The following is a 72,089-nucleotide window of genomic DNA, read 5'->3' as shown; positions in this document are numbered from 1 at the left end:
CCAGTTGGTCTGCTGCTTGTCATGAAAACAAAACCAAGTTAAAACCGAGAAGGCCAAAGAAAGAAAGAAAGAAAGAAAAGGGTGTGCCAAACAATACCCAAGAAACGAGGTCTTAAGGGCCCCGTCCATCTCCTGGACAGACTCCTCACGAGCCCTCCTTGACCCTGACTGGTGAGGAGATGGAAAGGGATCCAGGACCGGCCCCCCTTGGTCCTCGAGCGAAGGGTATAATAACTTCCCAACATCATCCTTTGTGGCGTCCTTAAGCGCCCCAGCGACCTGCCCGTCGCCTTGGTCCCCAACCCCTTAGGCACCGACTCCTTGGGGACTTGCTCTAGCACCTGCCCCAAGTCTCGTCCTACGAGAGACCTGTTCCCGCCTGCACCCAACATCACGACCTTTAGTCTCAAGCGGGGTAAGCTAGACTTTGATAAACCCAACTGGCCCTATCCCTACCTCAAACTCTTGCACAATTGTCGGGTCTTCCTCGGCCTTAACTAATGACTTCTCGAGCGAGGTAGGCAACACTTCATTGGCTCCTACTGAAACCACCCTAACCCCTTGCCTAGGTGAGACAATCAGATCCTCCTGGTCCTTAGCCAGTGCTACCCCATCTTTAATCTCCAGCTCCCACTAATTGTCCCTCTAATTACCGCAGCTCCAGACTCAACCTCTTAGGGGCTTCCACTGAGGCAACTTCATGTTCTAAAGAGTACTCATATGGGGACTCGGGGATATAGACCCTTCCCTCACCAAGGTCAGAGCCTCTCTCTTCTTCGCCTACCCCCTGTTCCCGGACAACTGGGAACTCCCCACCGTCCACCTTGACTTCCTCTGTGGAGGGAATCGTTTCTATATTAACTTCGGGCAGCGTGATGCAGACTGTAGACTCTCTTGGGGCAAGTTTTAAAAGAGCCCCATAGAAACGTAGTGAGAGCCTCTCCTCGGCCAGTGTAAAAGTCTCGACTAAGATGTGACTGAAGAAATCAAAGGGGAGTCACAGCCTAAGGAAATCTTGGGCATATCGTCGGCAACATGAACCCCCTGAGACACATCCTGCCTTGCTTGGTGAAGTAGGGAGCAACACCTTTTTGGGGGGCGGAAGACAACAGAATGGGGGCAGCAGCCTTAGCAACTGGCGCAAAATGCTTAGGATGGCTGACAACGATGGGAACAGAGGGCTGCCTAAGAGAGCGCAACAAGCTGAGTCGGAGATGTTGTCCTCTTGCTCCTCGAAACAGCGCTTCTTCCCTTTCCCTTCTGCCGGTGGGCTAGTGGGACGCTTGCGGTCGTGGCGCACGGTGAATTGCATAGGGATGGTGCGATCATCAAAGAGGGTATGTGTCCGGGGAGGGGGGTAAGTACCTCCTTATGCTAGCTTCATCTAGTAAAGTCTCAGAGAAGACAACATCTGAATGCGCCTTGACCCATGCTCGAATGGTCTCCAACCGGCTCGCCTTCTTTAGGGTGGCCTTTGGCCTGCATCCTTGTCCTCAGGGACAACCCCCCATATGGCCAGCACGGGGTGCTCCTGCCGGACAGTTTGCCCTGCTAGAAATTCCCACCCTTTACCAGATAAGAAAAAGAACCACCAATTCCAGTCGTTGCCCCGGTTGTATCGCTGTTCCAAATGAGTCACCTCCTGCCCTGGATGCGAAGGAAGCTATAAGTGTTCCCTTTGTGCTTCAAGATGTAGTGGGTCAAGAGGAACTCTTGGACGGTGAGATCTAGGTATTCGGGGTCGACCTTCTCCAAAGCTCTATGCCAGTCGATGCAATAGCACTCCAAGATCCTACATGCGTTGGGGTGAAGCTGCGCAATGGCCAGTTGAAGGAAGTCTAGTACCTCAGGAACCAGCCAACAGAAAAGGAGCTGTAACCCGCTGGTGAACAGACCAGGATACAACGCCACTTTCGATGCAAAACCTTCCGAATCTACGGTCCTTCTGGGGCCATAAAGACCTCCAAGATGACTGAATCTAAGAGTCCATAGAAGGCCTTCAGAAATTGCAAGGTAGCAGAGGTGACCTCTAACCTCCAGTTGGAGCCTTTGAAAATTAGGCAGTGGTGCGAGAGGTATTCTTAGCAGCCATTGGAGCAAGAGAACAGGTCTGGTTAGGGTCACAAAAGAAGGAGAGAAGGAAGTGAAGAATGAGGTGAACAAGAGAACAGATTCTAAGGTACCAAAAGAGAGTAGAGGCAAACAAACCAGAAAAGGGAAAGGGAGGGGCTTTAAATAGCCCCTTTGTCAGTTGAACTGGCCCAAGTAATGAGCGAGGCATGTGCTAAAGGGAGGTGGACAGGCGCATACCTCGCTATACACGCTACATGAAGCGACATGGGAGAGGAATCAATAGTCGTTTAGCCCACAAAAGGAAAGCCAGATGGGAACAATCAAGAGCACATCAATCTGCCAGACGTGTGCTGCCAGAACGACCTGAAAAATGAATAAATTCCCACTGAACTTGTTCAATGAGAATTGGTGGGGTAACTGGAAGGGTTGTTTCCCACCCGATTCATGTTGGTTGGGCCTAGGCTAGACCGTGAAGCCCATCTCAATACAGTCCTTACCCTTCAATGGCCTCGGAGTGGCCCAAAGGGCCCAACCCTTTGGTTGTATCAGATAAAGAGAGTGTGCAGCACAAAAATTTGGGCTGAGGGGGACAAATGGGACACGCCAAGTCTGACATCCTTGTGGCATATAGCATTAAAGGACCTGCGCCAGCAAATGAATTGAAGACGCGAGCGGCCCTCCATTCTTTGACAAGGGGGACCAAAAATGACCGCGCTGCTCGCCCACCACCAGGACGCACCCCAGAAGCCACGCCGCATTAAAAGCACCATCTTAGAAGCCACGTCGCATTGAAAGCCTAACTTCAGAATACCACATCGCATTAAATACCCAAGCAAAACTGCTTTGGGTGGGATGACCAAACCCTAACACTAGATACAGAATGTCCCCCCTAGAACTTCATATAAAAGCTACATCTCAGGTACAAATAACTCTCTATGGACTCTATGATTAAAAACCCAAGACTCTAAACACATGAGACTTACTGAGGCATTGAAGGTTTCCCGGACCACCCCGAACCCACCTTCTTCCTTGTGTTTGCAGGTGAAGATCTCGGCCAAATTGCTAGAACTTTGTTTAGGCGTACAAAACACGATATTAACAGTAGTGTATCTTGGACAGATGCTCGATATTGTGCCCCGAGTTATTTGCATGGAGTTAATAGGCTACAGAATGTAATCGAATTTGTATCAGAAAATCTTCCGTTAGTAATACAAATAAAATAATCACTTATTTGCAAGGAGATTTATTATTGTTGGTATTATAATCAGTTTTGCAGAGAAAGTATTGTCGTTGGTAATGCCCACAAATTTGTAACGAAATGAGAGGTTTCGAAGATCTATGTTGTTAATATTATGATAAATTTTGCAAGGAAAGTATTGTTGTTAATTATGTAATAATATTTATATCGAAAACTCTTCTCTTGCAAAAACTAACATTGCAAGGAAAATATTTGTTGGTCAGGGTTAATATTTGCAATGTCATAAGTACCATTGGCCATGGTTGCTGCAATTACTTGTAATGTCATTTGCAAGGAAAAAACATCATGGCAAATATCTCAATTTATTTGCAACGAAGGTAGATGGTTCCAAAGCAAAATCAGGTATTTGTAACAACTATTTTCATTGCAGTTACATGTTTTTATCTCGTTGAAATCAACATCTCATACTGTAGCTTGTACCGTATCTAAATATTGAAAAAAGATAATGTCGTGGCAATAGTCTCTTGTAAGTATAACAAATTCCAACAAAATCTTCAATATCGTCGTAAAAAGTGTAATTTTAACAATGATAATATTATCTTTGCAAAGTTTTTCATCCAAAAAGCCAACATATCACATATGTTGTAGTCGTACAAGTGTCTACAAGAAATAAGGCTTTTTGCGGCGATTTTGTGTCTGTTGGAAATAAAATCGCTACAAAAAGCCTTTAATTGCGACGATTTTATTTTGAAACTGGTCTTTTGCGGTATTTTTTTTACTTTTTGCGATTGACATATTCGCCTCACATATTAAATTAGACTTTCGCAATGATTTTTCACTTTTGCGATGAAAAAATTTGCCAGCATATTAAAAAACTTGTTACGACGGTTTGTTAATCACTGCAATTACGAAAGTCGCCTTTTGCAACGATTTTCTAACTTTAAAAATCACCGCAAATAATAATCAGGTCTTTTCCTGCGATTTTAAAATCATTGGAAAAAAATCAGACCTTATTTCTGGAGAATTCCAAGTCGCCGCTTAATGTCTAGTGCGAAGTGGGAAATCACAAAGTAGATTAATGTACAATTCATTTTTGCGACGACTTTTGTACTTGTTGCAGCGATTTTTGTCATCGCAATAAAGTATTTTTAACTGTAGCGGCATTAAATTTCCGTTGATTAGAAAAATCACCGCAATACATAATATTTATGACGAATATTGTTGCCGTAAGAACATATGCTACCAATTAAAGCTTATAAGTGGCGAATCAAAACAGCCGTAAAAGCTAATAAAATTTAAACCTCGTGCCTAATGTTTTCTCCTCATTTTTTTACCTCCAGCATCTTCTTCCCTCCCCCCAGCCCGGGACTCGCCCCCTCTCTCCCCAATCCCTCTTCTCCCTCCAGCCTCTGTTGCGCACAGCCCGTCGCAAGCGACCCCACCACGCCACCTCACCTCACCACGAGATTCATCTAGGAATTCCTCCAAGACTCCACCAACTCAAGTTCTCTCATTTTCCCTTTCTTGGTTTTGGCTTGGACAGACTATCCTCTAGCCTTGTTGATATGAACCTGCGGGAATGAAATCCCTTGAACCTACAGTCAATTTGAAAATTCACCTAAAAAAGCAAAAATCAAGTCAATGGATGGAGACTCTAAACCCGATGAGAACTCATTTCAAGAACCTAGATTATATTAAAATCTAGACTCATTGAATAACCCATATCAAGAACCCCGATTAGTAGGAGGAACGCCACAAATATTGTGATTTACCTTTGATAAGTTCAAAAATTCAATTAAGAATAAGAGGAGTAAAACTCAACTCACAATGAATAAATTCATCACAAATTTCATAAACTTCTTAAAATGAGGCAACAAAAAGAGTATTTAAATCTAAAATTAATTAAAACCCTAACCAAAATAAAGCCCCAACTTCGAAAAAAAACCTCCAGAGTGAATAGTATTGCGACTATAATATGGCACTACAATAACTCGGCTACAGTACTTTTGAAACCCTAGTTTGCTACAGTACCTCTTAAAACCTTAGTTCAACCAAATAATAAATTTTCCAGCATGCCATTGAATAGACCCCCTTTAAGTCCTCATAATTAAACCCAATAATTCTAAACTAATAAAATAAGTCATTTAAATGAATTAAACAAGTTAAAACCCTTCAAGAGCCCAAAGTCTTTAAGTCTTGTCGTTGCCCTCTTCCATAGCTTATTCAATGAGTCAAAACTGGATCTTCATCATTCAAGTCCATCTTAAGTATTGGAGTCTTGCTAGCTTCATCCCAAGTGGATTGTGCCAATCCTTTGCATTGCCTCATTGATCTTCTTGGCTCTTGACCTTATAATTGACCCACCTGGAACTTACAAAGAATCTTTAAGACTAGGTCCATCTTGGTGCCTATCATTCCCCCTCTCCTCAAAAGGATTCGACCTCGAATCTCCACCTGGATCAAAGGGAAAAAGGTTAGTAACTTTGAAAATAGCATAAACATGATACTTACCTAGAAGATCCACTTTATATGCATTTTCTTTAATTTTCTATAGTATTTGAAAAGGTTCATCTAAGCTATTCCTGTCATCAACAAACAAAAGCTTCAAATCTAAAAGAATAGGTGGATTAAAACCATAAACAATATCAAACAGAGAATAAGAAATGGTAGTATGTAAGGTTTTATTATATACACTCTCTAATAAGGGCAAATGATATTCCCGCAAACATCTATGTAACAGTTCAATGAATGGCAAATGATACTTTCACAAATGTTCGTGAAACACACCTAAAGATTTCGTTAACCCAAAATGACCACTCTAGTTATATGCAAACTCAATGAATGGCTAGCAATACTCCCACAAACGTTCATGCAACACGTTAATTAATGACGAATGATACTTCCACAAACGTTCATGCAACATGTCAATGAATAGCAAATATACTCCCACAAACATTCATGCAACATCTCAATAAAGGACAAAAGATACTTCCACAAATATTCATGCAACACGTCATTGAATGGCAAATGATATTCCCACAAAAGTTCATGCAACACAACAAAAGTCTTCCTTACACCAAGGTTACCCAACAAACCATCATGTCTATCACACACAAGCAACTTACGCATAAAACTAGTAGGCATACAAAATCTATTCTCTCTAAACAAGTACCAATCTAGTTTATAGAACTTACCAAACGATGTTTTCTCACACGTTCCATACACACTAGCAAAGTCATCATCATTAGCATGCAATTCCTTATCATATTCAAGTCTCAACAATTTTACATCTAAAATGAAGACAAGGACATACCTTCTTGCTAAAGCATCAATCACAAAATTTTTCATACATTGTGTGTATTTAAATACAGGAGGAAAGGTATCAATGAATTCCTCCCACTTGGCATGTTTTCTATTCAACTTACCTTGTCCCTTCAAGTATTTCAATGACTCATGTTCGTTAAAAAAAGGTCGAGTAGGAATTGTCGCACCCGGCACAAAATCAATGTAGTGCTCTATCTCCCTAATAGGTGGCAATCCACTAAACACACCTCTAGGAAACACGAACTCATATCCCTGCAACAAAAAGATAATAACACTAAGCAAACATACGTCAAGTTCGTTAGTATTAAGAATTGCCTTAGCATAAAAACTCATTTTTCTCTTTGTTTTTCCCTCATTTTCTTCACTCGCTCCTTTCTTTACACTCTCTTTTTCTTTTTCACTCTCTTTTTTCCTTTCACTCTCTTTTTTCATTTCACCCTCTTTTTTTTTGTCTCTCTTTTTCTTCATCTTTTTTTGAAGTCTCAACCTCAATTATTTTTCAACTCATTCTTTCTTTTCCTTGAGGTCTCAGTCTCATCCTCATCTTTCTTCTCTCTCATTTTTCTCTCTCTCTCTCCTTTTTGACCTCGCTATTTTCTTTTTTCTCAATCTCACCTTCACCCTTGTCTTTTAGTTGAATCTCACTTTCACTCTTACTTTTTAACTCAATCACTTTTTCACTTTTTCTATTTTGATCACTCTCACTTTCACTCTTTTTTTTCTTTTCACTCTTATTTTCACTCTTTCTTTTATGAGCAACCTCACTTTTCAGTTTCAATTGGTCCTCATGGACCTGTGTTGGAGTTAAAGGAGCAAGTTTGATTATTTTTCATCCTTTTCAAAATGGTACATGTTCCGTAACCCATCATGGATCACCTTCTTATCATACTGCCATGGTTTTTCCAACAAAATATGGCCAGCATGTATAGGCACTATATCACAAATGACTATATCCTGGTATTTCCCAATTGAAAAAGAAACTAGCACTTACTTATTTACCCTAACCTCCCCACAATCACTCAACCACTGCAACATGTATAGTCTAGGGTGTTTCAAGGTAGGTAAATTTAATTTCTCAACTAAAGTAGTGTTAGCCAAATTAATATAACTCCTCAAATCGATGATCATACTACATACCTTATTGTTGATGTAGCATCTAGTATGAAAAATGTTCTCGCTCTGCTGCTCTGTATTATCCATCTTAATTTCTTTATTGAGTGCACGCCTAGTAACAAGAGAATCCTCATACTCTTCTTTCTCATACCCATTTTTAATACTAGGCTCACCTCGCTACCTATCCCTACCATCTTGCAGATTTCTAATCACTACTTCTTGATGATCTATACTATCCCTCACTTCACCCAACACCAAGTTCAATTGCTCAAACTATTGTTGCATGGCCTGCAACACAAAGGATGAGTTATCTGCCATCCCCTTTGGTGAAGAGCAATTCCGGTGAGACATTGTAAAGTGCTGCACAAAAGAATATTAGTAGAAAACACCTCACACTCCCTTACGTGTTTACAGTCGAATAATGGCACTCCACTCGTGTTTCACTCTTAATTGATTTTTTTCTCGATAATAGTCTCACACTCTCTTGCCTTTTACCTCAATAGTTTTCCCGCTCGAGTTCTTTAAGAACTAGTTGAACTAAATCAAGACGAACAACATTGTATTATTCCAACCAATATATAGATCCAAGAAACAAGAAACAAGAAATGAAAAAAATGACACGTGAGTCAAGGAATTTATACAAGGGAAAGAGTAATTATAAAACAAGATACCAACTACAAAGATGTATTCAACCCCTTTGATGATAAAACTCAACCAACAAATATTTTTCTTTCTCTTTATCATAACTATGTAGCAACATTTGAATATGCTACCTTTTCTTTTCTTCTTCTTCTTCTTTTTTTTTTTTTTTTTTTTGAAATTTTTTTCTTTTTTTTTTCTTTTCCTTTCTTTTTTTTTTTCTTTTCTTTTCCTTTGCTTTCTTTTCTTTTCTTTTCCTTTTTCTTCTCTAATTCAATCACAAACATCAATACTCAATTGTGAAAATCAAGCAATTGAATTCAAGCACACAAGTATTGACAACAAAATAGAAGAGAATCAATGGAACGGCACTCAAAGCAATTGAAAAACTTAGAGATGCATTAAACCCTGGAATTTTGAAACTCTAGGTGATGCAAATTTCAGCCAAACCCAAAACCCTAAGAATTTCGGCAGCCTACTTTTGTTTCTGTAATTTTTTTTTTTTTTGGCAACCCTAGAACAATGTAGTCCTAGAATTAAATTTAAGGATGCAAGAAAGTAAAAGATAGAATCAGACCTAATTGAAAACCTTGCTCTGAATACCAAATGATATGAACCTACGAGAATAAAATCCCTTGAATCCACAGTCAATTTGAAAACTCACCCAAGAAAGTCAAAATCAAGTCAATGGATGGAGAATCTAGACCCGATGAGAACTCGTTTCAAGAACCTAGATTATATTAAAATCTAGACCCGTTAAAGAACCTGTCTCAAGAACCCAGATTACTAGGAGAAACGCCACAAAGGTTGTGATTTACCTTTGATAAGTTCAAAAGTTCAATCAAGAATAAGAGGAGTAAAACTAAACTCACAATGAAAAAATTCATCACAAATTTCATAAATTTCTTAAAATGAGGCAACAAAAAGTATTTAAACCAAAATTTAATTAAAACCCTAGCCAAAATAAAGCCCTAATTTCCAAAAAATACCCCTAAGTGAATAGAGCAGCGGCTACTGTTCGGCGCTATAGTAACTCGGCTACAGTACTTTTGAAACCCTAGTTTGCTACAGTACTTCTTAAAACCCTAGTTCAACCAAATGATAAATTTTCCAACATGCCTTGAATAGACCTCCCTTAAGTCATTCTCATAATTAAACCCAATAATTTTAAACTAATAAAATAAGTCATTTAAATGAATTAAACAAGTTGAAATCCTTCAAGAGCCCAAAGCCTTTAAGTCTTGTCGTTGCCCTCTTCCATAACTTATCAAATGAGTCAAAACTGGATCTTCATCATTCAAGTCCATCTTGAGTGTTGGACTCTTGGTAGCTTCATCCCAAGTGGATTGTGCCAATCTTTTGCATTGCCTCTTTGATCTTCTTGGCTCTTGACCTTATATTTGACCCACCTGGAACTTGCAAAGAATTTTTAAGACTAGGTTCATCTTGATACCCATCACTTCTCCCTCATGGTACCACTTCCTTCCCTTTTTCTTTATTTTTATTACAAGGAATGGAATCAATTACTTGTTGAATGTGAAGGAGTATTAAAGGAGGTGGTGTAGTAAGTATGTATTGCACGTTGGGGCCAGATTGTGTTTAGTTTTATGGCTTATGGATTGATGTTTTATGAGATAATGAAGCATACTAGTTAGACAAATTATCTCTTATTTGGAACTGTTTCCATGTAATGTATATATGTGATGTTTAGTGATTAAAGTTAGTTTAAAGTTAATAAATTATGTCTCCATTGAAAGTGTTCGTTTTTGTTTCAAATTCTTTAGGCACTCGTCAACCACTGCATGCATATGGTATGGAATCACTTATATTGTTTAAAAAAATTTTATGCACATGTTTCTCTTTATAATATTTGAGTAACAGGTATTAAATTACTTGCACCCTGCAGGTTATATAGCCTACTGATTTGAAAGATAATCTGCTTGAAGGACCATTTCTGAATGGGAATTTGAAATTCAAGAATTTAATCATCTTTCGATGATTCTTTTTTCTTTTTTCCTTTTATTTGGTTGCTTATAAAAAGAGGCAAAGGGATAGACTGTAGAGAATAAAGAGGGAGTGAAAGGAATTAACTTTTAAAGTTTTGAACTTTTTATTGCCTATTCCATTTCCTGGGTTTGATGGTAATGTTGATCTCTTGACCCACTCTGGTTGTGCTAGGTTACTAAGAAATTGAGGAAGACAATAAGAGTCCCCCATGTGGCAAACTGAAAGGGCCATGTCCACAACTAGGTCTTAGTTAATCATTGTGCATAGCTAGAAACATGTATAGAAACAAAAACAAAATTGAAACTTAATCAATGATATGTTGATCATTTATTTGACGAGTTCTTTTTTTTTTTTTTTTTTTTTGGTCCTGAGCCATACACTCCTAACGCTTCTAATTGGCACCTACGTTAATCGTTGCATCCTGCGGCCTCTTTACCTATGTAAAATGCTCCATTCAACTTATTTTTACCTTGGCTCATCATGCATTTTGAATGCTTGCAGGGAGAGCTTTATCAGCCTATAAAGTCTCAAGATTGTTTTTGGAGCATAGGTATGTTATCATTAAATACCTGCACTAGTTGAAGCTTAAAATTTGATTAGTCTACTCAAGACAAATTGCAAGTTGATTAAGTTCGTGAATGGAAGACATTAGTGGGAAGTTCTTACTATTACCACACAAAAATGCCAAATATATGGTTAAATCAATCATATAAATTCTATACATATTTGTGTGTTTGGGCAGAGTTTGGTAGTCCATTGTTTTTGTTGTTGTTTTTATCAACAACCATTAATGAAGTCTCTTAGTTGCTTAATAAATCCCCCGTGTTTCATAGGATTAGAATGTCATATCTATTCTTTTGACCAAGCACAACCATGGTGAGGCTATGGATTAGTTATGTAAGTTAAGTCTCTGGTTCCTTATTGAGAGTGATGTGCTAAAACCTATGATTCACGGTTATGAACCATGGTTTACAAAAGTGTTGTAATGGGGTGTCTAAAATTTGTTGTAACCAGTTGTACGAGAACTTGTCACTTGTAGTGATGATTGTGAGCACCCTTTCACTTCTTATTTTTCCTTTCACTCTCTTTCTTGTTTGCGGGTTTTTTTTATTTAGTAGTTTGCACATGTATTGAATGGAGCTAGGTAACGTGGAAAAAGAAAAAATGTGGGAATCGAATTTAGAGATTCTCTTGGTTATATAAGGTGGTGTGGTTGTATAGTTGATTCATTATTGTTTGATATAAAATTTTCATATAAATGCTAAATTGCAATTTATATAGCTTGAGCTTTGTGTGGCCATCCAAAAATTTTATTGTGAATATAATTTGAATGTGCATTATATTTTTTATTTATTCTGTTTTGTGCATTTTTTTTTTTCTGAAACATCATTTCCGGCAAGTACAGTTCGCCGAAAAATAATTTTTTCCTCATATAAGCTTATTTGCGGCGACTATAACGCTGCAAATACTCTTTTTAGTGAAAATTACTCACTAGAAAAACTTAAATGGGATGATATATCGCCGCAATTAACTTTTCTCAATGATTTAACATTAAACGAGAAGACCGTTTCCAATGATTTTTGAATAATTGGTGCGGAAAAAAAATCACCAAAAAAGTAACTATTTGAGGTGATTTTTACAGTTCGCTGGTTTAACTTGTAACTGAGTAAACAATTGCAATGAATATTCGGTGCAGGAAAAATCGGTGGGAAAAGTTATTTTCAGCAATTTTTGAGATTATTCCCGAGGATTTTTGGCGACGGAAAAGGCAGCATTTCTTGTAGTGAACTTCTCTAATTAAATATGCCAGCAACCTTGACAAGTTAAGTTCCTCCTACTGTAAAAAAGGGAAATAATATAAACACAACTATTTTACTATTTTTCACAACTTTTCATTGAAATATTATTATTTTTAAATTTAAGCCAATCAAAGTCAAAGAAAATTCAAAACACAATATTATTTTATTGAATAGTTGCGTGGAAATTGTGAAATAAGTGTGTGTATATATATATATATATATCCTTCCATCCACGAAAACTTATGATCCATTTGGCAACACAACTATTCTCAAGTATTTTAAGATATTTCCTTCATAAACATCACTCAAACAAAATATATTTTAATTCAAATCTTGAACTTTTTCATCTAATCATTACCTAATCATTATAATTTTTCTAAACTCTTAAACAAAATACAAAAAATAATATTACTTTTTCAAATTTCAAAAAAAAATATAATAATTAAAAAATATAATTTTTTAACTTTATAATATTTTTTTAACTTTTTCTCTCTTTTCTCAAAACACAATAAAATATCTTAACTAAAACTATTTCACTACTATTCACAAATATATTGATATGTTCAAAGTATCCAAATGGCCCTTAGTATTTTTCAATTCATCCTGACAAGATTAAGCCTCGTTTCATTACACAGATGAGATGAAAATTAAAAGTTAAATAAAATATTATTAGAATATAATTTTAATAATTTTTTATTTTGGGATTTAAAAAGTTCAATTAATTTTTTTTTTTGAAAGTTTGAAAAAAGAGTTGTGTTAAGCTATCGCCCAGCTTTGACCGCAGTGCGTGCCGCCTTGCACAAATATGTATTTTTATTTTTTCTCATTTTCTTTTCATATTTTTTTAACATATTTAAATATTTTTAATAAATTAAAAAAAATACATCAATATATTTAAAATTACTTTCTTAATCATTAAGTAAAAAAAAATAAAAAAATAAAAATTAGATACATAAGCGGCCAAAGTGAGGGGACAAAGTGAGAGGATAAACTAATATTTTTCTTAAAAAATTTGTATTAATTAAATAAAATAAAATAAAATAAGATAGTTTGTGAAAATAAATCAGGCTTAATTTACTCCAGGGATCTCTACATATAGCTGCAATCTCAAAATAATCTTTCCCCATCACCACGTCAAACACACTTTTTACTGTCTAAAGGTAGGATACATTTAGTTCCTTCTAGTTTAACGGCATTACCTTGGGTTGTTTTTGTGCAAATCAAGCACCGTTCGGATATAAAAGATAATTTTATCTCATCTTATTTTATCATTATAATTTTTTTAAATTTCTATACAAAATATAATAAACAATTCAATTTTTTTAAATTTTAAAACAATAATAATATTAAAAAATAATATTCTAATAATATTTTATTTAACTTTCAATTTTTATCTAAAATCATCTCATCTCATCTTATCTCATTATCCAAACGATTAGTCTTTTAACCCTCACCACCAAAGTCATAATACTTGGGCCCTTTATGAACAGTTTCAGTTCGATTATACCACATGGCATCCATTATCAAAGCTGCACAGAGAATATTTGTTTCTTTATGATCAATCTGCAACTCGTTTTGAGAGCAGAGTAGCATTTTTATCCAATCAGCAGCATATTTATCAGCAAATTTGATCACATCTATTGGCCATGGAGAATCCCTCCATAGAAACACCAGTACGAATTGGCATCTGATAAAAAGATGCTCCGCTGTTTGTGGTTCCGCACTTCATTGAGGACACAAGGTTGTATTGGGTAGTGAGGTATTTGCAAGTATTCTGTAAATAGTAATAAAAAAGTATTAAAAAAATAATTATAGAATATTGAATATTAGTAAATAATAGTAACAAGTAAGTAAAAAGTAATAATAAAATAATAAATAGTAGTAAGGTATTCTGATATTCTCAATACCCAACCTATGCTCTTTCTGGTAGTGCATCACATGCAACCTGCCATCACAACATTTGCCTAAAAGATCGTCATGACTTTCCTATATCTGAATCATTTCATACGAATCTCTAAGAAGCCTTCTGAACTAATTTCTTAGGTTCAGTTCAGGAATACTCACCAAATAAGTCACAAGATTTCAGTTGATACACCAAATATATACATGCCCTGTGTGCCTTTGGTTAAGCTCTTTCTCAATTCTCATGCCATTCACAAGTTTACAAATATCACATATTTTGAATTTAACATTGTAACAATGTTGAATTTAACTTACAGAGCTGAAATTCACCTTGTACAGATGTTTAATCAGTGTTTTACAGCTTATAATAATTTGTCAAAGATTTGCCATCCAACTCCTTTTTGAAGAACCTCGTCATGAAGTCCGTTAATGTGAATGGCCGGTAAAGAGCTGGTTTCTCTGGTGATATCAACTCCGGCAGGGGTCCATACTGGTCGTCTCTATTGCTTGGGTTGAAGAAAACTGCAATTGAGGCTCGTGCCTCATGGGATGGGTTGGCCAACACTCTATGCTCTGCACTTTTGTATTCTTCATTTGATATAATCTGAAAGAAACGAAATTAGAGTAAAAAAAAAAACAACTCAGCTTCTAACAATATTCAAGTTCTCAACCGTAATATCATTATTTAAAACAAAACAAATAATTAAATCTTGTTATCCTCGATCACATTTGTTGACATGGCACAAAGAATAAAGCCTTTTTCTTTGAATTTACCTGAAGCAAGTCCCCAACGTTAATAACAAGAGCTCCGGGGATAGGCTTAACATCGACCCAAGACCCACCATATTTGACCTGCAATCCACCAACATGGTCCTGCTGCACCACCGTCAAAACCCCAGGATCGGTGTGATAAGCAAGCCCAACCGTCAGATCAGGCTGTGGGCAGTAAGGATAGTAGTGGCCAACCATCACTCTCCCTTCCAAACATGTCATGTCCTTCAACCTCCCGGTGTCCACTCCCAGCCCTTCACACAGCAGACCCATCAGAACCTCTCCAAGCCGTTTGATCTCTCGGTCCCACTCGATCACCTCCTTTCTACATATCTCTGGAATTTCCTCGGGATCCACCATTCTGGGACCTACTCTTATCTGGATAGTGTCCCTGTTGTAAACTATCATGAGTTAATATGGGTTTCTATCAATCAACATTTATTTATATTTTGGGAAGATTACAATTAATCAAACTATCATCTTTTCGATTAGTGTCACTAAATTGTTCAGAAAGCTGTTACTTTTCTTAGAATTCTTACAAGAGATAACCTATGAAAGCTTAATTAAGCTCGATATATACCCTGGAAAATCGAAGGAAAACGAAAAAGACCAAAATACTAGAGTGGAAAATGATATTAAAACCATTTAGAAGATAAAATGTGGAGAATGGAGATATGGGTGGCTAACCTCCAACTGGCGGCTTTGGAATGGTACAAGTCGACGTTGGACATGTAAGATACTCCGGTGCCTATCTCTCTACGGTAGACCCGCGCTTTTATCTCCGTTGGTTGCTCGTAGAACCCCTTGATGGATGCCATCGTACGGTCCAGAACTCCCAACGGGACGCCGTGGTTGATTACCTGGAAGAATCCGAAAGTGGAGGCAGCGCGTCTGATATTTTCAACAACAGTGGATCGTCGATGATCGGAAAGGTCTATGGCGGGGATGTCTTCAGGTCCAGGTTGGGTTCCGGAGCCGGGTTTGAGGTCGGAAAGGATCTCGGATGGGTGAACAAAGAAGCGGGGAATGGTGGTGATGCCGCAGTCGACAAGGCCTTTGACTCCGATCTTGGCATCGTCGAACTTCTTGACCTCCGTTGCTCTGTCGTATTCTGCATCAATGGTCGTCGCCATGGTAGCCGTGGTTGAATTCTCTCTCTCTCTCTCTCTCTCTCTCTCTCTCTGCAGTCAGTCGCGTGTAAGAAAAGAATGCAGCGCAGCAATCCAAAATTTGTAATTAATAAATAGACCGATTTAGTTTTGGGCCAGGGTTAGTGGGCTCAGATCCCTCCACTCAAAGACGAAGCCCTTTGAATGCGGTCCATATCCATAAGTAGTGTATAGTCCTAGGCCTGCTACCCAACCCTAGCGGGCAGGCAGCTGGCCACCCTGGAGGGGCCACATATGGGCCCTGGCACCTGGTCCAGCCTGCATAGGTGGGCGACTCCGTCCAGCTGCCGGACGGATGAATGGTCTTGCAAACCATCTGAAATCTGCCAAACAACTAGGTTTAAAGGATGGGATGAGATACAAAAATTTTCATCTCATCTCGTCTCATCATTATATATAAATCCTTATACAAAATATAATAAATAATTTAACTTTTTTAAATCTCAATTTAACTTTTTCAAATCTCAAAACAACAATAATATTATAACATAATATTTTAAACTTTCAAACAAAATATAAAATTCTTATCTCACTCTCTAAATCTGAACGTAGAATCTATTCCTCATATCTACAAATCAATAATCAAGCCACAAATACACATAAAATAAAAAAATCATCTTTAAAAAAAAAGCATCGCAACCATGCAAGGTCACGACGTGGTTATGGATCTAAGCTAAAAACCACGGCCACAAATAGTCAACTCTCTTCACAAACCTAGGGCCATGTTGTCACCCATGGGTATCTCACTACCTCGAAGAAGAAAATGCGGAGGAGGAGAAGACATGTTGCCTACTGCAGGGTTGGGGAGGCAACGACGGAGGAGATAGAGAAATATTAAGGGTGCATTTGGTTACCAAACTCATCTCAATTCATCTCAACTTATCATTACAATTTTTTCAAATTTCAATATAAAATATAATAAACAATTCAATTTTTTTAAATTTTAAAATAATAATAATATTAAAAAATAATATTCTAACAATATTTTATCATCACAACTCAACTCAATTCAACTCACTTCAACATCCACACACACCCTAAGACATGAGGTCGCAGTCAAATGGAGAGAGTAAAGAAGAGAAAATGAAATTAAAATTTTTGTCTTAAACATTTATGGGGGCGGCTACTATGCCGCCCCATTTTGACCACTGGGCATACCGCCCAGCGTAACTTTTTTTTTCCTTTCTTTTTTTCTTTTCACATTTTTTTAACATATTTAAATATATTTAAAAAATAAAAAAAATACACCAATATACTTAAAATCACTTCCTTAACCACTAAGTAAAAAAAAAATAAAATAAAAAAATAAATTTTGACTAGGAGTCAAATAGAGGTGTCAAATTAAAGAGACAAAGTAGACTTTCTCAACATTTATACTAGGCTATGCGGGCGGGGCTACCCACCTACCCCCGCACCTACATTTTTTTAATGTTAAAATGCCTGCCCACCGGTCCGCTTGGACCGGATGGATTGCCCGTCCAAGCCCATGCGGGGCGGTCCGGGAGCTCACCCAACAGTTCTAGTGTACACTTAATAAATAAATATTTTAGAAAAAATCTACTCTTCATCCGTTTTTTATATCACACGCCACACGAAACTTACGTGGCAAATTAGTTCAATAATAACTCCGGTCCATACGAAACCCACGTCTCCTGAGTCCTGTCTATCTCGTCTCCTGAAGCTCGACTCTCCCTCTCTCGTCTCCTGAATCACGCATTTAAGGAAAACAGAATATTTGTATCTCTCGTTTCCCTCTCTCGACTCTCCCTCTCTCGTCCCAAGTTCCCACTCTTATGCAGCGTACGAAGCCTCCAAGGCAGCTGTAGAGACGATGACGAAGATAGTGGCAAAGGAGGTGAAGGGAACGGGAATAACTGCGAATTTTGTAGCACCAGGGCCTGTAGCAACCGAGTTGTTATTTGCGGGTAAAACCGAGGAAACGATCAAGAGGTTCGTGGATGGCTATCCTCTCGGCTGACTCGAGGAACCCAAGGAAGTGAGTCAGGTTGTGGGATTTTTGGCGAGTGATGCTGGGGAGTGAATTAATGGCCAGATCATTCAGGTGAATGGTGGATTTGTTGTTTAAATTAAAGCGTCTTTTTCTCTCTCAAGTCTTTTAAATTTTATTCACTCTACTTACTCTGTATTAGTGTATATACATCAGCGCATTGTAATGTTGTCGGATGCTTTCAACTATTTTGGTCTGAATGCCCTTTTCAGCAGGAGAGAGAAGACTTCCAAACAATAACTATGGCGTGAAATTGTTTTTGGGCAGGAGAGAGGGAGAGAGAGAAAAGTCAGCTGACTTCGTGTGGTGTACGTGGGGAATTAGGCAGTTGTGTAGAAGGACTCAATATTTTATGATGGCTTTCACCAGATTTGGATGAGGCTTTATTACGATGGCTATGTGACCCAGATTGGTAGGCTGGAATCTTTGTGAAACGGAGGACGAACTTTGCATCTATTGAGGATACCAGGAACACAAATTTCCCTGGGTGGAAGATGCTGTTGAAAGCCTTGTTTCTTATGCCTTGTTAGTAAAGAATGCCAAGGTTTCTGCAATCCTGTTTTTGTAACCTCTGCGAATTGTAGTTGTGCTTGTGTTGGTTTTTCATACGGAGATAACTCTGTTCATCGAAGATGGGAATTGATACAATCTCTCGCAAATTATAATATTGCAGATATCTAATCAATTGGCATGTAAAAGTTCGGATATCTGACGACCAAAAAGCAGAAATTTACTTTATTCAATGACATAAATTAGGATGTTCTTGGCAGTCCATCTTAAAATATTGCCTGTAATTTTGAGCTATTAATTAATACAAGTAGGAGGAACAGAAAATTATTGTCAACCCCTGATATTTGATAAAGCACCCTCCCCTTGTTGATTCCCATATAATCCCTTCTCCAAGACCCAGTCCTCTATCATTGCCTGGGAATTCAATGCCTGATCATTAGGCACAAGATGCCCAGCACCCAACACTACAACATGAGTCAAACTCTTCCATTTTTTCACATACCCAGAAACTACTCCACTCACCTTCCAAACCTTCCTCTCTGTCATAAAAAACTCCTCAATTCCTTCCCATTTCATCGTCTTCATCCAAGCCTCTGTTGAAACTACACCATCCCTCAAATCAAAATGCCCTTGATACAACAAAACCTTGCTCTTCTTCACTAGAAACTCCACCATGTATTTCGTGCTTTTCATTACATCCTCGTACAATGCATCCCCCACAACATCGCTGCATTCTTCGAAAACTACTGCTTTGTTCACTCCCAAGGCTTTCTTTAGCTCCTCATTTTGTAACAACTCCGAGACCAGTTTAGTTTTGTAAGGAACTTTCCTTGTAAAATCGTTTAAAGTGGCCAATCCTGTCATGTCTCCCAACAAACTCAAGACCCTAATCCTGGCATTCGTGGCCTCAGTCCAATTCTTTGATTTTGTCAGCCTGACTGCCTCCCATTGCGCTTTCTCCAACTCTTTCTTCTGCCTCTCATCGATCAAACCGGAAAAGTAAGCATTCACAGCATGAGTAGCCACTTGGGTCAACGGGTCGGTCAACCCATTTCCAATAGCAACACCAGCTAAACTCACCCGCTCAGACTCCGGCAACTGCGCATTCTTCTTGAGAATGTAGTAACCAATTGCTGGAACATACTTTCCTGCATAGCTCTCACCCGTAATATATATCGGACGAGACTTAAACACCGGGTCTAGTCGAATAAACGAAGTGATCGCAGCAAAAAGGTGCTTGGCAACGGAGAATTGATCTCTTGGGATTTCTGCGGGTGTAGAGGCAATACTAAACCCAGTTCCAATGGGATTATCGAGAAAAAGAAGGCCGAAATGACGGTTCCAAGAACCTGAATTCGGTTCGAGAGCAAGGGGATCGTTCTTGGCCTTTTGAAAGTTGACACGCCAGGGGCCGAGCTCAAAGAAGTTTCCGATCATGGAGGAGCAGCCAGGGCCACCCTGGAGCCAAATAAGAAGTGGGGTTTTGGAGGGCGGGGAAATGGGTTTCTGGACCTCATAGAAAGCGTAAAAAATGGCGGAACCGGTGGAGGCATTGACGGGGAGGTAGCCTGATTTGGTGGGGAGGGCTTCGTTGGGAAATGAAGGTACTGAAGTTGGCGATGATGAAGCAGGGATGCAGTGGAAAACAGAGAGCAATATGAGGAGGAGTTGGAGATTTAGGTAGTGACAAGCCGTTGACTCCATTAGGGTCGGGAGATGAGAGGAGAGGAGGAAGAGAGACTTGAGGCTGTGGTTATTTGAGGAGGAAGTTTTGGACTGCGAAAGCCGACAACCAATTAGTGCATGTCGCTTTCCGGCCCCGGTACCTCAGTAAGCGTCCGACTTGTTGGACTGTGGGCTACCTTCGTGGAGAAAAAGTTCAGAGAGAGTTGAATTTATTATTTAAATTTTATTTTTTTTATATGTATTTTATATTTATTTATTTTTAAAAAAAGTGTGTAATATATGATTTTTTTTTTTTTGGTAGCGTGTAATATATGATTTTAAGTATTATTTCTCAATTTTTTATACTTTCAAGAGAAATACTTTAGCTAAAAGTTGATCCTACGAAATTAAATACATAAATTGATATGATTTAATATAATATATTAAATTATAATACTACTTTTATTATAAATTAGATATAAAATATTATATAAAATCATATCATTTTATGAATTTATTTATAATTGTAGCACTTCTCGTATAATAATATTTTTTTATATTTTTTTTTTTCATTTTTCATCATTTGTTATTCATATGAAATGTTAAAAAGTGAAAAAATAAATATTTTGGGACATTTTCGGTCATATTCATTTCTTATTTATTAATCTTTGATAAAATAAGATAACTTGATAGACTGAGAATATATATCATTCAAATTAGGTAATAATTATTCAATAAAACTATATTTGTATTTTTTCTAATAAAAAAACTAGATGTTTGTTATAGATTCTATAGAGATAATAATGGATAAAAATTTTCTTATTCAATTAGTTAAAAACTTAAGACTCCATCACTCCACTATAAGGTCCGTTTGGATTTAGAGATAAGTTGAGATAATTAATAGAATAAAATATTGTTAGAATATTATTTTTTAATATTATTATTATTTAAAAATTTTAAAAAATTAAATTGTTTATTATATTTTGTTTGAAAATTTAAAAAAAAATATATAATGATAAGATGAAATGAATTGAGATGAATTGAAATGATTTTTAAATTCAAATGAATAGTTTAAATTATTCATAACATAATGTTGATATATTTTTTGTAGTACATAAATTATAAAATATTTTTTTATTTTAAAATGTGAATATATGAATTTACTTTTTAATATGTCCATATATCAACCCACCATTTTTCTGAAGGAGAAAGTTCTGATGGCTAAAACTATCAATCATCGTCTCGCTTTTGAAGCACAGCACTTGGTTTTTGAATAGGAAAAAGCTCACAACCGGTCGGGTGAGTTCATTATTTTTACACCAGCCATTAAGGATTTGCCAAGTAAGAGACTTAGCAAACTATATTTTACACTCACGTTCACTATATTACACTTTTGGATCTATTCTCTCTCTCCCTACCCCATTCTCGTTGCTGCAAGCCTCTCTCTATATAAAGTCACTAAAAGCTCAACGTTCGCTTTCTCTTCTAGTTCAAGGCCCCGAATCTACAGTGCCTTTGGAGGTGATTTCTCTTCTTTTGATTACCGTATGTTATTCTTTTGGCTTTTGAAGAAATTTTTGGGATTAAAATTTTCGAATTCATTGGAGTGTGCTGCTCGTCATGCAAAAATGGTTTTGTCGTTTCTCGTACTTTCTTGGCAACTAAAATGTAGTTAATGCTCTTGTAACTTGTAATTCGTAGACCAGATCTTGTACATAGAACTTAATAGGTATTAATTAAAATTGTAATGTCGGGAATTTACTTTAAAAAAAAATAATGTTGGGTTGGCTATGGTTATTCTGAAAAGATTTAAACTTGTGTTTGTAACCGTGAAAGATAAAATGTAAAAGAGAAGAGGGCACTTGAGAGTTGCAGAGAAAAAAAAATAAAGAGAGAGGAGGAGAAAGAAAATGGGAGAGGCAGAGAGAGAATATGTGCTTGAAGAGAGAGAGAGAGCATATTTTAGAGAGAGAAAGCGAGTAGGAAAGATATGAGAAAGTAAATATAAAAGTGTAATCTATTGGGTATAAATTTGTGATTGCTGCAATATTTACGTGACAGATTCTTAGTGGCCGGTGTAAAAAAGGTGAACTCACCCGACCGACTCTTCACTCTTTTGAATATTATCGCAAGGGAAATGTTACTGACATGAATTTACCGGCCCGCCAGCACCGTCGTTTTCGTCGTTTTCGAAGTAGTTGACGTTTGTGTAAGTCCTGCCAATACCACAATTTCAACACATTCATGCACAAAAGAGCTGAATGTCCGAAGTGTTCAGAGTTATCGGTGGAACTTTTGACATCGTGTATAATTTCTACTTTCTATTCTCGAAGTAAGAACTCTTTTTAAAATTGGACGGTGCTAGTGGGCACTATTTTTAAAAAAAATATATATTTTTTAATATTCTTAATTATTAAAAAAATATACACTTTTTTAACTATTAAAATAAATAAATAAAATATTCGAAACACTTTTTAAAATTGAACAGTGCTAGTGGGGACGTTTTTTTTAAAAAAAATTAATATTCTTAATTGTTAAAAAAATATACAATTTTATTAATAATCACTTTTTCAACTATTAAAATAAATAAATAAAATATTCAAACGGTAACTCAGAGTGCAATAAATTTGAGGGGGCCAAATATTTTTTTTTTTTAATTTTCAAAACACAAATTTTAAAAAAAAATACCAAAACCAAAAATGTATATAAGTAGATAAATCTTTGACCACCATCCCAGGGTTGCTTTTAGCTTTTCCGTTTGTTTTTAATTTAAAAAATAAATTTTAAATTATTTATTAAAACTCATTTAAAAAATTCTTACATCCAAAGCTATTCTCAATGTGTTACCCTAATTTACAAAATATTATCGAAACCTCTTCTAAAAATGTTTCCATTACTATTTATGAAGATTTCATCACTAGTTCACGAAAATTCACAGCATACAAACATCTAAGTCCAAGTTGAGCTTAGAAAAAAAAAATAATTAATGTACTAGAAGATGACAATTTTGTACATGACTAGTAAGAACCAAGTTTTGAATACTGTTTCGGTGACCATTTCGGCCGAGACATTTAAACGAGATATTTCAATACCGGTATCGTTTTGGATGCCGTTTCAGAATAGTTTAGTCTGAATTGGAGGGTCCAAAAATAGCCTGCAGTTTGAAGAAATGAAAAAAAAAATTATAGGTTGAAATTTGAAATATCAGCCGGTACCGACCAATATGGCCGAAATTTTAACCGGTACAAAACTATACCCTTCTCTATACCAGTTATACCAGTCAGTATGAAACAAAAATCAAAACCTTGGTGAGAACGGCCAATGCAAGGCACATTTGCGATTCCCCATATCCAAGATGACGAGCACACTAGTTACTCTATGGTGCTCGCAGGAGGGGAATACTTTTGCTCGCTCAGTTTGTGAGAAACATACTCGCCTGGGAGCATTGGGAGCAGCCACTTTTGCTTGTCTATGGTAATCGCTCAGGGCGGGCATATTGGCTCTTCGTGCTGCAGGGCGGGGTGCTAAGTTGTATTGCTCTCTTGGATGGTGAAAGATAGCATATATCTTAAAAGATATACATCTGCTATGTTAATGTCGTGTTTTGCACACCTTTGAGCCAAGCTCCGATAACTCAAGCCTTCTAAAACGAGTCTTGCACATGAATGAAAACACTACGGCTTTGAGGGGGCGGCCTTGGGGGCCGAAGAACCTCCAATGCCAAAGTCAGTAAATATTATTTGACTATAGTAAATAAGTAAGAGAGTTTAAGGATCAAAGAGAGTATCCTTGTACCTAGGATCAGCTATTTATACTACAAGTCTGAAGTGCAGATCATGCTAGCTCTCATGAAGTCTGGGTTCCCTATATTGTTCTTTTTGTCAGAGTCTTTAAATGCCGTGTCGCTCTGTGACAGCATCGTTAGTGTGGCGTGGCTCTGTGAAGGTGTCATTAATGTAGCATGTATGCTGGGGTGGCAGAGCCATTAATGCGGTGTGGTTCTCCAACCTTCTCCTCTTAGTCTGCCTTCCCCCTGGTCTATTCATGCCTTATTTGTCAGAAGATCAATGGTTCTCCGTATATCACACCTGCTGTGTGTTCGAGCACTCGAGAACTGGACGCTTCCCGAGGGGTCCCAGATCGACGAGTCTCATCCCCTACAGCACCATCCCTCCTACAGGTTATGTACAGAGTATTCTCCTGTTGGGCCAAGTGCACGGCCTTCAGCTCCTGGCTGGTCTTGACTGGGCCTCTTGAGCCTTGAGGGGAAATTTTCCTTACAAGTTGTCCCACTAATTCTCACCGGACCAGTACGTTGGAAATTTTATCATGATTCAATCCCCTTTTTTTTACCAAGGCTGGACACTTTTATTTAGATTTTCTGAGGTTCAGGAAGCTTCTGCGAGTTGACATTGGTGACGACATTCCTATCTTTCATGATGGGCTCACATTTTCATTATGTCTTTTCAAACTCATTTATGAAGGGGTGTCAAGCGGCTTTTTGCATTGGCGTCTCTTCGTAAACCACATCCCATGAAGCCGAAACGACGATTATCCTTGTTGCCACAATATATTAGTCTAACCATCACCTTCCTTTTATAAAACGTGATAGTTGGACCTGACTTCTGCCCGCTACGTTCTGATTATCCCACCACTTCATTTTCTTGATATTTCTTCTCTTTGACCCGTTTTCTCTGTTACTTCGAGTTCTGGCAGTGATGGCCTCTGAAAAATCTCTTAAGCTCAATGTTTTCGGCAGGGTTTTGTCGAGACTGGGCCAGTGTTTTTGGTAGCGGATGTCGCTCCACTATTGACAAACCAACGTTGGCCTCTCTAGTCCTCACCTATCAAGTACCAGAGTCCATTTCTTTCGAAGTTCCTGGCCCCGACAAGGGCGTCATTGATGTAGGGGCCATTCGAGTATGGTAGCCCTATATCCCTCCATGATTTCGTGCGGCCTAAGACTGCCGTTTCCTCGTTCTATTCATGATCTTCTAGACCATCTTGGCCTGGCCCCTTCCCAACTGCACACGAGCGCCTATCGATTATTGATTTGTTGCAACATTATCTGGTGGCGGGCCTTGTTGGAATCCTATTCGGACGACGCAGTCCTTACTAGCCTCGAGTTCCTTCTGGACCATAGGGTGTTATGCCTAAAGGGGAATGTGTGCAGTTTCAAGGTATCCTATGCCCTAGTCACCTTGGATTCATGATACCACAAGGTAAAAGACTGGTCCCCCAAGTTCTTCTTTGTATTTGGCCGTAAGTGGGAGTTTTCGGTAGGCTAGGTGAATCGTCGAGAGTTTCCCATATGGACAGACTGGGGACAAATTCTGGAAGATATGGTTACTCCTTATGAAGCAATGCGTCTTGCAATCGTGCGGGAATGGGTGCAAAATCATCCCGACAACGTTCATTCTGAGGTCCTCATTTCTAAGGAGAGTATGAGGAATTCTCTGCCTCCCCGGGGACACCTTCTTTCTGATGATTGGCCAATTGCTACATGGCCCCAAGTCGCTCTACTTCAAAAGCATTTCTCAGACCTTCTTTTGTCGGATAAGGGGAAGAAAGTCCATTGGGAGAGCATTCAGGCCGAGGACAGACTACTTCCCGGGGTTCAGGACCCGTCACCACGAGAACCAGCTACTTTGGAGGCTTGTGATCCGATCATTGTGGCAATCCCAGTGCCGGTTGCGGTGGACATACTGGTGAGTAGCTTTTCTGTGGTGCCTCCTTCTGCGGTGATTGGTGAGGTGCCCGGGGGTGTGGTTTAGATGGGCACCCTCTTCCACAGTATTTTTACGTCTTCCCCTCATGCTGAGAAACAACATTCTTTTTCATAGATCTCTCCTCCTTCTTCATCCCATTCGGCCGACGGGAGTCACTTTCTCTAGGCGGCCAATGAGGAGGTGGAGGCATCTTCTAGCAACCGGGCAGAGGTAGAAGATTATACAGGAGGTAAATCTCCTCCAAACATTCCAATCCTTGGGAGTTCGATGAATCTTGCTACATATTCTCTTGTTCAGGTAGAATCTCTCGAAGGTGGTGGTTCTATAGGTGATACAACTGGGGAGGGTCCACATGATGAACCGCTCACCCAGGCTGAGTATCCACTGGTAGATGACTTTAATCCAGATGCCGCGACCATCCCCCTCCCGAGGGTTTGCATGCGGACCAGCCTGCTCCTCCTGAGGTTTTCAGGGGACTTTCTGAATTTGCGAGTCTTGCGGGAGCCCTTCCTTCTTTGTCCCAGCTGACCATGGAAGGGAGTCAAGAGGAAGCTATTTGCCAGGTTGTTGAATGTTTGTCGAGCTTCTTCCACGAGATTTGAATGTCACTTTCTCATCTTTTTCTTTTCCTTCCTTATCCGTCTTTCTTAGTCTTTCCCTTACATCACCAGGGTACTTCTCAGCTTGCGGCTTTTATCATGGATGATTAGGAGGCAATTGTTCAGGAGAATTTGGACCGTGCCCGTGGCGACAGGGAGGAGAGGGAACAGTTGAAACTCAAGCTCGAGAAGACGAGGCTCGACTTGTCGGATGAGCGCAAGAGATCGAAGAAGTTGGAGCACCGCCAACAGAAGTATAAGCGTAAGTGGGAAGAGGAGAAGACCCAATTGGAGCAGCTCAACCAAAGTCTTCAGGACAACCAATTCCGAGAGTTGGAGGAGAAAAAATGGTTAGAGCTGTTGAACCAGAGTCTTCAAGGTGACTCATCTCGAGTGTGGAAGGAGAAGGGCCAGTTGGAGTAGTTGAACCAAAACCCTTCATGACACCACCCTCTCCCTACAAAGGTAGCTCAAGTGGTTCCTGACACTTCATAACAAGGTGTGGGGACACGGGGTTACTTAAGGCCGCAAATCAATGTGATCATTTCTTCTAAGGAGTCCAGAGCTGCGTTCGAGATCTTTCACCAAGTACATTCAGCGTACTTGGCGATATCCCTACTAGTGAAGCATCCTTTGAAACCAACCGCGACCTGGGAAAGAAAAAGATGCCGAATGCTTTTCCTGATCCAGTTGCACCTGCGCTGGTATTAGTGAAGCCGGCCAACCTTACTCTTGTTGCTGCTAAGGCAACCACCCTTAGTCATGTTTCTGCTCAAATCAATGTTCTTAGAGTTGAGACTTAAAGATTTCATTTGTTTCGTTGCACTCTCTCTCTTTCTCTTTTTTTTTTCTTTTACATATGTATCTGCGTTTTGTTACTCAGTGGCTTGCCACGCACGCACACACACACACACACACACACACACATATACTGATTAATGCATGCACATATCTTTGCTTGCTATGCCTTCGCCTTCACCTTTGTCTCTTTTTCCTTTCCTTTTTTGTTATTGTGTGGCTGACCTGGGAAACTGGGGTAAAGGGGTATGTAGAGCTCCTACCTACCCCACTGGCCAGTCACGTTGCACTTGTTTATCTTCCATAGATAGTTGTTCCCGAAATGCGAATGTCACTTTAATCATTATTTGGGCGGTCGTGTATGGTTGTACTTTTGAAGTTTTTTTGTTTACCCCGCTGGCATCCGATTTCACCCTTTCGACCCCGCTAGTTGTTTAGCCTTTGAAGTTTCTCATCTTATCCCATTGGCTTCCTTCGCTTTTCCCTTTTCTCTTTTCTCTCCGTTTGCTTTTTCCGGCGCATTTAGCATTTGCGACCTATTTTTGCCCGCTGCTGTTTGATTTTTCCCTTCCTTTCTCCTCCTTTTTATGTTTTCTTCCTCTCACCTTTTTATGTTATTTTATTTTTTTGTGTTTTGTGCAAATTTCTGGGTTGCGAAGGTGGCCACGAATTGTTAAGCCGACCTATCTTGTTGACTACTCAGCGCCCTTGGGCCAAGTAATGGTTAGAAAACCCAGCGAGTTCTGAGTAATGGGAATAAATCACTTATAGTTACCCCACTAATTCTTTCTGGACGTGTTCGGAAAGAATTCCTCTTGTCTCATTTCTTTATGCCCCGTCAAGTTCCCAGCTTACTTGGTCACATGCTAAGTGACCGTTCGTATTTTACTTATGTGGCAGTCCAGTGCCAGTTACGTTTCCTCATTAAATGACGTCCTTTTGATTTCTGTGTTATAGCTCCATTTTGTACTGGCATTAATTATGCACGTCATGTCAGTGGATATGCTCTACAGCGGTTGCAATAATCAAGGGATTCTGGTTTTCTAAGGGAGGACACATGGCGACTCACGGTGGTTCGTGGAGTTATGACGCCTTGGCAGGCCAAGCGTCTTCGCTGCCTATATATAACGACCCTCCTCCAAGCTAGAAAACCCATTATACTCATTTTTGCCTTTCTCTTTATTCTGCAACTCTTGCTTTATCACTAGAGTCCCCAGTTCCTTTGTTTTCCTTTGCTTTTCTTCTTTCTTTCATGGTTTTGATGCAACCTTTGCACACTAGCGGGCGACAGGTCCTCTTGTAGCGCTTTGGCCGTTATTGGTTGTGGCAGTCTGAGCATTGGAGGGTGGCGCAACCCATCCTTCATTATTGGGGTCCAGGACCCTTCGTTCTCATTTTTGCCCTTTTATTTATTATGCTTTCTCGTTCTCGCCCTTTTGCTTACGGGGCTAGACTTCAAAACTCTTCTCCAAACTTGCAGCTTGCACCGAACTCATTGCCTGCTTGGTAGCAGTGAAGAAGTGCTTTTGTCCGATAAGCGATTCTCATGTTCTGATTCTTGGTGCTATCTTCATCATTGCTTCAAGAACTTCTTGTCCCGTTTCAGATGGGTCCGAGAACAGTGAGGGCTTTTAGATTATCCTTGGTCGTTTCACGATCTAGGGTCAAGCACTAGAACACTTCTCCTCCTTGTAGTTCGTGTGGTCTTACGGTCTTATGATGTAACTTGTTCCTTGTAGCTTTGTGGCCTCATGTTGTAATTTGCTTCTTGTAGCTTTGTGGCCTTATGTTATAATTTGTTCCATGTAATCTTGCACAATTAATAAGAATGATTTTGTATATCCAATTGTAATTTGTTCCCCCTTTTTATTTTTGCTTAGCATTCGTTCCACTGCGTGCCGTTGTTGTTCTTGCTTATATTTTTTGCCTTGGTATTTGGAGAGTTTACTACCTTACTTTGTTTCTTGTTTGTTGATGCTTGTGTGGCCTTTTTACGGTACTTTACTTTCTTTCTATAGATTTTTCTTACTTCGGTCAATCGTGAGACTAAACCCGCACTCCATTGGGGAGAGGTCAGGCTACCTCAAATTAGTCAGCCCATTTTGGTTCCTCAAAGAGATAACTTCTTTGGGCTGCCATTAGGGCAGTCCGCTCTTTCGCCGTGATAGGAGACGGGGTAAGTTTTTTGGGCCGCGTTGAAGGTGGGACCCGCTCTCCCCTACGGAGGGGATAAGGCTGCCTTTAGACCTACCTTTCCCTGTTGAGTCCTCCAGGGAGTAAATTGTTCAGGTAGTCTGTTACTGGATCCTCTCTCGCTCATTGATATCACAAGGAAAGGTAACATTTAAGTCAGGCTAGTGCTAAACCCACTCTTCACTTGTAGTGGAGGTCGGGTAAGTTTTCCAGTTGCCGCAAGGGCCAAACCTGCTCTCCTCCGCGAGAGGATAAAGCCACCCTTGGGCCCACTTTTTCCTTTGTATTCCACAAGGAGGTAAGTTATTTGGGCAGTTTGTTACTGTACCGCTCCTGCCTGTTGACATTTACGAGGAAGGCACTTTTCTAATGTCGGGTAGTTGAAGACTAACCCTCACTCCGTCGCAGGAGAGACAAGGTAATCTTACGGCCTACATTTTCCTGTGGTATCCCGTGGGGAGGTATGTTAGGACAGTAATTGGCTGATCGCTCTTCACCGTAATGGGAGAATGGGTAAGTTCTTCTGGCCGTGTTGAAGGCAAGACCTGTTCTCATTTGCGGGAGAGATAAGGCCGCCTTTTGGCCAACTTTTACCTGTTGAGTCCTGCATTGAGGTAAGTTGTTCGGGGAGTTTGATACTGGACCCGCTCCCGCTCGTTGATATCACAGGAAAGGTAAGTGTTGGGTCAGGATGGTGCTGATCCCACTCTTCATTGCGATGGAGGTCGGGGTAGTTTATTTGGGGGGCCATGAGGCCGATCCCACTCTCCTCTGTGGGAGGGATAAGGCCACCTTTAGGCCGACCTTTCCCTATGGTATCCCGCGGGAAGGTAATTTGTTAGGGCAGTTTGTGACTAAACCCGCACCTGCCTATTGACGTCCGCAAGAAAGGTAAACTTTCATTTTTCGAGCTACCAAGAGTTGACCCGCATTCCACTGTGGGAGGGATAAGACAACCCTTTGACCTACATTTCCCTATGGTGCCCTACGAGGAGGTAATCTATTGACGATTTTGCTGCCGTAGATTTTGTTAGCCGCTATTTTACTGTTGGCGCCTTATTGATTATATGAGAGTGTGTAGCAAATATTTTCCATTGTCCTAAAAAGTTATGTTGTATTAAATAAAAGGGAATGTACAACCTCTATGAAGAGATGTTACAAAATTTAAAGGATACGGGATCCCAGTCTAGGGAGGTCTTCACCCATCTTGCTCTTCAAAGTCGTGCACCGTCCCTTCCCCCTAGAAGCTGGCAGGGCGAATTGTAGACGGGGGCCTACCACAGTTTCTTCGGTGGTGCCCGGCCTATTCTGTCCTTTTGGTGACGTCTAAGGCGAGCCCTTCATCTTTTTGCTTCAACTCCTGTACGTAGTATTCCGTCGCCAACACCTACTCCCCTCAGACTTCTCCCACTCCCTAGGGAGTTGAAAACTTCATTTTGAAGTGGTAGGTCGACGTGATAGCCCTTAAATTGTTGAGGGTGGGCCTCCCGATGATTGCGTTGGATACCAATGGAGTTTTCACCACTAGGAAGTCAACCATAACAGGGGCCATGCAAGGGCTACTTCCCACCAATAGAGATAGGGTGATGGTTCTCACAGGCCAGACAATGCTTCCGGAGAAACCTTTTAAGGACATGGGGGTGGGCAGTAGCCAAGAGGTCTCAATACTCATCTTGATGAAGGCCTCCCAGAACAGGATATCTGTGGAGTTCCCGTTGTCAATGAGGATTCGGCGGGTGGTGAAGTTGGCGACAAGCATTGTGACCACCAGGGTGTCGTCGTAGGGGTACATAATCCCTTCTACGTCGGCCTCCGTGAAGGAGATAATCTGAGTGGGGTCACCCCTTCGTTATTTTGCAGGATGATACTTAGCCGCGTATACCTGGTGGTATCGGGTCGTCTGGCATGCGCTTTCCTACTTGATGAGGTGATGCCCCCGCCTACGATCCCTCTGGCTATGGTTCGAATTTCCCCCAAGGGCTGCTACCGTGGTGCTGAGTGGTCACCTGGGTCCCGACTCCTTTCCCTTGACCTTCCCCTTCTCTCATGCTCTTATCTTCTAGCCGGGGAGCGGTGGTGCCTCTGTTGTTCCACATATTCTTTCCTTCTTATTGAGGCGAGCTAGACTTCAGTGTTGTATGAGATGGACCGATGGTACGTGCAGTATCGACACATTGTTCCCAGGTCATCTCCTTTTGGATAGTGAACGTGGGTCGGTCATACCGCGGTCTCCCACTATCTTGCTCCCTGTGGGGATTTTTGAGTTCCTCATTCTCTTTGCAGAGTGCCTCCACTTCGCCAATTAGTTTCGTCACCCACTCTTCTAAGGATTTTCGCCTTGTTTCCATGGTGTCTCCCATATTTCTCTTGAGTTGTTTGGAACGGGTTGCCATAGGCACGAGAAGGACACGCTAGATCTATTACGATCCCACAGACGACAACCCTATTAATGTCGTGTTTCTCACAACTTTGGGCCAAGCTCCGACAAATTAGGCCTTCTAAAATGAGCCTTGCACAAGGAAGAAAACATTGCGGCTTTGAGGGGGCAGGCTTGGGGCCGTGGAACCTCCGATGCCAAAGTCAGTAAATATTCTTAGGGTATAGTAAATAAGTAAAAGAGTATAGGGATCAAAGAGAGTATCCTCGTACCTGTGATCAACTATTTATACTACCAGTTTGAAGTGTAGATCATGCTAGCTCTCATGAAGTCCGGGTTCCCTATACTGTTCCTTTTGTCAGAGTTTTTAAATGCGGCGTGACTCTACGACAACATCATTAATGTGGTGTGACTCTATGACGACGTCATTATTGTGGCGTGTTTGCCAGGGTGGTGAAACCATTAATGAGGCGTGGTTCTCCAACCTTCTCCTCTTAGTCTGCCTTCCCCTGATTCGTTCATACCTTCTTTATTAGAAGATCAATGGTTCTCCGTATATCACATATGTTGTGCGTGCGGGCACTCGAGAACTGAACACTACTCGAAGGGTCCCAGATCGACGAGTTTCATCTCCTGCAGCATCATCCCTCCTACAGGTCATGTACAGAGTATTCTTTAGTTGGGCCGAGTGCACGGCCTTCGGCTCCGGGCTGGGCTTGACTAGGCCTGTTGGGCCTTGAGGGGAAAATCCCCTTACACACTGCATAAGAATATTGAACATGGACCTATTCATTTGTAGTATAGGATGTCATGAATAAGGTTTCTTCATTCTCTCTATTTCGCAAAGGACTATGTGCAGAAGATCTCCATAGATTAGAAGTCGGAGTTCTATTTATTGATACTTCTTGTGATTCAAAGATGGCAAACTTGATGCTCCTTGGTGTTGCTTGCTTGCATGGCAAACACTTTTTTCCTTTGTGGCGCTCGTCAAAGTGTGAGCACAACAACTTCTAATAATATTCTTACCAGTTTGTAAGTGATCATGAAGACCATTTAAAGATGGCATTGTTTTTAAAAGATGCACACTCCACTACAACAAATACTGCTTTTTCTCGGGAGTGACAATTGTGGGAAAAAGTATATCCTTAGTGGGAAAAAATTTTTTGCCACCAATTTGTTCCGTGGAAGACTCATGGCATATAATTGGTAAAGAAATAGTATTTTTCTACCAAATCATAAGTTCATGAGAAAAGTCTTCTTTATCCTGCAACATCCGTGGCGGTTAAAGCATTTTTTTTTCGTAACAAATAAGGTTTCATCTAGAATGATTTGGTAGGAAATAACACGATTTTCCATGAAATTAGGTGGTGGCAAAAATTTTTTCCCATGAAACTTCTTCGTGGAAAATGGAAACTGATAATTGTTTTACTCATGAACATTATTAATGGCAATAGACATTTTAGCATGATCAATTTCAACAGCCATAACTATTTCTCACCAACCACCAAGTGATACGAATACAATAAATACTCAAACATCACTGTATTGAAGGTTTTCTACTCAATAGACCATCAAGTGATAAAACCAACACCTGAAATTTTATTCCAACTAAAAATTAAGATAACCAATATATATAACATAAATAATATAGTAATTTACAACTCTGACCATTGGGTTAACAGTCAATTAAGGTCATGAAAATATATTGAGGACATGAAAATACATCAATGTTTGCAAATAGGACTGTACAGGAAAGAATTAGCCAACATGGTCAGTAATGTTCATAACAAGTCCTTGGGCCTAACTACATGTATACATATTTTTGGACATATAGATACATTACTACAACAAACACATGCTGCTCTTGTTTGGTCAAATTCATCTCCATTCATGTCATTCTATAAAGCCTCTTAATCCACAAATACTAATTGCTCATAATTACCTGAATACTGCTTGGTGTGTTCTCTATATGCTATTAGTTTCTTTCTTTTTGAATAACCAGCAAAAGTTTAAAGCAAACCACCCACCAAGGAACTAATTGAGCCATTTTACTAGTCAACTCAATGGCTAGCTTGCTTGGTTTCCCTTCTTGCTCTTGTTAAGTTTCTACATGCTTGGTCCCATTGCAGAAAAGCGTTGAACATGGAGTCATCCGCTCATAGTACAAAATGGCATGCACAAGGTTTGTTCATCATCTCTAACTCCCAAAGGACCCTGTGCACAAGATATCCTCAATAGATCAGATGTTGGAGTTTATTTATTGATTCTTCCTACGGTTTAAAGATATCAAGCTTCATGTTCCTTAACATTACTTGCTTGAGTGGATAGTACTTTTGGCCTCTGCGACATTCGCCTGGGTCGATCACTGTTGCTCTCCGAGGATCTCACCTAGGTGCAAGGACTTTTAGGTTTTAGCGGTGCTTGCAGGTGGTCAAGCAGTTTTGCTTGCCATGGTGCTCGCTTTGTTTGAAAAAGATCTTCTGCACCCCGTGGTGCTAAACTGCGGGCGAGTATGGAGCAAGCACTCTTGCCTGAGGGCGTGAGTGAGCATAGGGGTGTAACCGGTCCAATTCGATCCGATTTTGGACATTTTTAGAACAGAACCGGTATACAACAATTTTAAAAATTTAATAACCGATAATGAACCGATTCACCATCGAAAACAGGAACTTTCAGTTTTGTCGATTTCGGTCCGGTCTAGTTTTTTTCGATTTAACGGATAAATAAAAGCATACTACAACAAACTTTAGCAAGTGATTGACACATATGCCTCATTTTATATTATATTAATTTTACATTATAAAATTAAAATTTATATGTTATATTAAAAATTGTAAGATTAATTTATGTTATATCATTATCAAATGTTATATTAAAATTTATAAGATTAATTTTATGTTATATCAAATGTTATATTAAAATTATCTTAATAGACATGAATAATAAAATTAAAATTCCATATTACATTAATTAGGAATTAGCATATAATATATATAATATAATCTAAAAGATTATATATAACATATAATATATAAAATCATATAAAAAATACTTTATATATAATATAAAATCCATTCCCGACCAGACCCGCTTAATTAAGCCTGAACTTGACACATTTATTTAAACAGGCCAGACTCTAAAATCCGAATCTAACCCATTTAATTAACGGATGATACGACACTATCCGCTAAACCCATTTAGTGATTTACTTTTATTCGATTAACTTGGACACAACCCATTTAACCAATTTCATATAAATGAGTTGAGCTGACTCTTATATCTATATTTTAACCCATTTAATATATTTGTATATATAATACAAGGATAACTATATAAATAATTCATAATTACAAATGGATTCATGATAACAAATTTTATTATCAATATCCAAACCAATAATATATATGAAAACTAATATTTTCATAAAATAAAGTTACATATTAACAAAAAAAGTTCAATAATGTGAGATATAATGTAGTCAAATACTAATATTAATATCACAAATTCCAACATAAAAAAAAGACATATATGACTAAATATTTATAAATTTAAAAATATAATTTATTTGGGTTATACGGATTGACCCGCAATTGACTCGTATATTAATCTTGTCTTATCGAGTCAACTCGTTTTGACCCAAACTCATTTGGAAAATAATAGGGTTACTACCCTCTTACTACTTATTTACTACTCTTTTTGTATTTGATTTTTTTTTTAATTTTTTAATTTTACTTAGTGGTTAAGGAAGTGACTAGTAGTAAGTTTATATATATTTTTTTAATTTTTTCTTAATGATTAAGGATGTTAAAAAAATACTTAAAATAAAATGATAAAAAAATAAAAACAATATAAGTAGTAAATAAGTAGTAGATAGGTAGTAAGCCTATCACTACCCAATTCATTTATATCAAACTCAAACCTGCTTATTTCATGTCATATTCGTAGCAGATTTATGCGTCGTATCATATATTACCACCCCTAATATTATGCATAGTCTAAATCCCACTTTATTTATCCTTTTTTTCTTTGGCATCGTCTTATTTGTCATTGCTCGAGTTAGAACCTCTTTTATGTGCATTTTATAGTTTATTTTTTCTAATAACCTAAACAGAGACATTTATAAACCCTAAAAATAGCCACATCAATATTACTCACTCTCTCTCACTCTCTCTCAAATGTTTGCCACTTGAGTTCATCCTCTTGCTTATATAAACATTAGGGCTGCAAATAAATAGAGCCACTCGTGAACTATTTGAGCTTGGTTGCTTATATAAAGTAAAGTAGGGAACCAGGATGTAGGGAATCACGTGTGGTTCGTGTAACCACACGTCAACCAATAAGGGTGGGGACGAGGTGTTTCGGATAGAAATATAGAGAGGAGAACGACTAGCAAGCACATAGGATGGGAAAGGGCTCGGGAAGCCTAGGTTTAGGAGAGTTATGTGTGAAAGCTTGTGCGGCGCGTGAGGGAGGAGTTCCAGCTCTCAACCTTGATCCTAGAACATTTACTTTTCTTCTATGGTTCTATCTCCTCTAATATGCTCTACTTCTTACCTCTAGGGCTATAATCGAGCCGAGCCGAGTCCGAGCCAGTCTTTGGCTTGCCAAGCTCGGTTTGACTCAAAATACTCGAACTCAAAATTTTTATTTATTCTTTGTTAGAACTTGACTCGATAAGTTAAACTCTTAACTCGAGCTCGAGCTCGTGCTGGAATTTTCTTTTTTAATAAGATTTAATAATTAATAAATTCAATAAATAAAAAAAATAAAAAATCTAGTATTGAATTTGCACAATTAACAAGTAGAACCTCTATTAAATTATAAGATTTTAAAAATTTATAGACAATTAATATCTAACTAGTTGATATTTATCTATAATAGCATACATTATATGCCTACATATATTATTAATGCATACACATAATATGATAGCATATATATCTATTTTATATGTGGTTCTCACATACTAGTATATGAAATTATTAAATCTTATTGACTAATTATTGTACAAATTATAAAATATAGCTATGAAACATATTCAATATATAGACATAAGTAATTAGGTTACATATTATATATTTAATTATAAAAGTGATATACTTATATTATTAGTTAATACATATATATGTATATATATATAGGTGTATGTATATATTTATTAATATATGAATGAGCTTTAATCGAATCGAGCAGGTATCTGTTTTCACGGGCGATCTTTTTTTTCACAAGTCGAGTTTGATTCGAGTTTTACCGGGTGAGTACCGAGCGGGCTATCTAACAGACTGATTTATTTACAGCCCTACTTGCCTCGTTTAAATGTTGAGATAAGATGAGATGAGATAAAAATTTTGTGAACAGTAGTGAAATGATTTGAGTTAAGATATTTTATGAAGTTTTCAAAAAATAGAGAGAAAAAGTTGAATAAAAATATTATAAAGTTAAAATATTGTTAGAATATAACTTTTTAATATATTTTTTTTAGATTTGAAAAAGTTGAATTATTTTTTGTGTTTCGTTTAGAAGTTTGGAAAATTGTAATAATTAGATAATGATTAGATGAAAACGTTAAAATTTTGAAATTGAAAAAAGTTTGTATTTAAATTATGTTTGGACGTTGAGATAAGATAAAAGATTTCTGATGTCATCTCAACATCCAAGCGGGCCTTAATGTTTTTAGCACCGTTCCGTATCAACATGAACGATCAGAGTTGGTATTTTTTTTTTTATAGTAAAACATCTTCATTCAATCGAAACCTTACAAATGTTTATCAATCCCAATTACTTGTGAATTCCCACCATACACAAAAATCATCTACATGCCAATCGTATTTAGCAAACCTATGAGCATGCAGTTTCATTCCCTATACGCCCAATGTGTTGTATTTTGCAGCTTTTGAAAGTCTTCTTCAGCTCCCTTATATCAGTAATGAGGTTCCCTAGTAGGGAAATGGATTCTCCTTCAGCTCTAAGTTCCTCTACCATAAGCAGAAAATCACTTTCCAGAATAAGCTCTTGTATACCTTGGTGGACACAGTTACAAGCCTCTGAACATAGCCAATAATTCAATTTCAGTAGGATCATTAGCTTCATTTTCCTTTTTGCTTGCTTCCATGATAACATCCCTTTTATGGTCTCTTAAAATTACTCTCACCCCTGCTCTATATTGGTCATAAAAAATAGCTCCATCAACATTGAGTTTTAAAATACCCTGCTCTCTACTGCCCTTATCTCTAACTTGCTTTGCCATATAAGCAAAATCATTTTGATTGTTGAAGTGTTTCGGGAAAGGAATATGTTTATCTCATATCGTCTTCAGAGTTGGACAATCAAGAAGTGCATGAACAAGGTCCTCATTTTCCTATCCACAAAAAACAAAGTAGTTCTCACTAAGAATATTCTTTTTTCTTAAGTTATGCTTTGTAGGTAAACCATTTTTGCAAGCTCTCCAGAAAACACTTTAACCTTGTTAGGCATCTATAACTTCCATAACTCTTTCCAGATATATTTCTGTTGTGCTGCATTTGAGCTTTCACCTTTCTTATTGCCTTAACCAATCTCTCAGAATAGTCTATAGGCAGTCTTCACAAAAAACTTTTCATCCTTTTCAGGTTCCCAAATCATTTTATCTTTTCTCTCTCCAGGTACAAGAATGGTTTTTAGGACTTAATAACAACACTTTCTCTTCTCAGTTTAGATGGTATGCCCCTCTCCAAAGATGAATCAGATTCCTATCTCTTGGAATCCAGTAGTCATTCCATATGTTTATTGGTTTGTCAGTCCGAGCCTATGCGGGGGCAGTCCGAGGGCTCACCCAACAGCTCTAGTGTACACTCCATAAATAAATATTTTTGGGTCTACATACTGTATATATCCCCTTTTGAAATAGGAAATAATGAAGATAGAAAGGACAGGAAATAATGGGGAAGAAGTGATAGGAAATTCATCGATGTGGCAGCTTGCTTGGGCTCATTGACATTGTTGTGGGTAGCAGAAATACACAGAGCTTCATTCCACTGCTTTCACCAGATTTGGATGAGGCTTTATTACGATGGCTATGTGACCCAGACTTGTAGGCTGGAATCTTTGTGAAACGGAGGACGAACTTTTGCATCTATTGAGGATACCAGGAACACAAATTTCCCTGGGTGGAAGCTGCTGTTGAAAGCCTTGTTTCTTATGCCTTGTTAGTAAAAGAATGCCAAGGTTTCTGCAATCCTGTTTTTGTAACCTCTGCGAATTGTAGTTGTGCTTGTGTTGGTTTTTCATTCGTAGATAACTCTGTTCATCGAAGAGTTGGGGATTGATACAATCTCTCACCCATTATAATATTGCTGATATCTAATCAATTGGCATGTAAAAGTTCGGATATCTGACGACCAAAAAAGCAGAAAATTTACTTTATTCAATGACATAAATTAGGATGTTCTTGGCAGCCCATCTTCAAATATTGCCTGTAATTTTGAGCTATTAATTAATACAAGTAGGAGGAACAGAAAATTATTGTCAACCCCTGATATTTGATAAAGAACCCTCCCCTTCTTGATTCCCAAATAATCCCTTCTCCAAGACCCAGTCCTCTATCATTGCCTGGGAATTCAATGCCTGATCATTAGGCACAAGATGCCCAGCACCCAACACTACAACATGAGTCAAACTCTTCCATTTTTTCACATACCCAGAAACTACTCCACTCACCTTCCAAACCTTCCTCTCTGTCATCAAAAACTCCTCAATTCCTTCCCATTTCATCGTCTTCATCCAAGCCTCTGTTGAAACTACACCATCCCTCAAATCAAAATGCCCTTGATACAACAAAACCTTGCTCTTCTTCACTAGAAACTCCACCATGTATTTCGTGCTTTTCATTACATCCTCGTACAATGCATCCCCCACAACATCGCTGCATTCCTCAAAAACTACTGCTTTGTTCACTCCCAAGGCTTTCTTTAGCTCCTCATTTTGTAACAACTCCGAGACCAGTTCAGTTTTGTAAGGAACTTTCCTTGTAAAATCGTATAAAGTGGCCAATCCTGTCATGTCACCCAATAAACTCAAGACCCTAATCCTGGCATTCGTGGCCTCAGTCCAATTCTTTGATTTTGTCAGCCTGACTGCCTCCCATTGCGTTTTCTCCAACTCTTTCTTCTGCCTCTCATCGATCAAACCGGAAAAGTAAGCATTCACAGCATGAGTAGCCACTTGGGTCAACGGGTCGGTCAACCCATTTCCAATAGCAACACCAGCTAAACTCACCCGCTCAGACGCCGGCAACTCCGCATTCTTCTTGAGAATGTAGTAACCAATTGCTGGAACATACTTTCCTGCATAGCTCTCACCCGTAATATATATCGGACGAGACTTAAACACCGGGTCTAGTCGAATAAACGAAGTGATCGCAGCAAAAAGATGCTTGGCAACGGAGAATTGATCTCTTGGGATTTCTGCGGGTGTAGAGGCAATACTAAACCCAGTTCCAATTGGATTATCGAGGAAAAGAAGGCCGAAATGACGGTTCCAAGAACCTGAATTCGGTTCGAGAGCAAGGGGGTCGTTGTTGGCCTTTTGAAAGTTTACACGCCAGGGGCCGAGCTCAAAGAAGTTGCCGATCATGGAGGAGCAGCCAGGGCCACCCTGGAGCCAAATAAGAAGTGGTGTTTTGGAGGGCGGGGAAAATGGTTTCTGGACCTCATAGAAAGCATAGAAAATGGCGGATCCAGTGGAGGCATTTACGGGGAGGTAGCCTGATTTGGTGGGGAGGGCTTCGTTGGGAAATGAAGGTACTGAAGTTGGCGATGATGAAGCAGGGATGCAGTGGAAAACAGGGAGCGAGATGAGAAGGAGGAGGAGGAGGAGATTTAGGGAGTGATAAGCCGTTGACTCCATTAGGGTCGGGAGATGAGAGGAGAGGAGGAAGAGACTTGTGGCAGTGGTTATTTGAGGAGGAAGATTTGACTGCGAAAGCCGACAACCAAGTGCATCTCGCTTTCCGGCCCCGGTAACTCAGTAAGCGTCTGAGAGCCGGCCTGACTTGTTTTCACCCAACGAGACGGTCCATCTGCTAACCTAATTTTTTTTAGAATAATGTTCGACTGTGGGCTGCGTTCGGGCAGAAAAAGTTAAAAAGAGTTGAATTTATTATTAATTTTTTAATATGTATTTTATATTTATTTATTTATTAGCTGTGTGATGCTTATTCATTTTATAATTGTGAATATTAGTTTTCAATTTTTTATACTTTCAAGAGAAATACTTTGACTAAAAAGTGATCTTACAAAATTAAATACATAAATTGATGTGATTTGATGTAGTACGTTAAATTACAGTATTACTTTTATTATAAAGTAGATCTAAAATATTATTTGAAGCCATATCAATTTCTGAATTTACTTTTATGGGATCTATTTGTAACTATAACATTTCTCTTATAATAATATATTTTTTTATATTTTTTTTTTCAGCTTTCATCATTTGTTTATTCATATGAAATATTAAAAAGTGAAAAAATAAATATTTTGAGACATTTTCGGTCATATTCATTCGTATATATTAATTTTTGATAAAATAAGATAATTTGATAGACTTGTTAAATTCGTATTTCGCACACTTTTTTGTCAGACTCCGGCAACTCAGGTCTTTAGAAATAGGTTTGCAAAAGATGGAAAGCAGTGCAACTTGGAGAAATCTTCACGCCACATTGGATGAGTGGGGTCCTCTAGCGGTGCTCAGGCCACTGCTGACAGCAATGGTTCCGCCCTAGACGATTTCGTAGGATTTTCATGGCGATCGGTAATGACCTCCACCAAACTAGAGGAGTTGAGGGTGACTTACAGGATCCTTTCAAAGGTGGAGCTCATGGTACCTTCTCCCACTGACGGAGCGGTGGATTCCGAGGGCTATGGCACCATGGTGGCGGTGTACCTCGCCATCTCTTGTGGCCTTAGGTTGCCCTTTTGCTGACCAATGTGAGAAGTTTTGGGCTTCTTTGAGTTGGCATCGACTCAGCTTCCTTCCCTTGTGTGGAGGATTATTGTTTCGTGTTATGTCATTTGGCGCCACGCTTTGGAGGGCCAGGTTAGATTTCCCGGATCTTACGGCCCGTGAGTTCTTCATTACTCACAACGTTTTGAGGAAGGGCCAGCACTTCTATAGTTTCTAGCCGATTCAGGAACTAGTCCGGGTGGAGGCGCGTCATGCTGTTGCGAAGGGATACACTCGGCTGGGAACTGGTTCGCCTGTTTCATGTACAAGCTATATGGGACACCGTAGATAGGGACAAAATTTCCAGTCAATCAAATGGCTCAGAACTCAAGTTCAAGATATTAATGACTCAACGACGGCGATGAGGAAAGCCCTAGAGGAGGAAAGGCAATGAAGGAACGATGCGGAGGCTGCCTTGTAAGTAACCAGGCTGGTTCTTGAAGGCCATGTTACCATCTGAGGTCTGCTGGAGGAGCTGTCTTATGTCCGTGGTGTCCGCGACAATGCGTGGGACTTTGGCTATAAAGAAGGCTTGGAGTGGATGAAGACCCACATTCTTTAGAACCCCAAGTGCGACATCATGGTTATAAATGTCGGGGATTTTTCCTCGCACGAGGAGTCTTTGCGGCAGCAGAACATCCTTGGGAAGAGTTTGATCCCGAGTGGCCTTGGTGATGGCCTTGGGAGAAATGATCTCCTGTTGAGGGTGGATTTTCCAAGCAGATCTTCTTGCCAATCCTCTGTTGTTGGGGTCCTAGAACCCTTGTTCTCGTTCCCGCCCTTTTCCTTATTGTGCCTCACTCGTTCTCGCCCTTTTCCTTACAGGGCTCGACTTCGAAGCCATTCCCACCCAGTGTCTTCACTTTCTCCAACAATTTCTTCTTCCTCTCCATGGTCGACGGGTGGTTTCAGGCGTCTCCTGGGCAATGGTCATCACCGTACGACTTAATTAATTGCCTCATTACATCCATGTTGATGTTTCGACACGTCATAGTAATGAAGATCTCTGCTTGCTGCTCGGACGGAAGTATAATTTGATTGAGCTTGGTTGTAGTGATCACTGGCCTTCGTCCGGTAAGCAATTCTCAACATAGAAATCAACTCCGAGATGTTCCGATTCTTGGCGGTATCTTCGTAGTTGTTGGAGATTCTCAACTCATCCTATTTCGGATGGATCCAAGAACAATGCAGTCTTCTGATCCTCTTCGATTATCCTTGGTTGTTTTATGGTTTAGGTCTACAGTAGGGCACTAGAACTTTTTTTTAAAGATATAGGGTCTCAAGTTGTAACTTGTTCCTTGTAGCTCTATAGCTTTATGATGTAACTTGTTCCTTGTTGCTCTGCGGCTTTATGATATAACTTATTCTATGTAGCTTTGCGACTTTATGATATAACTTGTTCCTTGTAGCTATAAGGTTTTACGATGTAACTTGTTCTTTGTAGTTTTCAATGATCAATAAAATTACCTTTTGTTGATTATATACGGCTATGCATTTTCCGCATTCTTTCTATTTTTCTTCTTGTTTTCTTCTTCTCTTTTTTTTTTGAGGGTCGGCTCGGGTAGAGATCGATCGCAAGGGGTTTGTCGCACAACGCCTCTTGTGATCCACCCCGCTAGTGCTCAATCAACATTCGATGACCCCACCTGCTGGTGGTCTTTTGGTTTATGCTCTTTTTGTTGGCCCTCACTATGTATCCATCTTTCCAAGCCGTCATGACTTTGCTTGAGGTGCGGGAGCCTTCCATATCTCCATTTTCCTAACTTTTCTCTTCAAGTAGCCGTGAGCTAACCCCACTCTCCACTAAGGGGAGTCAAGACAGTCATAAGCCAGACTTGTCTACTCAGCCCACAGGGAGGTAAAATAGTCTGGGTAGTTTGGAACTTTACCTGTCTTCCTCCATTAGTACAAATTTGTCATTCGAGTTGCCGTGAGGCTAATCCAGCTCTCCCTCGCAAGGAGTCAAGACGGCACTGGGCTTGGCTTGCCTCCTTAGTCTGTGGGGAGGTAAACTAGTCCAGGAAGCTTAGAACTTTGCCCGTCTTCCTCCATTAGCATAGTTGCATCCATCCCATTTGGAAAGTGAGAACATTATCGTTACTTTTCTTTTCGTCACTGAAGTTAATATTGCAAACCTAGGTTCTCCGGTCTATGTCGCATGATGCTTGTCTTGATGTTCTGTGTAGCCGTCGTTTGTGTTGATTATGTCCACGTCCTTTGCTTCATTATTCGGACAGTCCGTGGACTTGGCTCCCTCCACTGGGTAGAGGTCGAAATGCCTCACGCCAAACAGCCTCTTTCACCCTCAGGGAGGTAATTCAGATAATGATGTGGCCAGTCCGCTCCTCCACCACCGTGGGGGTGGGATAAGTATTCGAGCAGCCTCAGAGCTGAACCCGCTCCCACTGTGAAATGGATAAGGCAACCTCTAGGCCTACCTTGCCCTATGGTATCTAGCAAAAAGGTAAGCCATTCTGGTAGTTTGTTACTAGATCCACTCCCGCTCGTTGATACCGTAGGAAAGGGTAATTTTTGGTTAGGTTGGCACTGATCCCACACTTCGTCGTAGTGAGGGTTGGGGTAAGTTATTAGGATAGCCGCGAAGTTGATCACGCTCTCCATTGTGGGAGGGATAAGGCAACCTTTACGCCTACTTTTCCCTATAGTATCCCGCATGGAGATAAGTCTTTTGGGCAATCTGTTACTGAACCTGCTCTCGCCCGTTGAAGCTTACGAGGAAGGTAAAAGCTTTTTCCTTCGAGTAACTGAGGACTAACCCGCACTCCACCGCAAGAAGGATAAGGCAACATTTAGGCCTACCTTTCCCTCTGTTACCCCGCAGGGAGGTAATTCGGACAGCGATGTAACTGATTTGCTCTTTCATCATGATGGGGGTCATGGTAAGTTATTCGGACAGCCTCGAGGCCAGTCCCACTCTCACGGATGAGGAGGCTGAGCCACTTGCTTGCCTATCATCCTTCGTGAGAGGTGATTTGTTCGGGCAGTTTGTTTTGGACCTACTCCTGCCTGTTGACATCACAGGAAATGATAAATTTGAGTCAGGCTGGAGCTGACCCACACTTCATCGCAGCGGTGGTCGAGGTAAGTTGTTTGGGTAGCAACGAAATTGATCCTTCTCTCTGTTGTGGGAGGGATAAGATAACCTTTAGCCCTACATTTCCTTATGGTATGCCGTAGGGAGGTAAGTCGTTCGGGCAATTTGTTACTAAACCCACTCTCGCCCATTAACGCTTATGAGGAAGATAAGCCTTTGTCTTCGGGTGGTCAAAGACCGACCTGCACTCCTCCGTGAAAGGGATAGGGCAACCTTTTAGGTCTACCTTTCCCTTTTTATCTCACAAAGAGGTAAATTGTTGGAGTTCCCATTTGACTTTGCTAACGGAGTGTGTCGATTTGTTCGGAGGGGAGTTCGCTTGGTGACTTATGTCATGCTCCTAAAATTAGCCATTGAAATACAAAAACTTCTTTTATTAGAGCTCGCAACGAGTGCATAAGAACATATAACATCAAAATAATAGATGAACTTAGCAATAATATTGCCATAAATGTTCGGCGTTCCATGGGTGCAACAACTTGTTTCCTTGGAAGTCCTTAAGGCGATAAGAGCCCAGAATATTTGTGGTGGTGACCACGTAAGGGCCCTACCATCAGGGGCCTAGTGTTCCTTCATCCCGTGTTGTTGCTTTTATCTCCTTGAGTACGAGATCTCCGACCTTGAATGTTCTCAGTCACACACGCTTGTTGACGCATCTTTCAACTCTTCTTTTGTTGGTTGTGGTCCTTATCTCTGCTTCTAATCAGACTTCTTCTAGTAGTTCTAGTTGTTCTTCTAGCTGCCTATCATTGGACTCTTGTTCAAAATGTTGAACTTTGTATGTGAGGATTCTGATCTCTACTGGTGGCATTGCCTTGTGGCCGTATGTGAGAGTGAAGGGGGTTTCCCCGGTCGGCGCTTTCACCGTGACCCGATAAGCCCACAGAACAGCGAGGAGCTCGTCTGCCCACACCCCATTTTTGTCGTCGAGTCACTTCATAAGCATTCCCATTAGCATTTTGTTGGTAGCTTCGACTTGCCAATTGGACTAAGGATGTCTTGGAGATGAGTATCGAAACTCGACCTCTAATTCCCGACACCAATTACGGTAGTGGTTTGAATCGAACTATCTCCCATTATCTGAGATGATAGTGCATGGGATGCCAAATCTGTAAACTACTGACTTCCATAGAAACTGCATGATATTGCTTGTCATGATAATAGCTGGGGCCTTAGTTTCGGCTCACTTGGTGAATTAGTCCACAACCACCACCACAAATTTGACTCCCCCTTTGCTCGGGGAGAGTGGTTCGACCATGTCGATTCCCCACTGGGCGAAAGTCCAAGGTGACATGATCAACGTCAACTCCTTCGGCGGACAATGGGGCATCCTGGCATACTCTTGGCACTTCTTACACTTCCGCGCATAGTCTTTTGAGTCTCGCAGGGCTTGGGGCAAGTAATAGCCAAATCTCAACACCTTTTCGGCTAACGCTTGTCCTCCTTATTGATTTCCATTACTTCGATTCCCACAGTAGGTACTTCCACCGTTCGGGTCACTGTATTTTTTGGCAAGGGGAGTCCTCCTGTCCGAACACAACACACACCAACTTATCCACCTTATGATTTTCTGTCCTCGGCATTTGCTGAATTTGGAAGTACTTGAAGTGGGGGCATTCATCCTCTATCAATGCCAAATATTTCTTTAATTTCTCGCTCTTTATAGCAAACCCTCCTTGCACTTGATTCACTACTATTTGAGAATCGGCCCATACTTCGATCTCGATGGCGCCTAAAGATCTGGTCACTTGTAATCCTGAAAGCAACACCTCGTACTTTGTCTCATTATTTATTGTTTTGAACACCAATTTAATGGCATAATTGTCTTATTCTCCCTCAGATGTCACGATATGCACCCCCACCTCCTCCAGCCTGGCATGACGAGTTGTCAACGAATACTTGACAGGGCTTTATAGGAGGTGCATCATCGTTCTTTGTCAAGAAGCCGGTGAGTTCAGTGATAAATTCTGCTAATATTTGCCCACTTATGGTATTTTGTGGCGCATAGTCAATGACGAACTCGCTCAGCTCCACTGCCCAATTCATAAGCCAGTCTGAAGCGTCTGGTCCTTGCAACACCTTCTTTAGAGGGGTTTTCATGAGGACCCGTATTGGGTAAGCTTGAAAATATGGACACAGCTTGCACGTAGTTACTACTAGCGCAAAGGCTACCTACTCTATGTGGGGTATCTGGCCTCGGCCCCCTAATACGCCTGGTTGGTGTAGTAAATCGGCTTTTGGACCCCCTCCACTTCTTTTACCAACGCTGGGGAAGTTGCCTGAGGGGAGACCGCTAGGTACAGGGTCAACATTTCTCCACACCGAGGTTGGCTGAGGAGGGGCGAACTCGTGAGGTATTTCTCGAGGGCTTTAAATCCCTGGTCGCTCTCGCCATCCTATGCCTTTGCTTTCTGCAAGACTTTGAAGAAAGGTAGGCATTTGTCAGTTGATCTCGATACGAACCTGTTGATGGCGACTATTCACCCAACTAGCCTTTGACTTCATTTATGCTCCAAGGTGGGGCCATGCTGAGGATGACCTCCACCTTCTCGAGGTTGGCCTCGATACCACACTTGGACACCATGAACCTTAAGAACTTCCTCGACCCGACACCAAAAGTGCATTTTTCCAGATTCAACTTCATTTGATACCGTTGTAGTATCGCAAAAGCCTCCCTTAAGTCGTCCAAGTGCTATTCTAAGGTTCTACTTTTGACCAACAAGTCGTCCACGTAGACCTCCATGTTTCTTCCTATCTAGCCTTTGAACATAAGGTTGACCAGTCGCTAGTAGGTGGCCCCTGCATTCTTAAGCCCGAAGACCATCGCCGTATAACAATACAAGCCTCGGTCAGTGATAAACGAAGTTTTCTCTTCGTCCTCAGGGTTCATAGGAATTTGATTATACCTAGAGTAGGCATCCATGAAGCTAAGTATGCAATGACCCGTCGTTGAGTTGACAATGAGGTCGATGCGAGGAAGCGGGAAGCTGTCATTCGGGCAAGCTTTGTTGAGGTCAGTGAAATCAATACACATTCTCTATTTGCTGCTTGGCTTCTTTACAGGCACTACATTAGATAGCCACTCTAGATAGTGAGCTTCTCGAATGAATCCCACACTCAGCAGTCGGTCCACCTCCGCAGCTATGGCAGCATTCTTCTCTGCATTGACCCTTCAATGCTTCTACCTCAATCCTTTAACTTTTGGGTCTACCTTAGGCTGTACTGTATAATTCTTGGCATATCCCCATGGTTCCACGTGAACACATTCTGGTGCTCAACTAGAAGTTGTTGCATGGCGCTTCGAGCTTCAGACGTCATTTCGTTGCTAATTGTCACCTTGGCTTCTGGCTGATTTGGGTGAAGAGTAACAAGCTCCAATGGTCCGATTGGTTCTACCTTCCAGAGTTCCTACTCATCTCGAACTTCACTTATGACCTCTGTGCTATTTGGAGCTGGAGGCAAGGTGTTGGCATCCTCCGTTGGATGTATCACTTCGCTAGTGTCTATATGGCTTCCTTCCATTGCGTCCTTCTAGCTCCCCTATACTTGGCTCTCTGTCTGGTTTATTTCCATGCCTCTGGTAGCATCGACGAGTTTCTGAGTTGCCAGGAACGGGTTATTTCAAGTACGCGAAGTACACGCAAGATCTATAACGATCCCACAGATGATTCTATTGTTAATGTTGTATTTCGCACACCTTTGGGCCAGGCTCCTACAACTCAAGTCTTCGAAAATGGGCCTGCAAAAGATGGAGAGCAGTGCATTTTGAAGAGGGTGGCATTGGGGTTGGATAACCTCCGATGCTAAAGTTAGTAAATATTCTTGGAAGTTTATAAATAAATCAAAGAGTCTAGGGATCAGAGAGCCTTCTTACCTGGATCTGGCTATTATATATCATGGTTGAGGGGGGGCAAATCATCTATCTCCACAAAGTTCGTCCCTTCCTTTTTGTTTTTATTGTTAGACCTTCTTTAATGTGGTATTGCGACGGCTCCATAAATGTGGCATATAGCTCAGCAGCGATGTCATTAATGAGGCGTGGTTCCCTGACTTCACGTCTAGTCTATATTAGCCCAAATGATCTGATGTAGATGGATTGAGAGCCTTCCACATTTCCCGTTGTGCTTTATGCAAGTCTCTAGATTCTGAAAGCAGCCACAGGCTGATTTGTCTTATCAACTATTCGGCACCCATTTCTGGTAGATGTTCTGTCCCCTACGCGGACTTGGGTGCCTTCAGGTCGAGTATTGTGCCAAGGCCCAGTGGGGTTTAAGCAGTGGAAAACATCCCTTTACAAAGAATGTAATTCGAACTAGGTAATAATTATTCAATAAAAACAGGTTATCGTGTACGGAGGATAATCAATAAAATTCAATTCGTTAAAAACTTAAGACTCCATCAAAAAGACTCCACCATAGTTGAGAGTTTAAATTATGAGAAAAACTTCAAACAGAATGAGTGTTAAGAAGATATTTACACCCTCCAATAATATTGTGACAAGTATACTTTTTTTTTTATTTTTTTATTTTTATAAAAGACATTTAAAACTGATTGTAGGCAAGTTCTCTCTCATATACCTTCCCCATCACTTTCTTCCAGCTTTCTCTCACCACTGTCTCCCTCAGCACAGCGTATTTTGGTCCCTCTCTATTTCTACCTTATATAGGAATTCTTCATTTCATCTTCTAAAAGTTTCGTTTTTATTTATAAATCTTTTTGATAAATAAGAAAAAAATATAATCAATACAGATCAATTCACAGCAAAAGTTACAAAAAAGTAAAATAATATCAAAATGAAAACTTTGTATAAATAATCAAGGATGGAAAAGACATATACCAGTAGGGACAAACCCAGGTTTTCGCACATCTAGAAAATATCAATCACTCTTGGAATTCTACTAAAGAAAGTTGTTAAAGCTCACATCTACTTTCTATTCATTCTTTAATTTATTCAATGTTATTTTCTCAAATCTCTTACAAGGATGTTGCATTGTATGGACGTGAGAAAGAGATAAGGATGAAAATAGCAGTTGCTTCAAGGAGAGAGAGAGAGAGAGACGGAAATTATTGAGAAGAGAGAGAGGAAGGAAGAAAGAGAGAGCAACGAAGGAGGTGAATGGAAAAGATAAAGCTGCAATCGATTTTAGGTTTTCATTGTGAAAATCCATACATGGCATAATATTATTAGACGGTGTAAATCTATACTTAGCACCCATCTGGCCCAAGCGTTTCTCTTAAATTATTCATAAATTGATGTTATAATTAATTGATATGATTTGATTCAGTACATAAATTATAAAATATATGATATTTTAAAATGATATATATCACATCAAAGTATCAAACACGTGAATATGAATTTACTTTTTACTATATCCATATATCAATTAAGGGTGAAAACCGACCCCTTCGGTTTGTTTTTGGGCAAAACCGACACCGATCGAAAGTTAATTTGTGGGGAAGAAATTTGGTCGACAGGGGGGAGAAACATAGGCCGAAACCGTTGCTTCATTTCTCTGGTGGTTCACGGTTCGTTCCCAGACTGAGCTTCCTCTAAGAGAGTAGAGAGAGAGTGTTGCAGAGGAGAGAGAGAGAGAAAGAGGATGAGAACTAGGAAGAACACGAGGAAGAAGACGCAAGTAGGAACATGAAGTTATTTTTAAACGACGCAGTTTGGTTTAAACCAAACGACGTCGTTCTACTTAATTTTTTTTATTCGTTATGAATTAAACGACGCCGTTTGATTTAAAAACAAACGCCGTCGTTTAAGTTGTGTTTAAAACACAACTAAGGCTTAAAACGACGTTGTTCCGCTTAAACTTAAGTAGAACGACGTTGTTTTAAGTAGATAATATATAAAAAAAAAATAGTTTATTTAGTTGGCCGGTTCAGTGGTTTGAACCAGGTTCGAACCGACGCCGAACCAGCCGGTATCGGTTTTTTCTATTTGCTGCCGCATGCCGACCGATTCTCTACCGATTTCGGCCGTTTTTAAGCTCTGGCAGCCGGTCTGAGTTGGTCTAGGTCGATTTCTTGGTTTTTTGTATAGCCTTAATATCAATCTACCATTTTTCTAAACAAGATGGTTTGGATGGCTAAGGCTCACTTTTTTGGTTTTGCTAAGGCTCATTTTGATTGAGAAATACTCTCATTTCATCTTTTATAACAATAAATAATTTTATTTTTATAAATTCTCACCTAAAATATAATAAATAATTTAACCTTTTTAAATTGTAAAATAATAATAATATTAAAAAATAATTTTTTAACAATATTTTATTCAATTCATCTAAAATTATCTTATCTCATCTCATTTCATCTCACTATCTAAGCGAGCTTTAAGAGTAAGGGTGGAAAAAAAAATCGGTGAACCAGTAAACCCAAAAATTAATATTCTAATAATATATGGGAGAAAATAAAATATTTTCAACTCTCTAATCAACAGTGGGACCCACACCTTTTTCAAATTCTAAAAATTAAAAACTATCTCATCTCATCTCACTATGTAAACACATATTTTTTTTTACAAATTATTTAATCTCATCTTAACTCAAAAATTTCACTACCATTCAAAATATCTTATCTCATCTGAACTGCGTAACCAAACGGGGCCTAAATATTTTTTAATATTCTTAATTATTAAAAAATATATAATTTTATTAATAGTCACTTTTTAACCATTAAAATAAATAAATAAAATATTCAAACGGTAACTCTAGAGCAATAAGTTTGAGGGGGCAAATATCATTTTTCCTTAAAATTTTCAAAATACAAAAATTTAAAAAAAAAATACCAAGCCGAAAATGTAAATAAATAAATAAATCTCTAACGACCATCTCATGGTTGCTTTTAGCCTTTTCGTTTGTTCTTAATTTAAAAAATAAGTTTTAAATTATTTATTAAAACTCGTTTAAAAAATTCTTACATCCAAAGCTATTATCAATGTACATGTTACTTGCCTCGTTTGGTTATACAGTTCAGATAAGATGAGATGAGATATTTGGTTGAAAGTTGAATACTATATTATTATAATCTAATTTTTTAATATAATTTTTCTTTTGAGATTTGAAAAAATTGAATTGTTTATTATATTTTATGTGGAAATTTGAGAAAATTGTAATGATTATATGAGATGAGAAGAGATAGTTTGGTTTTGTGTAACATCTTCTAAAAAAGTTTGAATTACTATTTATGAAGATTTCATCACCAGTTCACGAAAACTCACAACATACAAACATCTAAGTCCGAGTTGAACTTTAGAATCGAGATGTCCTGAAGAGCCACAATCCTCTCCTACTGGGAGAGGTTTTTTCTCACTAGGAAGAGTCGAGTCCCTTAGACTAGTTTAGCTGGTTTCAGGGGGTTACAATAGAGGAGGATTTAGCAAAACAGTGAGAAGGTCTTAGTCTCATTGAAAAGGAAAAAAGGGTAGTGATCTTGCCAACCAACTCCACTGCCAAAGCAATGCAGCATGGCAAGTTCTGTTTATTGGCCATGATCATAGCAGAAAGACCAGTTAATAGAGAAGCCTTCAAGACTACTATGTTTAAAGTTTGGAGATGTGAGAGTTGGATTCAATTTTTAGAAGTTGGAACAAACAAATCTCTCATCGAGTTTAACCAAGAGAAGGACCTTCAACATGTTATTCATGGCAGACCATGGTCTTTTGACAGATGGCTGTTGTGTCTTCAAGTATTTGAAGGTAATAGATTCATCAATGAAGTCTCTTTCCATAAGGAAGAGTTATGGGTGCAGGCTTATAACATGCCTTCTACAAGCATGATACATGATGTGGGAGTCCAGATTGGTGAAAGCATTGGGAGAGTAATAACAGTCCAGATAGACAATAAGGGCATTGGTTGGGGGAAGTTCTTGAGGATAAAGGTGGAAGAGGACATCTCAGAAGCTCTCCAAAGAGGTGTGTTTTTAACATTTGAAGGAAAGAAGACTTGGGTTCCCTTCAAGTATGAACATTTGCCTAACTTATACTTTCAATGTGGGGTGATAAAGCATGCTCAGCAAGGATGTTCTGTTGGTTGGCTCTCTTGGCAGTAGCAAGCTGCAGTATGGGGTGTGGATGCGAGCTCTAGCAGTCAAGGAGAGTGATAATGCAAGAAAGAAATATGGAAAAGGAGCAAGTCATCGCTATGAAGACATACAACCATGGAGGAAAGGAGAGGAGGACAGGGATGAAGCTCCAAACAAAAATTTTGAGTCAAAGATGGAATGTTAGGAAACAGACCTGTCTAATGTTGACGTTGCAGGATCTAAAATGGCATCTAGAAACATGCTTTCTCCTAGGAATCCTGTAAAGGCAACCCTGAGGCTTTTTAAGGAAAGTGTTGGTGAGCCACTTTTGGAGAACTCTAAGGAGACTTTTGAAGCAGCAGAGGTTTGTCTTATGCACGACATTAAGAAGTCAAATTGTCTTATTTCTACACCAATCATAACCTGCAAAGGTAAAGATCAAAAGTCAACCCTAGGCCTCGAGAACAGCCATGACCTAAGGGCCCAAGCCTCATCCTTGGCCCATTTTTTATCGGACCAAGTCCAAGTCCTGGAGAAAATTAAGAAGAGAGCTAGTTGGAAGTGGAAAGCAAGGGACAAGAGTTTTGAAAGTCTGTTAGCAGACCAAGGGAAGAGTAAGGTAAGCAGTCTAAGTGGCACTAAGAGGGCTGTTGCTCAGAAGTTGTAGCACAGGTCACCAAGAGAACAAAAAATGAGGAGGTGACTGATGTTTTTTCAAACAAAAATGGTGTGGTGGTGTCTGGTGCTCAGCTCCACCCTATACAATGAGTTGTTTAAGTTGGAATTGCTGAGGGCTTGGAAACCCTAGGACAGTGAATAATTTGTATCTCATGGTGCAAAATAAGACCTAACTTTTTTTTTCTTTTTTTAACGGAAACAAAATGCAAAGGATTTGTGGTTAATTCAAAGGGCTCTAGTGGAGGCCTTGCATTCCTATGGAAAGAAGGAGTAGAGGCATAAGTGTTGTCCGATACTCAAAGCCATATCTCATTGATAGTGAAAGGTATGAAGGATGGTGTCCCCTAGCATCTTACTAGGTTCTATGAAAATCCAAACACCGCAAAAAGGCATGAAAGTTGGCAACTGCTACAAGCTTTGACACCTACATCCTCAACAGGATGATTGTGTGTAGGTGACTTTAATGAAATACTGAGCTATAGAGAGAAATATGGAGGGCCTTTGAGATCCTATAATCAAATGGAAGTCTTTAAAGGAGCTGTGAACAGATGTGGACTCAATGATATGGGTTACTTTGGAAGCAAATTCACCTGGTCGAATGGAAGGTAAGGGAGAGCTATTATACTAAAAATATCTGCAAGTGTACAGAATGGTAACAAGTAGTAAAGTGTTTTTAAAGAAAACGGATGTCGAACTCACATGGATTAATTATGCTATTGAGTACTGAAATTTACTAAATTAATTATTATTTGAAAAATCAAAATTTGAAGAATAGATTATCTAAATTAAACTGAAGAATCTAAATTAAACCGAAGAAAATAGCATTAAAATTAAGATTTTAAAGCTAAAAAGAATAGATCTAGAGTGTTTGATTTCAAAGAAAGTCCCACATAATTTATTCTTTCTTGTTATAGAATTCCAATTATCCCAATACTAAAAATATATTCAATTGATAACTCTATATCTCTATGTGAATTTAATTAATTGGAGATTATTAAGTTTTTTGAATTTTTCTTGAAAATCACACTAATCACTATAAAGTATCTCCACTTTCCCCACGACTATAAAGTAAAGAAGTATCTTATACATTACCTTGATGTTATTTATAGAAGTGACGAGGACATAGATGGGCATCAATTATCCCTTAATAAGTGGACAAGATAACCACCCTGATCTATCAGTGTTATCATATCACATGGTTAGGACCATGGGTTCCATGGGCTCTTGGCTGTGAGCCCCTCAGTCTCAGGCCCATAGGCTGAATCTGTCCCCTAGTCGTGGGCTCCTTACCAAGGGACCTTAACATCCTTTCTAGTTACCCTGCTAATTTCTTTTGTACAACACATAAACTTTTTAATTCGCATGAAGGCCCCCCAACCCCGCTAGCTTGGGGCAGGTGGATGGCTACTCATAAGACCTTTCCTTCTAACCCGCTAAGGATCCATGTTAACTAAGGTGTGGATCCAAACTTATAGCTGTACTGCAAAAACGTGGCCCATGTAACTGTTCGCACGCTTATATTCTCTCAGATTCAAAAGAATGGTAACCGTTGGCATTGTCACCCGTTTGGTTTCCCAAGAACCTTCTCATCATTACCTCTTCCCCTCATTCATCTTCTTGATTCGTTTCCTCATTCCCACTCGTGCCACATTTCTTCTTGCTTTCTCACATTCTCTTTCATTTTCCTTCCAGTTTCTCCTTTTTCATTTCTCACATCCTATCTCATGGATAATTGCGGCTCCTCAGGTATTCCTAGCCAACCTTCGACCAAGACTCTGGCAAAGGCCTCCTCTCACTCCGCCACGAAGTCTTCCAACGGTCGAGCCCCTCCGTTCTTTGAAGGATTCACTTGGCGTTCCACCCTTACTGAGTGAGACTTGACGAACTTGAGGTCCACCTATCACATCCCAACTTTTGTGGGGCTCTCTATTCCAAAGGGAGGATGCATTAATAAGGAAGGGTATGTGGGATCTGTTGCCCTTCCAGCTTGTGCCCTAGTGCACGGCTTGTGATTCCCATTAATTCACCCAGTTCACGATGTCTTGGACTTTTTGGGGTTGGCTCCCATTGAACTTCATTTGCATGCGTGACATGTTCTACTGTGCTCATTTGTGGTCTTCCGCATGTCTTTGGAGCCCTTGGGGGAGACGTACCCAGATTTGATTGCTAAGGAGTTCCTGTCTTTTTATTTCGTAAAGGGATTGCTAGGTAACATTTGTAGTTTTCGCATTCATTCACAACACTTGGTAGCGTTTGAGCCCCGCCACTCTAATGCCAAGCAATGACAAAGAAAATTCTTCTTCATTTCTAATGGAGGTTGGGAATTTCCTGCCTCCAAAAGGCATATTCAAGATTTTCCCGTTCGTGCACATTGGGGCAAAATCCCTAATGGCAAAATTCTTGTTAGAGCTAACTGATAAAGAATGCTCTTACGTTGATATAGTCCTCAAATGGGCTAAAGAGAATGATGGTGGCCTCGGGATAGAGCATATTTTGACTGCTACCAACATCGACAGGTTCCTCGTGCTGCCTGATCGTACCCATGTTAGGGGGCATAAACTTAAGGTCGAGCCACCTCTGATGAAGAGGCATGCTTTGCCATCTTCTGAGCATCCTCAAAAACACCCTCGTCCTAGCGAAGGTGGTGAGGGTGACACTACAGAGCCTATCGTGGAGGTAGAAATGGAATTAGAAGGGGTCATGGCTTTTGGTTCTAACTTTGTTGTTGGGAGTGAAACACCCGGAGCCTTTCCTGTGAGTGTGTCACCGCCAACATCCCTAAGTCTTGACGACCTCAATGGACTCATGGGGCAAGCACTGTTGACCTGGCAACGACCTTCAACTTTGACTTGCCTTCTAAGGAGTCTGGTTCAGTAGGTACTCTCCATTTCCAATTCCTTTCCATTCTTTCCCCAACTTCAATTCCTAGTGGCGGTGAGATTTCTGTAGACATTTATGACGCCTTTTCGATAGGTGTGTCCGAGACGACTGTGCTTGAAGCTCTTGCCCCACTAGTTGGGGGTGCCCAGACTAACGTCGAAGGCGACAACAGCATTGAAACTTGTGGTGGGCAAGATTCCACCCCAAGTCTACGACCATCTCGGGGGGTGAAACCCCGTTAATAGATCAAGAGAAGGTCTTTGTTCCTTCTTATTCCCCCTATTCTTTTGGCAGTGATGGGAGCTTCTCCCTGGAAAGGGGGTGGGTCATCCTTGGAAGAGGGAAAGGAAGAGAAAGATAGGGCTGGTCTAGATAGAGTTGGCGGCAGGAACCCTGGCGACCATAGGGAAAAGGATCAAGGTGAATGCCAAGATGCGCTTGTGTCTAAGCCAGGTGTTCCAGCCACCCTTCTCGTGCCTTTAGTGCATTCCTCATTAAGGGAAACTTAGGTGGCGACCAAAGCAAGTGGGGTAGAGCGGGCGGTGCCCAAGTGTCGCCCTCCTCCCTCTGGGCCAGTGGCGGAGATGTCACAACACTTGAAGGATTTCTTGTCCCTGTTATTGTCTTGCTTTCTGCCTGATCTTTTTACTTGATTGTTGGTTGTTCTTGCTTGTAACGACCATTTTATTTGATTTTTGTGTTGTGCAGGGGGTGGACAACTTGGCGGCTTGGATTGTGAATGACTGCGTCCACTTGGAAGATGAGGTAAGGGAAAGGCGAATTCAAGGGTTCTTCGCCAAGAAGGAGATGATTGGGCTCCTAGCTGAGAAGATCGAGGTGGAGTGCTATTTGGAACAAGCTGATGGGCACATTCATGCCTTAGAAGCAGAGCTTGAATCTCTCTGTGATGAGTCGTGTGAGCTACGGGGCAAATTGCTTCGAGCCCAATCCTTCCAAGCCCGTGAAAATTTTACTCTATAGTTGGCGGGATCAGAACGGGCATCTGCTAGGGCCCAAGTATCCTGCCTGAGTGAGGCACTGGCCTCCTTTCAGTGGTCGCAGGCAGAGGCTAAACGGCACTGTCAGGAGTCTACCCAAGCATTGTCCTCCTCTAAGGAGGTGCGCGAGAGTCTCATCGTTGAGCTATTAGAGGTGAAAGCATCACATGAAGAAGAGTGTAGGCAGTTTAGCCTTCAAGAGTCCGAGGCACAAAGGAACTATGAAAGGCTAGAGTTGAGGTTCGTCGCCTATAAAAAGAACAGGGAGGACGCTGATGTCGTGCTAGACAGGACAAATAGAACCATGATGCGCTTGAACTCCACAACCAAAGAACAAAAGATAAAGATACAAGAGTTGGAGTCCCAATTGGCTTCTGCCAATGGTGAGTTGGTTTGTTTGAATCCTCACGTGGCCGCCGCCAGATCTATTAGAAATGGGCCGTTGGGTATGGCTGTGGGGCTGGTATGGCTTGCTTACCAGCCCATTTGTTGACAAACCCTCTGGCCAACCTAGGGAGGCTGGACCAGAGCGACTTCAAACCTGATGTCGCATTATGCCAATTTGTGGATGCCCTAGGGCACAACACTAGTCCCGACGCCTTTCCTACCTCGCCCTCTTCCTCCAAGCCTAGTGGGACTTTGCCATGGCAAAATTACCTTGGTTTACTTTACTTATGTTTTGTTTGCTTGACAATGTTAGCCTTCAGTTTGGCCCTTTTTGTAAATTCAATGTTGATCTATTCCTTTTTTATGAGTCTTTTGGACTCAATAGAGGTTGTGGGGGTCTTTTGACCCCATCCCATTCATTGCACTGCAATCGTCGCATCGCGAGTGTTTGGGCTCAACACTAGTGGCCAAGTAAGGGGTCATAAGGTCTTTTGACCTCCATGCCCATGTGTTGTGCCGCAACCGTCACACTTTTGACTCGACACTAGTGGCTAATTGTAGGGTTCGTGGGGTCTTGTGACCTCCACGTCCTTCAGTTGCATCGTGAGTTTTTGGACTAGACACTAGTGGCTAACTGTAGGGTCGTGGCGTCAGGTGACCTCCACGCCCTTTGGTTGCACCGTGAGTCTTTGGACTTGACATTGTGGCTAATTGCAGGGATTGTGAGGTCTTGAGACCTCCACGCCCTTTGGTTACACCGCGAGTCTTTGAACTAGACACTAGCGGCTAACTGTAGGATTCGTAGTGTCATGTGACCTCCACGCCCGGTTGTTGCACCACAAATCTTTGGACTCAACACTGGTGGCTAACTGTAGGGGTTGTGGTGGCCTCCACACCCTTTGGTTGCACAGCGAGTTTTTGGACTCAACATTGGTGGCTAATTGTAAGGTCGTGGGGTCTTGTGACCTCTGCGCCCATTGGTTGCACCACTAATTTTTGGACTCGACACTGGTGGCTAATTGTAGGGGTTTTGTGACCTCCACGCCCGTTGGTTGCACCAGAAGTCTTTGAACTCAACACTACTAGCTAATTGTAGGGGTCTTGTGACCTCCACGCCCTTTGGTTGCACTAGGAGTCTTTGGACTCAACACTGGTGGCTAACTGTAGGGGTCGTCAAGTCTAGTGACCTCCACGCCCGTTGGTTGCACCCGAGTCTTTGGACTCGATACTAGTGGCTAACTATAGGCAAATGCATGAACCGAAAAGTCATCTGCCTTTATTGCCTTGTCTCTTATCAAAAACATAGATTTTGTAAAATATCTAAGGGTAGAACCTCTTTAGATGCTCTGCGTTCCACGGGTGTTGCAACTCCTTTCCCTAACTGTCTTTCAGGTGGTAGGAACCCGATCTATCGGGGGAGATGAACAAGTATGGTCTTTTCCATCTCTGGCTGAGCTTCCCCTCATCTTGGGTTGTCACTCCCATTTCCTTTAATACCAAGTAGCTTACTTTGAAAGACCAGGGCTTGACTCGCCTATTGAAGTAGCGCTCGACTTTCCTTTTGTTGAGGATGTTATGGATCTCCGCCTTTTCCCTCTTTTCTTCAAGTAGGTCGAGGTGTTCCTCGAGTGCCTTGTTGTTCTCAGCTTGGTTAAAGTGGCTGGTCCGGTATTGGGTAGGCCAACTTCTATGGAAGTGACTGCTTCGCTCCCAAAGGCCAGGGTGAATGGTGTCTCACCTATTGGGGTCTTCACAGTATGGCGCCAACACAGTATGCCAAACGACTGTGTGTTTTACCCCACCTTTCCTTAGAGGAATGGGACAGACTAGATCAACCCTCCATTAGGCAAATGGTCATGGGGCAGTAATGGAGAGCAATTTCTCAAGCGGACAATGTGGAATGGGAGCATAGACCTGGCACTGAGTGCACTTTTTTGCAAACTGTTTGGCGTCCGTTGAGGCATTGGGCCAATAGTAGTCTGTCTTAAGGGCTTTCTTTACTAAAGCCTTTCTATTCAAATGGTTTCCGCAAATGCCCTCATGTATTTATGCCAAGACATACTACGCTTCCTTGGGTGAGATGCACCTTAGCAAGGGGGTGGCAAAACCTTTTTTGTACAGGATTCCATCAACTTTAACAAACTACGCCACCTTCTTTCGAACTTTCCTTGTCGCCTCCTTCCCCTTCGGAAGTTTGCCGGTATCTAGGTATTCGGATATTTAGTTGGCCCACTCTGGCCCCAAGGGTGCAACGTGACTCACCTGTGCTCCAATTGTTGGAATCTCTATCACCCTCCTTTCTACTTCCCAAGGCAGGTTCTTGTCATCTCTTGTAGAGGCAGCTTTGACTAGCCTATCCACTATTGCATTATTTGCCCTTGGTACATGCTCAAGACTAAAATAAGTGGGCTGGTTGTATATTTCTAGCACCCGATTTAGCTACTTTTTCAGTCTTTCCCCTTTCGTGACTTATGCCCGAGTTACTTGGTTTACCACTATTTGAGAGTCGACTTTGGCTTTGATCTCGCTGGCGCCTAGAGTTTTGGCAATTGCGAGTCCCGCTGTTAGGGCCTCATACTCGGCTTCATTATTGGTAGTCTTGAAGTAAGTGTGGTCATGTAGTAGTACTCCTATCCTGACTCGCCAACGATGTGGATCCCTATACCTCCTCACCTATGATAGGCAGACCCATCAATAAACGCTACCCAGGGCCAGCTAGGATGCACCATCTAGATATCTGCTCAAAAATCGATGAATTCAACGACAAAGTCTGCTAAGGCTTGCCCCTGGAAGGCTCTGTCGCATTCCTCATTCCATGGGTGTGCCTTCTGCAAGACCTAAAAGAAAGGAAGACACTTGTCCGTAGACCTCGATACAAATCTATTCAAGGCAGCTACCCTCCCTGCAAGCCTTTGGGTATCATTAATACTTTCCAACAGTGCCATATTTAAGATGGCTTTGATCTTTTCAGTGCTCACCTCAATACCTCTCTCCAAGACAATAAAGCCCAAAAACATTCCTGAGTTGACCCCAAAAACACACTTAACCAGGTTCAACTTCATCTTGTATTTGAGTAGCACTGCAAAGGATTCACTGAGGTCTGTTAGGTGCTGGGCAGGTTCCTTACTCTTCACTAGTAAGTCATTGACGTACACCTCCGTAGTCTTCCCAATTTGGTGCTTGAACATCAGATTGACCAGCCTTTCATAGGTCGCCCCAGCATGCTTCAACCAAGGGCATCACTCAGTAACAATGAAGGCCTTTGTCGGTGATGAATTTTGTTTTCTCCTCATTCGCCTTATTCATTCGAATCTGATTGCACCTCGAATATGTATCCATGAAGCTTAAATTTTATGTCCTATCGTGGCGTTTACAATGATATCGATTCGTGGCAATGGAAAACTATCTTTGGAGCAAGCTTTGTTAAGTGAAGTCTCTATACATTCTCCACTTCCTGTTAGCTTTCTTAACTAGAACTATATTGGAGAGCCATTATAGGTAGTACGTTGCCTTTATAAAGCCTGTCGCCAAGAGACGGTCTACGTCCTCAGCTATGGCCGCACACTTCTCTATACTAAACGACCTTCTCTTTTGGAGCACCTTTTTATCCTCCGGGTTGATGCATAACTTGTGCTCTATGACGACGTTGTCGATCCCTGTCATATCTTTGTAGCTCCAGGCAAACACATCTTGGTGTTTGATCAGAAATTGTTTCAACGCCTCTCTGTTTTCTAGTGGGAGCCTCGTCCTGACCCTTATCATAGTGTTTGGGCATTCTAGATCAGATGGTGGAGTTTAGTTATTGATTCTTCCTACGATTAAAAGATATCAAGCTCATGTTCCTTCACATTACTTGCTTGAGTGGATAGTACTTTTGGCCTCTGCGGCATTCGCCTGGATCGAGAACTTTTTCTCTTTGAGGATCTCTCCTAGGTGCAAGGACTTTTAGGTTTTAAGGGTGCTTGTAGGTGGTCAAGCAGTTTGCTTGCCGCGATGCTCACCTATGTGGCAAGCATTTTATTTGGAAAAGATCTTATGCACCCCGCGGTGCTCGACTGTGGGCGAGCATAGAGCAAGCACTCTTGCCTGAGGGCGTGAGTGAGTATAAGGGTGTAACAAGTCTAGTTCGGTCTGGTTTTGGATATTTTTAGAACTGAACCGATATACAACAAATGTGAAAATTTAAGAACCGATACTGAACCGATTCACCACCGAAAACAATAACTTCCAGTTTTTTTTTATTTATTTATTTTGGTTCAGTCTAGTTTTTTCGGTTTTATAGATAAATAAAAGCATACTACAACAAAACTTTATTAAGTGATTGACACATATCTCTCATTTTATGCTATACTAATTTTACATTATAAAATTAAAATTTATATGTTATATTAAAAATTGTAAGATTAATATATCTGATATCATAATCAAATGTTATATTAAAATTTATAATATAAAATCCAACCTGACGAGACCCCTTTTTATTAAACCCGAACTTGACTCGTTTATTTAAACAGGCCAAACCCTAAAATTTGAATTTGACCGATTTAATTAACGGATAAGACGACACAATCTGCTAAACCCATTTAGTGATTAACTTTTATTGGATTAACATGGACAAAACCCATTTAACCCGTTTCAACCCACTTCATATAAATAAGTTGAGTTGACACTTATATTTATATTTTAACCCATTTAATATATTTATAAATATAATATAAGGATCACTTCATAAATAATTGACAATTACAACTGGATTCATGATAGCAAATTTTATTATCAATATCCAAACCAATAATATAAATGAAAACTAATATTTTCATAAAATAAAGTTACATATTAACAAAAAAAATTAATAATGTTGGATATAATGTAGTCAAATACTGATATTAATATCATATATTCCCAACATAAAAAAGACATATTACTCAATATTTATAAATTTAAAAATATAATCTATTTGGGTTATACAAATTGACCAGCAATTGACCCGTATATTAATCGTGTCTTATCGAGTCAACCCGTTCTATATCAAACTGAAACCTGCTTATTTTGTGCCATATTCGTAGCAGCTTCATGAGTCGTATCACATATTACCACCCACAATCTTATGCATAGTCTAAATCCCACTTTATTTGTCCATTTTTTCTTCGGCATCGTCTTATTTTTTTTGCTCGACTTAGAACCTCTTATGTGAATTTTATTGTCTATTTTTTCTAATAATCTAAACAGAGGCATTTATAAACCCTAAAAATAGCCATATCAATATTACTCACTTTCTCTCTCTCAAATGTTTGAAACTTGAGTTCATCCTCTTGCTTATATAAATATTAGGGCTGCAAATAAACAGAGCCACTCGTGAACTATTTGAGCTTGGTTGCTTATATAAAGTATAGTAGGGAATTAAGATGTAGGATCTGGTTATAGAAAATGGGGTGATGCGTGTAACCACACGTTAGCCAATAAGGGCGAGGACGAGGTGTTTCAGATAGAAATATAGAGAGGAGAACAACTAGCAAGCACAAAGGATGGGAAAGGGCTCAGGAAGCCTAGGTTTAGGAGAGTTTTGTGTAAAAGCTTATGCGGCGCGTGAGGCAGGAGTTCTAGTTCTCAACCGTAATCCTAGATCATTTATGTTTCTTCTATGGTTCTATCTCCTTCAATATGCTCTACTTCTGGTCTCGTTTGAATGTTGAGATGAGGAAAAAAAATGTAAACAGTAGTAAAAAGATTTGAGTTAAGATATTTTATAGAGTTTTGAAAAAAGATAGAGAAAAAACTAAATAAAATATTATAAAGTTAAAATATTGTTAGAATATAATTTTTTAATATATATTTTCTTAGATTTGAAAAAATTAAATTATCTTTTGTGTTTCATTTGGAAGTTTGGGAGATTGTGATGATTAGATAATAATTAGATGAAAACGTTGAAATTTTGAAATTAAAAAGTGTTTGTATTTGAATGATATTTGGATGTTGAGATAAGATGAAAGATTTCTCATGTCATTTCAACATCCAAGCAGGGCCTTAATGTTTTTAGCATCGTTCCGTATCATCTTCATTCAATCAAAACCTTACAAATGTTTATCAATCCCAATTACTTGTGAAATATTAGCTGGGATGGATTCCCATCATACACAAAGATCATCTACATGCCAAGCATATTTAGCAAGCCTATGAGTAGTTTCATTCCCTATACGCTCAATGTGTTGTATTTTGTAGCTTTTGAAAGTCTTCGTCAACTCCCTTATATCAATAATGAGGTTCCCTAGTAGGGACATGGATTCTCCTTCAGCTCTAAGTTCCTCTACCATAAGATGAGAATCATTTTCCAAAATAAGCACTTGTATAACTTGGTGGACACACAGTTGCAAGCCTCTAAACATAGCCAAAAATTCAATTTCAGTAGGATCATTAGCTTTATTTTCCTTTTTGCTTGCTTCCATGATAACATCCCCTTTGTGGTCTCTTAAAATTACTCCCACCCCTACTCTATACTGGTCATAAAAAATAGTTCCATCAACATTGAGTTTTAAAATACCCTGTGGAGGATGGACCCAGCATAACTGTTGTTTATTCTTCTGCTTGTTTATTCCAATGACTTCCTTGTATTTTTTTAGAAAAGATAAAGCATTGTCCACAACCTACTCTGTTGATAGGGTTTTATTCTAAAAAATTATCTGGTTTCCTCTATACCACAATCCCCAAGAAATCAGAAAAGAATTTTCCAGGTCCTCTCTATTGCCCTTATCTCTAACTTGCTTTGCCATATAAGCAAAATCATTGTGATTGTTGAAGTATTTCAGGAAAGGAATATGTTTATCACATATCACCTACAAAGTTGGACAATCCAGAAGTGCATGAACAAGGTCCTCATTTTCCTATCCACAAAAAACACAACAGTCCTCACTTAAAATATTCTTTTTTCTTAAGTTATGTTTTGTAGGTAAACCATTTTTGCAAACTCTCTAAAAACCACTTTAACCTTGTTAGGCATCTATAACTTCCATAACTCTTTCCAGATATATTTATGCTGTGCTGCATTTGAGCTTTCACCTTTCTTATTAGGGCTATAAACGAGCCAAGCCGAGCCAAGCCGAGCCGATCTTTGGCTTGCCGAGCTCGGCTCGACTCAATATAATCGAGCTCGAGCTCGAGCCTGAGCTTGAGATTTTTTTTTATTCTTCGTTCGAGCTCGGCTCGATAAGCTAAACACTTAACTCGAGCTCGAGCTCGTCCCACAAACGAGTTCGAGTAGAGCTGAGCTCGAGTTTGAACTGTGTATTTTTTTAAATAAAATTTAATAATTAATAAATAAAATAAATAAAAATATAATATTGAATTTATACAACTAACAAGTAGAACCTCTATTGAATTATAAAATTTTAAAAAATTTATAAATAATTAATATCTAACTAGTTAATTTTTATCCAAAATGACAATATATTATATGTCTACATATATTATTAATACATACACTTAATATGATATCATATATCTGTTTCATATATGGTTCTCATATACTAGTATATAAAATTATTAAATTTTATCTACTAATTATTATACAAATTATAAAATATACCTATGAAGTATATATTCACTATATAGACATAAGTAATTAGATTACATATTATATATTTAATTATAAAAATGGTATGCTTATATTATTAGTTACTACATATATATATATGTGTGTATGTATACATATGTGTATGTATATATTTATCAATATATGAATGAGTTTTAATCGAGTCGGGCTAACGAGTCGACTTGAGCATAAACGAGCGAGCCTTAACGAGCCTTAGCCGAGTCGAGTCGAGTTTTGTCGGCTATGTGTCATTTACAATTCGAGCGGGCATCTGCTTTAACGAACAAGCTTTTTTTTTCACGAGTCGAGTTTGATTCAAGTTTAACCGAGCGATTACCGAGCGGGCTATCGAGTAGACTGGCTCATTTACAGTCCTATTTCTTATTGCCTTAATCAATCTCTCGGAATAGTCTATAGGCAGTCTTCGCAGAAAAGTTGTCATCCTTTTCAGGTTCCCAAATAATTTTATATTTTCTCTCTTCGGGTATAAGAATGGGTTTTAGGACTTCAGTAACGACACTTGGTGGAAGAGAGCTTCTAACTTTTTAAAAATCGCACCCTCGATTATCCTCATCAATGATACTTACCACTTTCTCTTCTCAGTTTAGATGGTATGCCCCTCTCCAATGATGAATCAGATTCCTGTCTCCTAGAATCCAATATTCATTCCATAGATTTATTGATTTGTTATTTCTCACTCTCCATCTACATCCATGAGAAAGGCATTTATTTGCCTCCCAGATACTTCTCCATGCATAAGAAGTTTAAACACCTAGTTTGAGTCCATAAAGCTAGTATGTGGAAAATATTTGGCTTTGAAAATGTTGTGCAACAAAGATGACTCTTCATTAAGTATTCCCCACCCTTGTTTGGCTAGCATATTCTTATTAAAAGTTTTCAGGTCTTTGAAGCATATCCTTCCTTCTCCTTTAGTAGCACACATATTGTCCCAACTCACACAATGGATCTTGCAACTTTTGCCATACTTTGTTTAATATCAGAGAAGAATTTATTTCTTGCTCGACCAATCATAAGGGGTAGACCCAAGTATTTATCATATTGTTGATACCCAAGTATTTATCATACTGTTGATGACTCTGAACACCCTAGAAAGTCATTATTGCCTTATGCTTTATTGGGCATACATTATTGCTGAAAACCATAGTTGTTTTGTTTTTATTGATTTTCTAGCCTGAATCTCGCTTATACTATTCCAAAAGCTTGTGTAGCTGCTGAGTTTCTTGTATATCAACTTTGCGGGATAAAAGAATATCATTGGCAAATAGCAGATGATTGATTCTTGGAGCCCCTCTACAAATTTTAATCCCTTGAATCTATTTTGCAATTTCTGCCTAATGTAACAGAGTCCTTCAATACACAGTAGAAAGAGATAAGGAGACAAAGGGTCTCTTTGTCTTAAGAGATATACTCTAATCATAAAGTAATTACACGAAAGTAATCTTACAAACCGATGTGGCTCATATGGTTTGTCAGATTATAAAGTTACTTTTATTGTAAAGAAGATCTGACGGATCAAGTGAAATCACGTCAATTTGTAGGATTACTTTTGTAAAGTCCTTTTGAGGCTATAGCACTACTCTTGTCTTAAACCTTTAGATGGTTTTATAGGACCTCTAGGCTCGCCATTGATTAGAATGGAGAAGGAAACGGTTTTAACACAAATCATAATCAAGTCCAACCATTTTCCACAAAAAATCAACTTAAGCATAATGCCTTCTAGAAAGTCCCATTCTAATATGTCGTATGATTTACTCGTATCTAGTTTTAGGGACATGTAGCCATCTTTGCCTCTTCTTCTTTTTTTTTTCTAAGAAAATGTAGAATCTCATAAGCAACTAAGACATTGTCTGTAACAGCCCACTAGAAATTCAAAGGTGGAATTTTTATTGGCTTTAGGAACCTCGTGAAAATCCCATAAGTTTTCATGAATCAACCAATCACATAGGTTTTAGTCTGTCAACATAGTCAGTGCTACCACTCACTATGGTGCCAGAAGTTCAATTCTAATTATTTGAGATAGTTAAAAGCATCAGAATGCGTTATGATCTGTGCCATTAGACTCAATTGATTATTTAAGATTTTATGGCTCAATAAGTCCATTTTCATATTTTTGGATAAAACGCATGTTTGAAACTATGAATTCATTTTTAGGCCCACTTCAGGATTGAATTTCAGAAAAAGATTTTTAATGTAGGTTAATATGAATATTTAGGATCTTTTAGTGTTAGTTTATTATTCACTTTCCGGAGTGAACAGTAACCTCAGTAAGCACACCAAGTGCAGTGTTTTCAAAATTACAATGATGAATGTCCAAACTAGATTAGAGAAGTTTTATTTGAATACTTAACAAGATCTTAGCCATACATAGTAAATAGTATTAGACACTTGGCACCAAGTGGAACGTTTGATGGATTTGAAGGAATCAATGTGTGAGATCATGCCACCAAAGCAAAAATCCTATTCCATCCGAACCAATCAAATTGTGCCAAACCAAAGAGGGTTTCCACCCTAGTGAGATCCTACATGATTGGAGTCCAACTAAGAACCCAAAAGCATGGTTGAAATTGAAATCCTAATCGGTTTTATCCAAACCATAAAGTTGATTTCCAAAACCTAAAAGAATCAGTTTCTAGTATTGTGTTTAATCGCTTGATTAAATTACTTCCACATACAATTAAGCCTTCAAATTTGTGTTAGAACATCATTATCTAACCTTGTTAACCTTGAAAAATTGATTAGGCTAAGAGATACTGGATTTAGCCTTGATAGCAACCCAAATCCTCTTAAAACCCCAAAATTTAGGCTCATTCGGTTTAAGCCCATTAAGGCCCACGAATTTGGTCACCATAGGATTGCTTCCTAGATAAGTTTTGCACCCCAAATTGGTGTACCAGATCTTTCCAAAAGAAGACCTAGAAGGTTCTTGAAGTACAAAGCTAAAGGGTCACCTCACTCTTTCACTTTTACACTCCACCTTGAGAAAAGATCTTGGGCTAATTTTTGTTTATTGTAATGGGAAGAAAAGGCCAACACTCAAGCTTTCTTTCAATCCTATCACTCTCCATAACTTTTGTAAAAGGCTCTCTAGTCCACTTCCTATGAAAAACAACCCTCATTTACACTTTTCCTTGATAAAACACAAAAGACACTCTCGGGCAGTTTTTCTTATCTCTTTTTACACGCCTGATTCAAAGTTTTTGTATGTTTTTTCTCGCAAAGTTTCCTTCAGAAAGTTTTTCCTTTTTGAGTCTAATTTACGTGGATACCTTATTTGTTTCATTTGAAGATCATTTGCTCAGTAAAAATAGTTTAAACCCCAGAAAGTTCATTATGGTGATAAACTGGAAAATGTATTATATTTTGAAGTTTTTGACCAAGCTAATGAATAGATTTTGATCCGAAATTTCTATGGAGTGCTGTTAACATGTGTATGATTATTGGTTGAGGATTTGTTGCATGATTAAAGGTTTTGGTTAAAGACTTTCTTAGATCTAGAAACTTAGAAATTGGAAGAGGAAAAACAGTTTCTGTTTTGAGAAAGTTGAAATCTTTTATAGTTTAATCTTGTTCCAATGACTTTGATACTTTTATTTGAGAATCCTAAGCCTCTTATATACATGTTAGAATATTTTTTTGAAGATATTTTATGTTAGTTACAAATAAATGAAATTTTATGCAATGAGATATTCGGTTAGGCCAAAATGATGATATTCTTGGCTAAATTCATATTTTGGTTGATTTTTAAACTTGTGATCTTGAGTTTAAAGCTTAGATTTGTTTTAAGACACCTTTTTAGACCATGTGATGTTTTGGTTTAAAGATCACAACTTTTTAAGTCTTGGATCAAGAGGTTGGTCAAAACAAATTAGAGACAAAAATCTGTTTTGAACTAAGAAGAAAAAATCGAAAAGTTCAAGTATGGTTTTAGTTATTTTGATGACTTTTGTTCATGATTCAAAACATGATTATTCCTAGGAATATGTAATGCGTATATTAGAAGAAAATGTTTGGTTTAATCATGAGTTTTGAAATTTGAAAGAATTGCAACAAAAATCAAGGGAAATAGCCAATGTAAATTTCGGCCCCAATAGAATTTAATGGTTGCGTTTAGTTTTAAATTTTTCTGAATAGATATTTGAGTTGAGGACAAAATTTACACGAGGTACGTAAATTTTAGTGATTTTTGGAGTTAGGATGCAAAATCCTTAAGTTATGAGTAAAATGGTCATTTTCTCACAGATAGATTTATCATTTTACCCTCAGTTGATATTTTTTCATATTCCTAATTGTTAGTGATTAAGTTCAAACTTTTAGAAATCACTACTTTCAATTTCTCATGATCACACTTGAGTTTTGTCTAGAAGCACGAAGACCGAGGTAAGTTAACTTTTAACTTACTAGTAGTTTACTATGTATGAGTGATAAGTAAAGGAACTAAAGTGTATGTATGTATGTATGTTATCATATGTGCCATGTCAAATCAATACATATTTATCTATTACACAGAATTTATTCTGTCATGAATTATTCATCTGTTACACAAGATATTCTGTCACGTATTGCTATACATTGCTATACATATGTCATGTTAAGTTAAGTATGCCATGTGTTACATGTATGTCATGTCATGTAGTATTCATTGTTGTAAGTATGTCATGTTAAGTATGTTGTCTGTTACATGTTATATCATGTTACGAAATGCTTCTATCTCAAGTAAGTCATATCTTTTGAGTTACATTCAAGTCAGTTATGTCTTGGATACTCACGATGTAATCTCTATGATTGTCTGACCATCTCCATTAGTAATTCAAGCGAGGTACTTCTAGTGAAATCATTTTGATTGTTAGCATTTAGTTCAAGTTCAGTTATTCATATACTCCTAGCGTAATCATTCTGATTGTTAGGGTATCTTATTTAAAATACTCATGATAGAATCATTCTGATTGTCTGACTATTTTTGACGGAATATATTGGGCAAAATCATTGTGATTGTTCACTATTCCTGACAAACGACTGGCAGAATCATTTTGATTGTCACAATTCAAGTCCAAGTTCATGTTAAGTAAAGAAGTCAGTTCAAGTTCATGTAAAGTTAAGTTTCATTTCAAATTCAAGTTCATGTCAAATTAAGTTTCAGAATTCAAGTCCAAGTTCTTGTTAAGTAAAAAAGTCAGTTCAAATTCAAGTTCATCAAAAGTTAATTTTCAGAATTGAAGTCCAAGTTCATGTTAAGTAAAAAAGTCAGTTTAATTTCTTGTTAAGTCAAGTTTCATATCAAGTTCTTGTCAAGTCAAGTCTCGGTTTAAGTTATGTCAATTATGTTATGTTGTATGTCAAGTTATGCTATGATTACTTATGATTTTGATTATACATTCATGCTTTTACTGCCATGCATGTATCATTAACCTGTGTGTAGGTTTTTTGTTAACTTGCTGAGATTTGTAATCAAATCTCATTATGGTAGTCTCAACTACCATTCCTTCTGAATGGTAGATCTTGTTACAAGATCTGAAGGAGAACCAAGAATCGACCAACTAGAAACGGTCGACTAAGCGACAATGCGATGTAGATGATAGTGTAGTAGTTACCTTAGATTACTACTTGTATTTGTGGAGTTCAATCTTCAGCACTCTTTTGATTCACAACCATTTTGGACTAGAGTTGTGATCTCAATTGTTCAGTATGTCATTATGTATGAAATATGTTTTAAGTATTTAGGATATTTCAGTTTGGTGCATAATATTGCTAAAGAAAAAAATGATCCACTGTGAATATTGTATAATATTAGATGCATGTTATGAACATTACATCTTATATGTTATGAACGAGGGCAGATAACCTTATATTGCATGTCTCGACGCTTCAAATGTTCATCCGATCCCAAGTGAAATTTGGGGGCGTCATAAGGTGGTATCAGAGCAATACGTCTCTGGGTTTAAATCCACATGTCCATAGGAAATGCTCAAAATATTAAGCTTGAATTTCTTGAAGTATGATAGATAGTACATGATTGTAATATATGTACTTGGGTGTGAAACAGACGACTCGTGGTAGGATACCTAGAAACTCTGAGGGAGCCACAAATGAGGAGAATTAGAATCCCCCGATAGATGGAGGATTAGCTGAAGCTGTACGTCTACTAACTAACGTGCTTAGACAACAACAAAAACAACATGCACATGTACCTTGACCCGAAGTCTAAGGGTTTTCTGTATGAGAAATTCTTAATCCACCATTACTCGAATTTTTCTGATGATGAAGGGCAACTAAGAGCCGAGAAATAGATTATGGATCTCGAAAAGGCTTACGAGATCTGTGGATGTATTGAGGACTAGAAGGTTCTATACGCTGGATACCTATTACAAGGAGAAGCGGGAATATGGTGGGATACCCCAAAGGTAGCTTCTAATACGGGAACTAGGAACCCTTGTTGCTTTGACATAGGAGAGGTTCAAAGAAGAGTTTGACAACAAATTCTTCCCGGATTCTGTCAAACAGTTGAAGGCGCAGGAGTTTGCGACTTTAACTCAAGGCAGTTTGACCGT

General features: G+C 39.3%; 3 protein-coding genes across 3 annotated transcripts; all 3 read right to left on the bottom strand.

Moving 5' to 3' along the window:
- Positions 1-14,221: 14,221 nt before the first annotated feature.
- On the bottom strand, positions 14,222-16,044 carry LOC121258149 (1-aminocyclopropane-1-carboxylate oxidase homolog 4-like). Its single transcript, XM_041159526.1, has 3 exons — positions 15,514-16,044; positions 14,830-15,217; positions 14,222-14,659 (listed from the first exon to the last, which is right to left on the bottom strand). The coding sequence occupies exons 1-3, from the start codon at positions 15,957-15,959 to the stop codon at positions 14,411-14,413; spliced, it is 1,083 nt and encodes a 360-aa protein (XP_041015460.1). The 5' UTR covers positions 15,960-16,044; the 3' UTR covers positions 14,222-14,410.
- A 2,673-nt stretch (positions 16,045-18,717) lies between these two features.
- Positions 18,718-40,920, bottom strand: LOC121257871 (serine carboxypeptidase-like 50). Its single transcript, XM_041159123.1, has 2 exons — positions 40,828-40,920; positions 18,718-20,289 (listed from the first exon to the last, which is right to left on the bottom strand). The coding sequence occupies exon 2, from the start codon at positions 20,215-20,217 to the stop codon at positions 18,844-18,846; it is 1,374 nt and encodes a 457-aa protein (XP_041015057.1). The 5' UTR covers positions 20,218-20,289; positions 40,828-40,920; the 3' UTR covers positions 18,718-18,843.
- LOC121257870 (serine carboxypeptidase-like 50) lies at positions 39,245-40,833 on the bottom strand. Its single transcript, XM_041159122.1, has one exon. The coding sequence runs from the start codon at positions 40,755-40,757 to the stop codon at positions 39,378-39,380; it is 1,380 nt and encodes a 459-aa protein (XP_041015056.1). The 5' UTR covers positions 40,758-40,833; the 3' UTR covers positions 39,245-39,377.
- Positions 40,921-72,089: the final 31,169 nt, after the last annotated feature.

Source organism: Juglans microcarpa x Juglans regia, chromosome 3S (genome assembly GCF_004785595.1).
Source record: "Juglans microcarpa x Juglans regia isolate MS1-56 chromosome 3S, Jm3101_v1.0, whole genome shotgun sequence".
In the NCBI taxonomy this organism is placed as follows: Eukaryota; Viridiplantae; Streptophyta; class Magnoliopsida; order Fagales; family Juglandaceae; genus Juglans; species Juglans microcarpa x Juglans regia.
The sequence above is the reverse complement of the archived record's forward strand: the minus strand, read 5'-3'. Positions and strand labels throughout refer to the sequence as shown.

What these genes read in the sequence shown, in the direction of transcription:
- LOC121258149 (XM_041159526.1), bottom strand. Translation starts at nt 15,959, where the DNA reads ATGGCGACGACCATTGATGCAGAATACGACAGAGCAACGGAGGTCAAG. An exon ending in TCCAAAGCCGCCAGTTGGAG is followed by an intron (nt 15,218 to 15,513) that starts GTTAGCCACCCA and finishes AGTTTACAACAG; the next exon opens with GGACACTATCCAGATAAGAG. An exon ending in ACGTTGGGGACTTGCTTCAG is followed by an intron (nt 14,660 to 14,829) that starts GTAAATTCAAAG and finishes CGTTTCTTTCAG; the next exon opens with ATTATATCAAATGAAGAATA.
- LOC121257871 (XM_041159123.1), bottom strand. Translation starts at nt 20,217, where the DNA reads ATGGAGTCAACGGCTTGTCACTACCTAAATCTCCAACTCCTCCTCATA.
- LOC121257870 (XM_041159122.1), bottom strand. Translation starts at nt 40,757, where the DNA reads ATGGAGTCAACGGCTTATCACTCCCTAAATCTCCTCCTCCTCCTCCTT.